Source organism: Clytia hemisphaerica, unplaced genomic scaffold (genome assembly GCF_902728285.1).
Source record: "Clytia hemisphaerica strain Z4C2 unplaced genomic scaffold, Clytia hemisphaerica genome assembly, whole genome shotgun sequence".
In the NCBI taxonomy this organism is placed as follows: Eukaryota; Metazoa; Cnidaria; class Hydrozoa; order Leptothecata; family Clytiidae; genus Clytia; species Clytia hemisphaerica.
In genome coordinates, this window is record NW_027103537.1 from 631,703 (window position 1) to 698,893 (window position 67,191).

General features: G+C 35.3%; 3 protein-coding genes across 3 annotated transcripts; 1 reads left to right on the top strand and 2 right to left on the bottom strand.

Moving 5' to 3' along the window:
- Positions 1 to 1,087: 1,087 nt before the first annotated feature.
- On the bottom strand, positions 1,088 to 17,066 carry LOC136799990 (POC1 centriolar protein homolog A-like). The gene is made up of 17 exons (XM_067056615.1): positions 16,981 to 17,066; positions 16,283 to 16,367; positions 15,488 to 15,567; positions 14,417 to 14,508; positions 14,043 to 14,151; positions 13,605 to 13,675; positions 12,732 to 12,839; positions 12,332 to 12,404; positions 11,023 to 11,065; positions 10,292 to 10,374; positions 8,830 to 8,880; positions 7,370 to 7,438; positions 6,573 to 6,618; positions 5,396 to 5,502; positions 4,245 to 4,340; positions 2,309 to 2,470; positions 1,088 to 1,214 (listed from the first exon to the last, which is right to left on the bottom strand). Exons 1-17 carry the CDS (start codon positions 16,993 to 16,995, stop codon positions 1,113 to 1,115), a joined length of 1,392 nt encoding a protein of 463 aa, XP_066912716.1. The 5' UTR covers positions 16,996 to 17,066; the 3' UTR covers positions 1,088 to 1,112.
- Positions 17,067 to 27,251: 10,185 nt separating this feature from the next.
- On the bottom strand, positions 27,252 to 59,942 carry LOC136799992 (sodium- and chloride-dependent GABA transporter 1-like; the record flags this gene model as incomplete). Its single annotated transcript, XM_067056617.1, is given in 14 exon segments — positions 27,252 to 27,455; positions 29,266 to 29,468; positions 30,614 to 30,815; positions 38,016 to 38,147; positions 39,013 to 39,125; positions 39,557 to 39,681; positions 41,471 to 41,574; positions 42,746 to 42,880; positions 43,249 to 43,381; positions 43,604 to 43,796; positions 45,201 to 45,356; positions 47,772 to 47,906; positions 58,383 to 58,518; positions 59,881 to 59,942. Coding segments are annotated over 14 exon segments (1,917 nt in total). The 3' UTR covers positions 27,252 to 27,350.
- Positions 31,740 to 35,325, top strand: LOC136799991 (uncharacterized). Its single transcript, XM_067056616.1, has 3 exons — positions 31,740 to 33,365; positions 33,939 to 34,637; positions 35,105 to 35,325. The coding sequence occupies exons 1-3, from the start codon at positions 31,791 to 31,793 to the stop codon at positions 35,147 to 35,149; spliced, it is 2,319 nt and encodes a 772-aa protein (XP_066912717.1). The 5' UTR covers positions 31,740 to 31,790; the 3' UTR covers positions 35,150 to 35,325.
- Positions 59,943 to 67,191: the final 7,249 nt, after the last annotated feature.

The following is a 67,191-nucleotide window of genomic DNA, read 5'->3' on the forward strand; positions in this document are numbered from 1 at the left end:
TTTGTTAGTCTAAGAGGTTTTTTTAAGCTCATCTTGCATTTTGAAATTTCTTAAATACATTTTCATTTCTTTGACTTTAAGACCTTGTGAAATTTATCTAGGTGCTCTATGCGATAAAGTTTCGAACACTGGAAAACGTAGAACACACGACAATTTTTCTGAATTACCTACCTAGGGTCGAAACAGATGTGTCGGTGTTAAGGTTTCAAACTCTTAGAGAAAGATTAATCATTAATTCTCAGTGCAATACGAAAGGGACGATCATGCTGTGTTCAATAAACTAGTACAATAACTTTTTTTAAAAGGGACTCAATACTTTTAGAGAATTTAATAAAGGGAGTTGCCTTTATTGGAACTAATTTTCGCGGGAATTAATTTTTAACGTTTTTCGCGGGTTTTTGGCAAAACTGCGAAAATTTAAACCCGCGAAATACAATTTTTTTTCCAATCTTATCGAAAAATGTGAAAAATCCCTAGGAAAATGAAAGAAATTTGTCCAAAAAAGAGGCAAAACCGGGAAAATTAAAACCAGCGAAATGTAATTTTTCCGATTTTTTTTTCGACCGCGAATATTAGTTCTCGCGAAAATTAGTTCCAAGGTGTTTTGCCAGTAACGTTTTTAAACATATAAAGATTTGCCAGGCCTGATTCGCGGGGCCCCAGTTAAAAAAAACACATGCGGTGGCGCCCCATAAAAGATACTACGGTTGGCCGCTTCACTATCTTACCCAGATCTTTCACAGGCGAAAAAAGACCGATGAGGTAATAGACCTTATCGGAGTTTTTGATTTTTCTAATACAGCAATGCATTGTGGGATTGTTTCGGGGGTATTACAATAGAATTCCCTCGAGGAATTCCTAAGAGATTTCTATTATAATACCCCCGAAACAATCCCACAACGCATCGCTGTTTTAGAAAAATCAAAAACTCCAATGAGATCTATTACAGGGATACTCCGAACGTTTTGACGCCAGAAATCGTGTAAGATAAGTTTAATGTAATAATTGTAAAAACATACTTTCTGAGATGCTTTTCGTTACATCAAGCACGCCTTCCTTCAATAACTCATCGAATATAAATCAAACCGCGTGTAATTTGTCTTGCTAGCCCATCACGTTGGCTTGATTTGTAAGGAAATACGGTGTTGGTTATCGAGACAATCTCGTAGTTTGTTTTCGCACATGGTCAACCTCTGCTCTAAGATGGACACAGTCTGAAAAAAAAAGAATCGAAACGAATAATGAGTCAGTAAGATTTTGTGTATGTGTGTTTTTCTGCTACGGAGATGTTTTGATTTGGCTAGATCCTAACCGGCTGAGGACGACGGTAAACAAGCGTTTTTTTGACATTCTGTACGACTGACGTTAAATTTTGTCTGAGGGTTAGCCTCCTACGATATCGGAAAAGATTTCACTTCAAATGTCCGTCAACTCCTCTGCTGTTTCTCACTTTGAATGCTTTGAATGAAGGCAAGAAAGTCGGCCGTCTAAACTCGAGTAAAATGGTAATCAGATGATTTGTGATATTTTGACTGCAGAAGCCACCAATGGTTTGAGTCAAATCTCAGAATATTGTTGAGTTATGACAATTTGAAATCTCTATAAAATTGGGTTCTTTCAAGCTTCTCACCTTAAAGTTCTGATTTCTTTATAAAAGTAAAAAGCTTGTAACTTGAATATCTCGAGTTTGGAGAATAGTTAGAAAAAAAAATTTGTCCAGGACTGTGAAAGAAATCTGCATGCCAAAAATCTCAAACCACCTGAATAACCCTAACGCTTGAACAATAAAGCAACATTAGGAAGAAGCTGGGCTGAGATAAAATTTCAACTAATTACTGACTATAACTTACAATGCAAGTAGCTTAGATACCAAGGATAGCAAAGTAGGTAAAAATAAAGTTTTCCTTGGCTTAAACTTATAGCTAAAGTATCAAAACCGATGAACAAAATGCAATAAAGTTTTGAAGCAGGCCCAGCATTGGGTTGTACCCATTAATATCCATACAGGGGGGGGGGATGGACGAAACTTTTCAAGTCAAAAAAAAGTTATTGAAAATGTGTGGATACCCCCTGGAAAATGGTAAAATTTCCAAAAAAATCCCTCGGAAAAATTCTTTTTCACACATTTAGGCCAGGCTGGACGTGCTTAAATCAGTGTCTGTTAACCCCTGAAAGTTTTAGAATAACTTTTTACCCCCTGTGTAGAAAGGGACCCCTTGACATTTTTCTCAGATTACATCACAGGGGGAAAAGTTCGTTCACCCCACCCTGCATGGATATAAAATGGAATGACCCATTGACATCCTACCTGGGTGATAACATCAAGTTGTCCGACAATATGCTCCAATGTTTCTGACAGCTGAGGCGGAATATCACGTCTCTCGAGCGGTGTTGTGGTCGGAATCTCACCCCCTTGTCCGTTCTTTGAAGACGCTGGACGTGCAAGCTCGGAGTAGTCTCTTCCACTAGGCTATAAAATAGAGATAAAATTCGGATATTATATTTTGGAGGCATAAGCGAAGCTAGACTAGTCTCCCCCTTAAACATTGATGAATTCAAATATTGAGTTTAGAAGGCATAAGAGCATGTAAAAACTAGACTAGGCTCAAAACATCATGAGCTTCTAATATTGAGCTTTTGCAGAAATAGCCCGTGCCCGTGTTGAGGATATCGGAACCCCCTGGGGGTTAACGATTTTTGTTCAAAAGTGGATATCCAGGGGGTTAAATATCTACAAGGGAGCGGATATCCAGGGGGTTAAGTGTTTTTTCAAGTAAAAAATGCGATATCCAGGGGTAAGCATCTTTATAAGAGAGGATATCCAGGGGGTTGAGCATATTTTTAAGAGTGGATATCCAGGGGGTTCGATACTTCGTACGGTTGTGCTCTTGACAATGCAACAAAATGGCAAAAACTTCTGAAAATCTTAACACCGAAATTTCATCAAAATATGGATCCTGCACCCCAAATAAATGCTTTATAAATGAAATAATACGGGATAACGATGTCTTGCAGTGTAGGAAGTGCCAAAGATTCGTTCACTATGCCTGTTCGGAGCTTCCAGCCTACCAAGTACAGATTTGCCTTCAGTACAAAGCAAGGAGATTCGAATGTGCGAAATGCATCACAGTCACGCCAATATTATTAGAGAAGATCAAAACAAGTAAACAAAGAACGACCAATAACAAGGCAACAAATACTGAAGGTAAAGAGAAAGATCAAGATGAGCAATGTGTTTCCGCTAGACTGGATAGACTGGAGAAGAAGATCGACGATCTTGTAAACAAAGATGATGTCGTTAAAGGATCCAAACAACAACAGACATACGCTAGCATCGCTAAAGATGAGCTAAAGAAAAAAGACTACGATATAGAATCAAAGCAACAACAGACATACGCTAGCATTACTAAAGATGAGCTAAAGAAACAGGAGGTAACGATCAAGAATTTCATCAAAGAAGAGAAAGAAGAAGAACGATGGTTAAACTTAACAAAGTACAATATCATTGTTCACAACCTCGGAGAGAACAAACATGAAGACCTAGAAGAGCAACGTGTAGGTGATAAGGATTATGTTGAAGAAGTTGTACAAAACCAAATGGGATTAAAGGTAAACATCGTCAACGCAGAAAGAATAGGAGCTCGGAAGGACGAAATGCTCAAAACAAAAAGATGGCGACCCTTGAAAGTCGTGCTAAAGAACGAAGAAGAGAAACGTCAGATTCTGACATCAGTCCACAAATTAGAGAAAGACGAATTTAGAGTAACCGACGATTTCTCGAAGAAAGAACGCGAAACTATTAAAGAATGGCATAGAAAGGCTAAGGAGAAAACAAAATTACAAAAGAATGGCAGCTGGATATATAAGGTTAGAGGAAGTCCTCGGACAAAACTCTACTTTAAGAAGATCTGTAACAAACTTGTTACTGAAAATGAAATATTGTAAAGACGACTGGTTCAGAGGCCCACCGTGCGCCTACAACTGTAAAATTGTAAAATGTTAGGCATGATTATTTCATAGAGGTCGATAGACCTGAGAAATATATTACTGTAAATTGAAATTGAAAAATCAATATTCTCAACAGTGGGGGTAAAAAGCTTTTCTGGAAAAGCCCAATATACCACATAGATCAGATAACTAGATCATTATCTACCCATCTACCCATTCGCTAAGCTGTCAACGGTCCGGAATCAAACATTTAACCTATAACCAGGAGCTACTCATCCACAAACAAAAAGACTTACTTGAGGGATGGAAAACAAAGCCGGTCCAACATTCATGATGTCATCAGAATCGTTCCCAGTACCATTTTGCGTCACAGGCTTTGAAAAACCATTGATCTGAAGAGAGGAGAAATAAAGTTTGTCCTTCTCTCATTCTACCGGGTGTCCCAGAAAAAAGTTCTGCTCTTTGAAGTTAATTTTCTCGAGTTTTATGAATTTTTAAAAGATCAATTATTTTGCCTTGGAAAGAGGAAAGATAAACTTAAATTTTGAGGCGTCATTTATCAAATTTGGTCAACTAGATCAAAAATTATGCTGAAATGAATAAAAATTTCACATTTTGAAAAGGCTCAAAAAAGTTGAAAATCGACCTATCAAATTTTATAACCTAATTATTACTTTTTTGCAGGAATAAAGAGTTTAAAGTGGACATGAAAACTGCTTGAAATAATTCTCTAAAGGACGAAAATCTTTCATTTGGGTCATTTCAAATTATTTTCTATGGAATTCAGCTTCAAGTTTTGGCTTAAGGACCCCTAAAGTCAAAAGTAGGGCTGATTTTATCATTGTAGCTATTGAAGACAAATATCGGTTGGAATTATCAAATTTTTCAGTTTTTCAGATAAATTTCTTTGTTTCGCTTAAAATCTTACTTCGTTTTTCATAAAAAGTTACTTCCATTAGGTTTTTATTGCTTAAACAATGAAAATCATGCTCCATGCAATTATGCTTCTATAACAATTTGATAGGTCGATTTTCAACGTTTTTGAGCAATTACAAAAAAAAGAATTTTTATTCATTTTAGCTTAACTGTTGATCCAGTTGACTAAATTTGATAAATTACCCCTCAAAATTTAATTTTATCCTTCCTCTTTCCAATGCAAAAGGATTGATTGTGCAGAAATTCATAGAACTGGAGAAAATTCACTTCAAAGAGCGGAACTTTTTTCTGGGACACTCGGTAGCTTAAAAATTTAACTCGAATAAAATGAAATTGGAGGTTTTGTTTTTTTATATGCTATGCGGAGCAACCCTGATTGTATGGGAGGCCTGATGCGTATGGTAGGACTAGTGCGCATGGCAAATGAAATGAAAGTCAAATGAAAGTAGGACACTTTAATTCAAAGAACTGCAAATAAAATAAAATAAGAGGGAGGAAAAAGAATTCATACCGCAGTCGAGTCTTCATCAATAGTTCTATTCGTTGATCGGGCGTCTACAGAGGCGGTGGGCGTGTGGCTTGAGGGCGTTGCACTTCGCTTACGGTGGGCGTGAAGAACTGTAATGTTGAAATTTTCGTGGCGGTGACATTCAGAATACATGCGTGATAACTTGACCATTTTGGCAAGATTTTCAAGACAGTGAGCTTTTACTTTTACTTTTTCCTGGTGTGTTTCAATATTCTTTTCACGGCAGGTTTTCAGGTTTTATACAAAAGTGAAAGGCTTTAGGGAGGGGCGGATGATGAAAAGTGGAAGGCTTTAATTAATTCAAAAAATGTCAGCTAAATATTTCCTTTTGTTTCAAATAGCAATTTTTCAAATTTGAAATCTTTTTAATCACCTTATTAAAAATTAAGGGAGTGATCTCACGGCCTTAATCAGCCCTAATATATAATAAGGATTAAAGACTGGTGTGTGTTCTTAACTTTTTGAGTTTCAAGCCTAAAAATGTTCTTAACATGTTCTTATTTCACCATTTTGTGAATATTTTTGTCCCTTTTCCTAAGAAATTCGGTGTTTTAGAGTCCGCAAAGCCTTAACATGTTCTTAACTTGTTCTTAACATTTTGGCTATCGAAGCCTTATGTTCTTATATGGTTTGTTCTTATAAAAAACGTGTACACATCCTACTACATAATCTGTTCGTAAAGTTAAACTTACTTACTTACACTTCTCGAGATAAATGAACATCATGGCTCTTAGATTCCAAATAAAGCCCCCCCCCAACTTGTTAATTTTTCGAAAATTTTCCAACCCCCAGACCTTATCAGGATCCCCCCATTTATTTGGAACCTAAGAGTACACACATGCCTCGTTTTCAAATGAAATAATTACATCAAACGACATTTGCGCATGTTATACGTTTTCCCAAAAGACTGCTTTCAATTTCGATATAAAACAGTTGCAACATTAATAAAATTATGTCTTATGTCTGGCGACGTTAAAATATCGCAGCGACAAGTTTTTGAGAACGAGGTTAGCAATTATCTTATGTATTTCGAGAAGAGTGTATTTTACCTTTCACTTTGGTCAAAGTTAAAAAATAAATGACGAATTTTATTATCGTTCATTTATGGGAAAAGCCTGTGTATTTTAGAGGAAAAAGGCTAGAGTATTTTTATCGTTACCTTGCGAATAATCAATGGTGTCGAAATTTGTTTTCCATACCATAACCTAAAAAAAACAAAAACAAGTAAATTAGTATATCTCCCTGGCTAACAGATTTTGAAATCTCAAGGAAATGGGTTCTTTTATAAATATTTGTATGAATATACCTTATTAATATCTCTACTTTAAACTGTGGAAAACGATTGAACATGATATGCTGAGGACTTATCTGACACCCAGATGCAGAAAGTTTCATCCGACACGTTAAAGCTCTGAAGGTCGGGATAATCAAAGGCCGACTATCATTCCTCTCCGATGGGGAATTGCCCACTCCTTTAAGGCTTTAGCGTAGACAGCCGCCAATCCACCATCGGAATATCAGATAGATGGCTAAGGATCTTTCTTAGACGGTTTCAGCAGTTCATAGATCTGCAAATAGATGATCCCTTAACCCTTTCCGTGCCGATGTCGGCATATGCCGACATTAGCATTTTTTATTTCCTTGCCATTGTCGGGATCTGCCGACATGCGAAATTTCGACCTATTTGCCGAAAATTTATCATTTTTTACAAGATTTTTCCATTTGATGGTTTGAAATATGAAAAAAAAAATGAATAGTTAAAAACTTTTCTATGTTGAAAAATAACTATTCTACAATGTTTAACTCAAAATTATAGTCCTTGGCTGATAAAAAATAGGCCGGCAAATAGGTCGAACCTTAAAAAATACGCACAGCAGTTAAAGGGTTAAAGAGAGGATAAGGTAAGGCAGAACTAACAAAATAAAAGCTAATAAAATTCTTTCAAAGCAAGAGCACCTGTTCGTCGGAACTGCCAGAAGCAAAATATTCGCCATTTCGGCTGAATTTCACGCAATTTGCTCCACCCTAAAAATATAACAGTTTTGAGAGCTGAAATCTTTTTCAAAGCAGGTGTTAGTAAAATAAATGCGATATCAAAATTAGTCTGGAGATCCATACTCTTTATTCAAACTTACACCACATAAGCAAAACTCCCATCAGAAGCTACTCGACGAGAGTATGGTATTTATGACCCAGTTTGAATTTGTTTACATTTGGTTTGAAATTTCGTGCCAAAAAAACCTTTGATAGGGTTAGCCAATCAGATTCACGCACTTCCAATGAAAACAAAATTATGAATTTGTTTACATTTGGTTTAAATTTCGTGCCAAAAAAGCCTTTGATAGGGTTAGCCAATCAGATTTGCGCACTTCCAATGAAAACAAAAATATCACGTGATTTCAACAATTGTTTAATAGCCAATAGAATTATGCAACCAGATTTGGCATCTACAAAAATACCCAGCTACTCTGTTATTTCTATATTATCATTCGTTTTAACTAAATGCTATACTTCAAAACCACACGAACAGAGTAGACGGGTCTCCCAGCTATATCAAAATAGCAATGATACATTGCTTCTGATATGATTTTTTCCTATTCATTTCTCATCTTCTTTTTGGAATTACATGTCATTTTCTCGTTTACGATTTATCTTTTCAATTAGCCCAAAATCACAATCACTATCAAATAATTTGAAAAATATTTTAAGTTTTAACCATAAATTAGTTTGACCAAAATGCAAATTACAAGCAGGACGAAGATATATATCATCACAAACAACTTTAAAATAAAATACAAACAAAATAGAGAGCTCAAGTATAAAATGGAGCTATACAGAAAGTTGCGGGACGTTAAGGTATGTTCTAAGTACGCTGGAGAAAAACCTTCTTGGACGCTTCCTTCATTTAATTTAATACAGGGTGTCTACGGATTTTTTTTGGGGATTTTCAAGGTTTTCAAGGTTTTTCTTAGAAAATTGATAGTTTTCAAGGTTTTCAAGGTTGGGTGGTTCATTTTCAAGGTTTTCAAGGTTTTCAAGGTCCCGTAGACACCCTGTAATATCCTCTAGTCTGGGACTCAGCGCCATCAAAATCATCAGAAAGCAAAGTTCAGTCAAAAGTAGTAGACCTTTGTCCATAAGGATAAAAAAAATTTATTTAAGTAACTCCAATTTTCGGGTCAGCCCTGGGGTTGCTTAGAATTATAGCTCATTTTCTGAAGAATTTGTTTTGAACAACCATGATATTATACCATATTTATTGATTTGGGTCAAGGGCTAAGTTTGCTATGGCTAAATCATTTTTAATAATTTTACTTTACAAGATAGTGGAAAAGAAACCCGCTAATTTGAGGGCTCGAGCCTTAGCAACCCGAGTTGCTTATAAGAAAAAATGTGTAATCTGAAATACAACTCACCTGGTGGCCGTGTAAAGTGTAAAAGAGACGTCCTTCCATCAAATCTAAAATCTGGTGAATCATATAAAGAGACAGCAATTTAATAACCTGTGGTCACCATAGATTTGTAAAGCCCAAAGGGCTAGATGTCGGGCTTTAAGCCATTACAGGCAAAAAAAAGTGAATCTCGGAAAAAATACTGTTGCTATTGTTTTCGAAAACCCGCGAAGCTTTTGATTGGTCAATCGCTGAAATTCTATTGTAATGTCACGTGAGTTAGGTAGGGTTTCCTACCTAACCACGTCACACCTTTCAGCAAAAGTTTTACATTTAGCACTTCGGGCTTTATAAATCTATGATGGTCACAGGAAGGTTTCTCGTCTGAGACGGAAAATGGATTACACACAGCAAATAGCATATAGTGGCGAATCTAAAAATATTTTTCTGTTCGACCGAAATTCAATCCAATCAACCTTTGCGTTTATTACGCTTGAACGCAAATTACACTCAATTACAAAGAAAAAGTAACAAAATACACGACTTTTGAACTAAGACGAAAAGGATTGTGGGATTGATTTTCGGTCAAATGAGAGAAGTAATAGTCATGACGTTTGCATAACGATGCGCTATTAGCACATATTATTGGAATCATGCATAATTTTGAGACGAAAAAGTTTATTTATGTACTGAGAAAGGAAACGAATCCGAATGAGGCGGAGAACTTTCAACAGTGAGTAAGATCATTTAGAATTTATTCAGTGCTTGAAAATGAACTGATGCCCTCAGACGTCAATATCAAGATTAAAACGAATTTTGCTGACTATGAGATTTATTTTCATAATACCTTAATAAGGGAACTAATTTTCGCGGTTGCTGATTTTCGCGGTGCAAGGGTATAAAATTGGCGGGTTTTTTTTGTGGAACAAATTTTCACGGTTGACACCCACTTTCTGTCGAAATTCTTTCCTTTTTCTAGGACTTTTAGAGAATTTATAATAAAAATAATGGTAGACACCCGAATACGTGAAAATTAGTTCCCGCAAAAATTAGTTCCGAGAAAATTAGTTACCAAGAAAATAAATCCCTTAAGGTAAATGAGACAAGTCTACCCTTCAGAATTTAGGTAAACCCCAAATGTTTTCTACCAATAAGTTCAATCAATGTGTTGTTCCATTGAAAAAATCCATACAAAAAGAGGGGCGGTGGACGAACTCTTTCAAGTCAAAAAAAAATTCTTGAAAAAGTGTGAATACCCCCCCCCCTCCCCCTGGAAAATGGCAAAATTTGCGAAGAAACTCTTGGGGAAATTATTTTCATACCTCAAAGTGAGCTAAAATTAGTCTTTTATTCCCCTTGAAAAATGTGGAAAAATGAAAAACCACTCCTTCAGACTCCCCTGGAAACTCTCTTTGAACTACACCGTGGAAATGTTCGTCAAACCCCTCAGCATGGATATAAAATGGTAATAGAATCGTTTATATACCTTGAGAGTGTTATCTGCAGATGCGGATACGAGGTAGTTTCCACTTGGATGAAAAGATAACGAGTTGACCGCTCCTCCGTGCACTGGAAGATATGACATGATAAGTAAGAATAAAAATAAAACATAACGATATTCCGACCACCTTACGTGTCTTTTTCCTGTGTTATGTTTTATTTTGATTTGGTTGCACATCACAAGGCTTTTTATGTTTCACATGATAAGTAAGTATATTCATCTGGTGGCTGTCGGTTGAGCTGGGAGTTAGGGAGTCTATCCCCTTTTCTATTAACGCTAGACCAAGAGGAGCGATGGCCAAGTGGTCAAAGGCGTCAGCGTCTCAAATCAGGGATTCGAGGTTCTAATCCCCGCTCCTTCCAATGTTCCGTTCAGTTCATAGTTAGCCGAGCTGGCTGGCCATGGACCCCGTGAAAACAATCGAAAGACTGTCTAAAAGCCCTAGATTACTGGACTATCCACGCAAAATATCGACTCTTAGACCTGGGAGGTCGAATGCTGAGTTGGAGCACCACACTTACTCACCGCCTAGATCAGATTACCCAATATGAGCTACTTATTTTCTGAGTTGACGATGACCGGGGATCGAACAACCTACAACCTTTGGCACGTAAAGGTATAATGATATCTATGATCACAACAAGTAACGGCACAGTAAGATTAAAGAAAACAAACAACGAAACCTCTATAACATTTGAAATATAAATCATAACTACCTTGATAGTGTTGCAGTAGCTTGTTCATGCGTATATCCCAAACCTAAAACGAAAGATTAAAGATATCTTCAAAAAAAAGTTTAGCATTCATCCATTTTTCTTATTTTATACATTTTATGCAAATTTCCGAGCAAATCCTGATTATCAAGCTTTCTCATGCAGATTTCAGATGCACATTAATGGCCTTCCAGTACGGTGAAACAATCGAGTACGATAAACACCAAGTAAGAACCTTACAACTATTAGAAGCCAGTCACTTTAGCTTTCGAGCAAAAAAGACATCGCGATGCTGAATGTTTTACTCGAACGATCTTGTCAGATCATCACATTCGCAGCATGTTCTTTAGAACGGCAGTTGAAGCAAAACAATTCGCCATCTCTGATGAAAGTAGACCATAGTAGACCATAGTTTAGTACCGGTGATTTGTAACCTAACCAAAAAACCTGAATGGCACGAAGAATGGAGTTAAATGATCTATCAAATTGCTGGCACAAGACTATGGTCTGCTTATTAAAAATGGCGGATTATTTTGTTACAGCTACAATCCCGGTCATAATATTTGAGAAAAAAGGGAAATTCCCATGAAATCTTATAACCACAAACGATTTGGAAGCGCTCTAACTTTGGTTGGAAGAGTAGAGTTTATATACATGAGGCTTCTTAAGACTTAGAATCTGAGGATCCAAAAGTTTAAGAACGGTCCAATAGGGTAAGAATATAGCCTTGAAGTCTACAAACCCCTCCAAAATCGACTTTCTCGCCCGAACTTTAAATTGCTAAAAAGGAGGAATTAACCAAAATTCTCATTATATTTTTACCGGCATTGTAGGAAAAAAGTACTTCTACCTAGTGTTTTATATAAGATTACTACACCCCTGTCTCAGTAACCCGGTAGAGTTTAAAAGCTCACCGCGGTGGCTGAGAAAATAACTCCAATAAACATCCGGGTTCAATTTTTCAATTTTTCGGTACAGGGCGATAAGCATTTCCCTTTTTTGATCAGGGTGACCTAAAAAGGATGATATTTGACCGGGCCTCAACTATAAGTTTCTAAAATTTGACTGGGTTCAAATTTTGATCTATAAAATTCTAAAATTTGACTGGGTTCAAATTTTTGATTATTTTTTGACCGAGGTTACCAATTTTCCACCGGGGACAAAATTTGGCCTGTTTTTAGGCATTCTTTTCACAGGGCTACTCGCCGTTGTGGATCTGACCGGGCCACTGACTCAGGGGTGTATTACTGTGAACCAAGTTCCTTGTTGTTAACCAGGCTAGTCCCTTGTGTGAACGGAACTTTAAACTTACTTTGACAGTATTATCCGAGCCACCTGCTGCAATACATGTGCCATTGGGATGAAATTCCACGTGATTCACAAACCTGGAAAAATTCACGAAATTTCAATTACGTTTTGTACAAGGTCATAGGGCCCCCGTTATGACAAGCCCCTTTACTTTTGAAAGATTTGAACTTGATAGTTTGAAACCATTACCAAAAACTTTATACAGAGCAAACCTTAAAAACTACTATGTTTTATCCAATTATATGGTGGTTTATGGTATTTAGAAGGTGAAAAATTTTCTTTCACCACCCTTCACACTTCTGATAACGGAAGACTTTCTGGTAGGAAGAATCCAAATTTTTGGGTTTTATTTCTAAAACGAAGGTTGTTCAAATTCTCATTTCCTGCTAGACTAGCAGACGTACCCTCCATATTCGTAAAAAGTGTGAGTGCATTCTTTGGATGTTCGATCCCATAGTTTGATAGATTTATCGTCACTGGCAGACACAATCAGCCGTCCATCAGGTGAAAATCTGAAAGGAGAGAGTGATATCGAGGAAATTTTGCGTGATGAGCCTGCTTGTAGAATAAACTATGAAAAAGAATCTAGAAAAGCATGTTTCACTAAAAGGTAGTTGGTTCATCCCAGCCAATTGGGGTTTCTTTAAGAATGTGGTACTCAATATGATGGGTATAATAGCATCGAGAGCGCTGGATATACTTTGCCTCATTTACTTGTAAGTAAGTTTGCGACCACAGTCGAGGGCGACCCGAAGGCTCCTTTTTCGTATAGCTGTCTACCCAAAGGTAGGGGAGGGTGCCACTGCTTTCCCTGGATTTATCCTTACCCTTGATCCGTCTCTTTAGTTGCTGAGCATCAAGCAGAGAGGCATCAAGTACCATTTTGGGAATCTTTGGTATGACCCGGTAAGGGATCGTAGTTGGATGCTCTACCTTCATGCTACGGTCGTTTACTTTTGATGAACCACCGTTGAGTATTTTTTTCCTTAGACAGGCAATATATCCGTTTAATGGAAGGAAATATATCCCTCCGGGAAACGTACCCGGAAATTTCGTTTAATGGACGAAAATATCGTCTGGTGAACGGAAAATCTTTCAATTTGATGTTTGTTTATTATTTTGCTCATGTAAAAAGCACTTGCGGAAACGTCTGGAAACGTGGGATATTTCCGAACAACAAATTAAAAAAACTTCAGTAAAAAAGTTACAGATGGAACGGTGTAAAGAAAGCCGTGTCCACATAGTACCTAGCCAATGAAAAAAAAATGAAACACTACCTTGCACATCGCACCCAATTCATATGACCGGTCAAAGAAAACTGAAACTTCTGTCGATGTACTGCCCACAGCTAAAAGTGATTATCATTTTCATCATCATTAAAACAACATAATTGTAAACATATAAGCATTCAGTACCATACTATTCAATTTTATGAACAAATTAAAACCTAACAGTAATGTGAATGTTCTTTTGCATAATATTGTATGAGTTATTAAGGCGAAAAATAAATGCGAGAACTTTGGAAGTTTCGGTTGAGAACTTGTTTATCAGTAACCCACGAAAATTCTTTTTGTGTTGGAAAGAAGTTTGGGACATTTTTTGTAGTAAAGTTATGTCAGAATGGCTGCTACCACTTCGATCTGATAGAGCATCTTGTAAAAAGGTGACTGACCGAAAGTGTAAAACGTTTGAATGAGAGAGAGAAAACTCTTTACCTTCAATGATTTATCATCAGATGAAGTCAACAAACTCTGTCCATCTCTTGAAAAATCGACACTACGTACTGTTGCCATGTGGGCTTTGAAGACTGTGCTCTCACCTTTACTGTAAATGAGAAAGAATTATGCGAAGTCAAAAAAGATAGAAATGCTGGAAACATTTCTACAAACTAAAGTGTAGTCTCTGTTAATTCAAACCACTACAACACCTTAACTCGAACAAGTTTCATGACCCGTTAAGTTAACAATGCCTTATAAACCTTACTCCCTACCTCAAAAATTCCTTAACTCGAACAAATTTGTGCCTCCACTTTATTATCATTGGTAAACTGTCCTTTCAAAAAAGACTCATTCAAGGAAAATACACTTACACGCTAGGTACCCATAAGCGTACAGTTTTGTCGCGCGACCCAGAAGCGATCAGGTGACCAGACGGTGAAAATGAAACAGATGTGATCGCATCCTGCAAGAATAAACAATTTTGTCATAATTTTATTATTTTATTTTATTAGCACGATTTGAACAATAATTCGAATCTCTTTAACTCTCTAGCGCTAATGCGTATGTGTCAACAGCCATTACTTGGGACAGGAAAATCAACATTTAGTGTTTTTTTGTTCTTTTGGCCTTTTCCTGGGTTTTTTTGTGAAAATTTAACCTATGCGATTTGTGCACTTTTGGTCTTTTCCTGTAAATATGTTAAAATCATTGGAAATCAATGATTTTTCATTTGTTGTACAAAATTTTAGGAAGAAAAAAACCAAGCCGTCATAATTAACCAGACTTTTAAAGAATGAGTTTTAAATACTGACACTTGACATTTTTACATGGTAAGTTTTTTTAAAATACTTCAGGAAAATCAAAATCGTGTGGGTCTGGGATCTATATAATCCCTCTGCCAAAACGTAGAATATTCCGTCTATTATCCAACAAATTATGGAGCTCCTATGGAATCCCTGCCAATATGCAGTATTTCAAGCCAACCCCCATTTTTTAAATCTCTTATAAATGGCAATGGACATAAACCTAAAATATTTTTGCATTGCTAGCATTCTGAACAGTTCTGAAAAGACTTTTAATGGAAATAAGAATTATTTTGGTCTGGGATCTGTTACATCCCCATTATATACCCCTAAAACAGTAAATACATATTTTTGAGTTGTTTGATTAAAAAAGTCCCTAAAAGGGCAATAACCATGGACTCAAAATAATACCTTTACAATAACTAGTATTTTTATTTTAGTATTTTTAAGAAAGATTAAAATTATGCTGGCCCGAAATTTTAGTGTAGAAATAAAATCCCTGTTTAAAATGTTACGTCATGCTTATTTAACTAACATTTCAAAAACTAATAAACATAAAAATATTTTAAACCTTGTTTAAAGCAAAGACACTCTCAAATTTTGAATATTTTAGAAGAGCAAAAAAATAGTGTGACAAACCTTATGACCCACAAATCTGTACGCTCTCATGTGTGGCTTGAAATGGAACACCATCAAGCTTGAATCCATGGACCCACTCACTATAAAAGAAATACTGTCAGTAGAAATTTGATTGACAAAAAAATTGTACATTGTTCAATAATGAGCTTCAAAGCCTAAACTTTAATAGTAATTATATACTGAAAAGAAGTTTTACATCATTTTAATAACATCTCTAAAGTCCCAAATAAAAGTCTCCCCTGGCTATTTATTTTTGAAGATAATTTCAGCTATCAAAAGCTGAATTCCTCTAAATAGCCTGGTTTTAATCTATAATTACCCCTGACAAAGAAGGTCACCTGTTTATCATATTTTGATAAAGTTTTGGACCCCTTTTATTTGGATCCCCCACTATTTGGGACCTTAAGAGTATTGGGTGTTAAAAGTTGATAATGATTCCTCTGTTTACTTTGTGTCCAACTCAAGCTGCTTGGAACAACGTTAAATAAGATGCATTTATAGTTTTATATATCATTACCAAGTTTCACTACAAAATGCTCTTTCACCATTTTTAAGCCTAATTTTTTGTTCAAGCTTTGAATATGTTTTTACCAAAAGAAAAAAACACAAAAATTGGCTTAAGAATTAATCACATAAAATTCAGCTCTGGCAAGTTTTGTTATTATAATTGAAATGTTAAAATGCTTAACTCTTCCTGGGGGGGGGGAATGTTAGATATAGTCGTCAGTTCGCCAGTTACGGAAATTGATGTTGCCTTATCATTTTGTAATTTATAAAAATAAAGTTGTAAAATACCAAGTTGTTTCATGTTGGGGTTGAAGTCAAGACAAGTGACAGCATCTCGGTGTCCTTTGAAATGCCTCTCAAGGCTTGGATCCTCCTACGGGAAAAGGAATTCATTATCAACACTATTTCATATTATGTGATAATCTTCTCTCTAGGTTACTAAAGACCTAATTTTCAGTTGTAAACTTACAAATTGCAAATCTCATCGCAGTGTAAAGCTAGAACATTACGCTACAATGCAAAAGGTTGTGGTTTAAAGCATCATGTCTGTTCTCCTTACCTGCAAGGCCTCGACAAATGTTAATTGATGTTTTTCTGCGTAATTAATAGCATAACATGAATTGAGCTTTTCCAGAATCAGAAAAAAACCGTATACCCCCTGTTGAGGAGGTCCATTTCCGTTCTAAGGGGTAAAGTTTGATATGTGGTGGAATTCCAAAGGGAGATACAAAAATCTGTCAAAAATAAATGAAATAACATGGGGTAACCTTCGGAAATTAAGAATTTCAAAAGGTTTCAACTTAAAAGTTCCTGAAATTCCAAGGGGTTACAGCATTAGGGGACAGGGAGTATGTGGTTTCTTTCTGGAAAAGCCCATTATATTACATAAGGTGTAAGGGTAGGTTTCACTCAAAGGAAAAGGAGTGGAATTATCTCCTACTCTTTGTGTCACAAGTGAGAAAGAAAATTTAAAAACTTTAACTTACCAAAGCAGAAGTCATTTTTTTGATTGGTGTTTAAGACAAAATTATATTGTATTTAAACTTTATATATTTTCACATTCTCACTAAAAGATGTAAAATTTATAAGTTAGTTAAAACATGGTCAAATGTGCACATCACACACTTCAGTATTTTCTTATTTATCACTATCTGAAAACCAAATTGTTGCAGGAAAAAGAACCTCGTCCCAAGGAACCAAAAATCAAATTTAACAAAAATAGAAAAAAATAAACTACACCAGGTATTCAACCAAGGATTTAGTGAGCCAATGCAAAACAACAATTTAAAGTCTCCAGGCTGTTACAGACTTTTCGCCTTGGGTGGGGTAAAAGTCATCCCCAGGCCATGAAATATCTTTTTCAAAAATAAGATATAGGTACGGTACACAATTTTACATATTCTTTATCACAAAGTAATTTTTACTGATGACTGACAATCTAAGAACAAACAAAAACAAAAAAGGCTGAAATAAATAGCTAATCAATAAATTCTGAATATAATGTGTTTGTTGAACTACCATTAAAAGAGTGCTCAATACTCTTCGTAGAGCAAATTCATAAAGTTATATTTCAAAAATCACCATGTAAAATAGTAAAAGTTTCATGCTACATCACCTGTATAAAAACATTTCTCGATACTGATTTTTATTTTTGAAATATAACTTTATAAATTCTGGATAGAAAATGAAGAGAAACCACCTACAATTGTATATTATACCGGATATCGCCTTTTAAGCTTTACCATCTATGTATTTTTGTGCAATAAATTATGGAAGACAATTGGTACAACTTGTTTTAATGATAATAATTATCTGTATTTTCTAATCCCTGAGTTTAACAGTTGTTTAAAAAAACAATAGTATTTAAAGAAACCCCAAGCAGTTTATATGACAGCCTGATAAGGCCTTTTATTGTCTGGTCATTTTATTTGAAGCCTGTTTAGGAGAACCCAATGGAAACATTTAAAAGATAACAAGACTCAAAATCACCTAAAGATAAGAATAAATTTAAGAACAATGCTGAGCCTACAAATACTCAATTTCAAGCAATTTAGGGGAAGTAGTAAAAATTGGGTTATAACGCCTAAAATACCACAATTACACCCTATAAATAAGAACAACAGCCAAGCAACAGCAAAATTTCACTGCTTTCATAGAAAATGCCATTTATGGTACCCCCTTGGGAAATCAAGGACCAGACCCCCTGTTGCCCTTGGAAAGTTAGTTTTTAATACCCCATGAATGGTTTAAAAGGATGAAGAATAACCTGTTTAAACAACCCTGCTGATGACGCACCAGACTGTGTTTTTGTCAGGTGCTGGAAAAGTTTTATCACCTAAATCTTTGTTAAGATAAGAAATTCATGAATTTTCAAGGTTTTTCTCAATTTGAGATTCATAATATTGCGGATTTAGAAAATAAATGGCTTGTTATTTTAGCAGTTCAAATGTTTTTTTTATTATGCCTAGTTTCAAGTCTTGAATTTGAGCCTTTAAAAGCTATGAAAGCTCAAAAATTGTGATTTTGGGGGTATTTTTTGTTTAAAAAAAACACAGCAAAAACACAAATTTAGATTGAATTTTGTCATTAGAATAGTAATTATATTAGATTATGTAAAACGTAGTCTTCTAAACGTCTATTTTTTTTAGAACCTTCCTTACAATCTAGTTTTTATATTTATAAAAAGTAGATTGCTGACGTGTGGAAAAGGAATTTCGACATGAAAATCACAAAAAAAAAATCACAAAAAAAATCAAGAATTATTGAAAAAATTTGACATCCATTGGGATCGAACTCGGAGCCCCTTGCATATGAGACAGACGATCTAACCACTTGAGCTAACCACGCCTTGAAAATAGCGAGAGAAAGTGTGAACTGATAAGAAAGAAAAAGGAAAGAAAGAATCGAGAAGAAAATTAATTCCCGCTTTGATGTTATTATCGAAACAAAAGAATCAGTCATGCCGAAATTCCTTTCCACACGTCAGCAATCTACTTTTTATAAATATAGAAAAACTAGATTGTAAGGAAGATTCTAAAAAAATAGCTGTTTTCTTAGACGACTACGTTGTAATGAAACATCTATTGAACGAACCAAATCGAACGCAATCGACCGATTGAAATTCGATTGTCGAACGCAATCGAATTTCAATCGAACGTGAAAATTCTGGGTAATATTCGATTGGTTCGATTGTTGTTCGACTGGTTTGATTGTCGATTCCGTTCGATTGAGATCGTCTGGCTTTATTCTTGCAGTTTTCCAACATCCAAGCTCTCAAACATCACAAGCCAAATGAAATTAATTTCGATTTCCCGTAGAAATTATGCGATGAACAATCCGGGGGTCAATGAATCGACAATCGAACGCGATTGAACGCAATCGAACATCAATCGAACGTAATCGAATCTGAAAATTGCGGTAATATTCGATTGATTGCGTTCGACAACCCAATTTCAATCGATCGATTGCGTTCGATTTGGTTTGACTGGTTCGATCGTCGATTCCGTTTGATTGAGATCGTCTGGATTAGAGGATCACACCTATGTAATCACATGATCTAAATCTCACGTTTTGATTAGAAAATCAGAAATACTAATTAGAAAAAGTTTGAGTGGGCAGAAAGAAAACTATAAACAAAAATGGCAGAAACATTTCAATGCAAAAATTACACAAAAATGTGGAGATAAAGTGAACCTCTGGACTAAAACAGATGTTTAGTAAGGGATTAAATGAACTTTATCCTGTCGGAATTAGGCAGTGGTGTCGGATTTAGGACCTCTCACGGTATGTGTCTGTGTGTTGTAAACGACAAAACAATCATTATGAAAAAATTTCTGCTGGAGTAATTTAGCTACCGTGAGATCAGGTAATTTGGCATCAGTGGAGGCAAACATGCAAAGCCCTCAAAAAATGAATGACCTGTCTGGTCATTAAAATACAACAGTCAGGCACATCCTGGCAAATGAACGGGGTATTTGTCACCCAGTGTAAATGAGACAGGACGTCTCAGGCTAAAAGCGTGAAAATGAATAAAAATGAACTTCAAACTGAAAAAGGGAAAAAAGGAAGAAAACTGGGAACTTTATTTTTTAATTTAAAAGTTTCTTCAATCTTCGAAGACAAAATTGACCCATGGAAAAAAAATTTTATCTATGCAGTTCTTTGAAATGAAGCAAAATATTTCCAACCCGCAGTTAGGGAAACCATCCAGGATCCTGCCATTCTATAAGCCAGCAAAAACTAAATGACACTTGTAACTTAAGTTTCTTACCATTTTCCATCGAAAACAACCAAAAACATTGCTACTTCCCAAAGCCGGAGACCAAAACAAATTATCTTCCAAGATTATGGCGCCCTTTTGGATCTATTGTTAGGGCCATCTAAAATGGTGGAAAGAGTTGCGGAAAGACAAAGGCGCCCGCTGCTATGAGGGTGGTAACGCCAAAACGCCCAATATGATCTTCCAACAGAAGGCGAGTTAATTGCCGCGCGAGTTACGTCATGCACTCCACCGCAGCGCACAACGAAGCGTGTTTCAATGAATATCATTAATTACAAGAATATTTTATGTACTTACCTTCAGTAAACTTTGAGTGCTTCATTGAAAATGAAGAAGGTAAGAAGATAAAAAATGCGCTGAATAATTTTCATTGTAACAGTTTGGTCAATCATTGCTGAAAGTTTGAAAAAGTTTTTCCGACGCAAAAAAAAATCTCAGCCAATTAAAAGCACAGTGTGCTTATACTTACTATGTTTGCTACATCGTCTAGGCTAAAAAAAATGCGAAAAAGACACGAACGCCATTTTTTAATGAGTGATGTTATGATTTTTTTGATTGCGGCCACGTACAGGAACTCGCCAAATGTTCCTAACTGACCTGGTTCAATTAAACTGGGTATTCGGCGCTATTACGTCACTTTCGTTTTCGACCCCGTTCATTTGCCAATGGTCGCAAGTGAAAAATACCCCGTTCATTTGCCAGGATGAGCCTGACTGTACAACTACCCAGCTCTGCTCACAGCTCTACTCCACCATTTTTGTTTTGATTTAACTTTGTATTTCAATGACCAACCAAGTCTTTCATTTGAGGGCTATGCATGTTAGCCTCTCCACTGATGCAAGTTACCCGATGCCCGATCTCACGACACGGTAGATGTTTTACTAATTGAATTCAATTCAATTCAATTCAAAACATATATTTACCCGAAGGAAGGGACACCAAGTTTAGAAACCTAATTACAAATGGTGCAACCTAATAAAAAAATTAAAAGTTTTAAGCAAAAATAAAATAAAATATAATAACAAATAATAAAGTTTTAAAATATCCTATATCCTAAATAAAGCTTTTGTATTTACATTTATAGTTTTTTTTTCATGAAATATATACAGTTAAAAATAATGAGACTCTGGTATGCAATTACTGTTGCTGAGGGGGTTCCCGAGGGGCGTATTTGTTGAGGTAAAATTCATGAATATGTGATAGTAAATCTAGTGGTTCAATGATTTGTAGATTTTTGTCTTCAAGATGCTCTTGTAAATTATTCCATTGACGTGAAGCAAGCCGTGTGAGAGAGTGGAGGCCAAAGGTAGTTGTATTGACGTTCCTGATAAAAAGGAGGCTGATATGGTTGGCTCTAGTCCCAATGTCATGAGGAATTACAGAAAAGGTAAAAGTAGAAAGACAGTCAGAAGGAAGGTATCTGTTCAGGTAGCGGTATACGAACGTAATATTGAGTGTTTCAACGAGATCAAAGAATTTTAAGATTTTGAGTTCATTATAGGTGGGAGTGACAGAGGCCCTTGGTCCTTGGAAGGTCATAATCCTGATAGCAGTATTTTGTAGGACTTGGATTCTGTGGGTGACAGTGTTATCACAGAGGCCCCAAGTTTGACAAGCATAGCGAATGTGAGAGGAGAAGATAGCATGGTAGACGTTGATAAGGTTTGGAAGAGGGAGATAGTGACGGAGTTTAGAGATCGCCCCATTTGCACGACGAAGTTTGGCAGCAACAACAGCAGTACAGTCAAGTATCAATATTTGAGGTATTACAAAAATCGCTACTTTTTGCCGTAATCGCTTTCGTTTTTAGCATAAGGTCTTAGCAACGGGTACCCCGGGCATAGTTACGGGGCATTGAGAAAGAATCCTGACATAGAATTTCAAAAAGATTCACACTATCATATTCTACATTACAAAATACACCTGTTCTATGCTGGGTTTTTTTCTCGGTGTTTTATAGGCTTAATTATCGCCATGCAAAGTAAATAAAACCCCCTGGAAATCTTTAGGTTTTGATAAGCAAATTACTTACATACTAGTGTTTACTTTTCAGGTATTCATCCAATCAGAATTCACGCTCAGAAACTTTCAACCAATCAAAATTCAACCGTGACGCGGGAAATAATCCAATCAGAATCCCGAAGCTAAAGACTTACAGCCAATCAGAATTTGTTAGCGAGCGGTATTCATCCAATCGGAATCGCGTAACACGAAAGCGAAAGTGAAAGTAAAGGCGGAAATATATTCTTTTTTCGACATGATTTGCATATATTAGAACAGAAAGAAACGCCAATTTGTCGAAGATTTGTTTAAAACCACCTTATTTTTTGTTGAGTATCGCCTAAATTTATCGAAAAAATATGCTTTTCAACATTAATCTTAAAATCTCTTTTATTGTTAAGTATCTCCGGGGCGCTCAACGCCGAAAGAAAATAAGCGGGCGGAACCGCCCTCGTAGTTTAATCCCGGTATTGAAAAAACCTGGAGAAAACCTTTTCCGTACATATAATGTACCGTGAGAGGTCCTAAAGCCGACAGCCCAGCCTAAAGCCGATGGGGTCTTTCAAAGATACAAACTAAAATAAAAACAAACCTTTCGCTGTGACGCAACGAAGATACCAAAGTGTCAACTAAACTGAGAGATTTGATGCACTGAACCAATTGAACCAAATAACAATAATTGCTTCTTATAACAAAACATACTTTTTTATTGCAATATGCCCAACGTCATAAATGATAACAGTAGTAACAGCATCATAAAAAGTAACGAGATGTTTTGATGTTCCAAAGCACACGAAAATATAAAAGAGGTTTGTGTATGAGCGTGCTCATTTTGAAACGTTACGTAATCAAGCCTGGTTTCTATTACTCTACACTGGCACTTGGCTTGATTGCGAGGCTAGGACTTTGTGTAAGGATACATATAGACGACGTATATTACATTATATTATATATTACATGATAAGAATACAAATAGACGACGTATATTACAATTATTATGTACTACATGACACCTTGCTCCTATTCTAGTAAACATAATATATGTCGTCAAAGAGTACACTTAAATGAAGAGCTGTCCGATTGCGGGCCTTCCGTCTGCTTCCTAGACTAGTAAACTAGTCGTTGAAAACAGACCCGTATACAAAAAATCAAGCTCCAAATAAAAAGAATCAAAGGGGTGAAGTTGCGTTTCTTTTCTGAATTTCAACGACTAGAAGCTACTTCCCTCAAAAAACGTTGTTTAATTTTACAACTTTTTTTAGGTTTTTGAGAATCCATCCAACTTTTTTGACTAAATGATATTTCATAGTAACATTGAACATGGGAACATAAAAATAAATGAGCATTTCTAAAAACGCAATAAACAGAAAGAAAAATAAATGCAATTCTGTATGTAGAAATCTGTATGTCTCTCCTTACGATTTTAGGTGAAGAAAAAAAGGCGTTGGAAGTAGCTTCTAGTCGGTTATTTTCCTTTTTTCTCACGCGCGCTGAATATTTAATTAGTGTTTACATTATTTGATTGACAGTTTTATTATAAGGTTATAAGTAATAACCGGCTAGTTTACTAGTCTATCTGCTTCCGTAAATAAACATCCGGACTTATAGGTGGTAAAGAGGGCGTTGATGTTGCCGCCTCATTGATTCGATGTTTGTTATTCAAATTAGTGCTACCGCATCCGCCCTTTTTTCAACTTCGTGCCATTTTTACAATTTAGTCTGTTTGTTTCTTGATGGAAACCAGTCCAAGTTGTTTCGTATTTTTCCCGCACAAGTCACTTTTATTACAAAACTGTTATCGTTTTAAACATGAGCAACTGATCCAGAATAAAAGGTAATTATTTTTACAACTCACACTTTTTAATTACATTAATTGACATCTTGACATTACAGCTATCTTGTTAGATGTTTTGTTTCGAGAGTTCTAGCAATAGTTTATCGTTCAACTTGGAGAGGGAATGTTTGTAAACATAGAATTTTTTTTCATAACAGTTATTTGGGGGGTCGGAATTAGGCTGGGCTGTCGGCTTTAGGACCTCTCACGGTAGCTAAGGAATTTTAAAACACAGCATTTAAAGCGAAACAAGATGGCAGAGAAGTAGCGATTTGAGGTTTTTGTAATTAAACAGCATGACAAAGGTTTGTTATATTTTTGCATAACAAAGACAAACTCAGGATTTTTTGCATTTTGACTGCTTTTAACTGTTTTTCTAATAAAGAATATCTTCAAACTTGACTTCACTGAACAGCAACATGTTGTTTCCAAGAAAAACGACACTGTCAGACGTCAGACTGTCGCATTCTCCCAATAGACTATCCATCCTGTTTGTACCTGCTGGAGTAATTTGTTATACAATAGACCATCACGTTCTCCCAAACAACTATAAAAATAAAACTCCCCTTCTTTTAAACCAATATTTGTGGAAAATCACACAAAGTTTGTCAGTTTACAGATTATACACTACATTCTACCGCTTCTAATTCTTTTTTATTTTCGAATATTTTATGTCAAACTCATAAGTAAACTCACTGACCTTTAACAAGTAGATTAAGGAGACCAGTGGCCACAATCAAAGATGGTTATTTCAAGGTTTTTTTCAAAGTTTTCACGCCGCCATTTTGAAAATTTAGCGCTCAAAAATGAATATACCGGAACACCAACTATACCGTTGTCTCTACCGGACTTCTTCATCGTAAAAATGACCGGAACACTCCTTATCTGATGTTCCGATGCGCCGCGGCACCACAAGATTGGCGGCCGCCCACCACAGCTCTAAAGCAAAACCAAATTTTCTCGACCTTCGGAGCTTTAGCGTGTCGGATGAAAATTTCTGCATCTGACTGCCAGAATGGAACACTCCCCCACCGTTCCGCTGGCTAGTTTTTAAAAGAGCTTATTACCTTTTTACCAATGCGAGAGAGGGTGGCCCTGTCCAGCAAATCATTTAAAAAACTCTAACGGAAGAAAGATAGCTGCCGATTGATGAAAAGATCTTTACAAAACTGATCAATTATGGAGCAAGTGCGAGACCATCTGACCATTCCTCATCTCATTTTCTATATCGTAACGTTTCGAAAAAAAACCTAAAAAACATTTAATTTACGTTAAGCTGTGGAAAGATAAAGCACTAGGCATGGCTGTGTATGGCGTGTTACAGCACTCGCACACGCTGGCACACACCTAAAATGGTTTGCGAGTGCTAAAATAACACTCCTAAAATATACAAGAATGTACAAAATCCCTTTTGCAAGGGCTATAATAGCACGCCAAAAAAAACTGAGCACAAATTTGAGATCAGCAAAGTTCAAATGTTCTTAAATAATAGCCTACATGATGTCATGCTTTTTAAAACAGTAGAAAAAATCTTCTTTATTTCCATCTTCATATTGCTTCTCCATTTTTCAAACATATTTTATCCTTTAGATTATTCTCCTTGGAAATATCTTTCCAACGGTGTACGAATTTCTAAGAAAAACGGTCAAAAAACTGAATTATCCACATACTTTTTTTGAGACAGATTTAAAATCCTTTTATTGACATTTTATAGGTAAGAATACGTTTACCATGTTATAAAAAAAACTCCAATTCTTAGGCCTTTTAAAACAATGAAAATAATTTTGTTCAAAAATGTTCGAAAGAAATTAGGGACTTTGGGTAACTTATAAGGCTAAAAAATGGATCCTTTACTATATGACTTAGACTAAGCGTTATTCACTGCGCCTAAGGGCTCCTAACCACTGGACCAAGATATATCCGCCATCTTTGATCGGAGTGTTCTTTGGAATTGGTACCCGAGAAGAAGCCATTGCAATGTTAAAAATTAACATCTAACAGCGCTACGTAGTGCCGCCATTAGGTTAGGGTACCAATTTCAACAAACTCCGATCAACGATTTTTGGTTGGCCGGGATTGAGTAGCTTGGTCCAGGGGTATACAAAGGTCAGTAGTGCTCCTAACTGAGAACATAACGAGTTCAAAAGGCTGGATTACATTTCAAATAAAAATATTTTTACTTTTTATGGTAAGACGTAAAAAATATATTTTTATAAAACTAATTTACAAAAATAGGCCCTATCCCATGAGTTTTTTATCGAAAATATACGTGTAAAATGACTATAAAATTACAATTATAAAACATGTTCAGTTTGAATTTAATGATATAGACAAATTTGAAAAAGAAAAAAATTATACTCCCAAAAACTATAAAATATACTTTTTCTAAGAGTTTTTAAAATATAACATATGCATATAAAAATATTATTGAAAAACACACGAAAAAAAGGAAAATATGTTGAAAATAGACCTTATCGGAGTTTTTGATTTTTCTAAAAAAAGCGATGCATTGTGGGATTGTTTCGGGAGTATTACAATAGAAATCTCTTAGGAGTTCCTCGAGGGAATTCTATTGTAATACTCCCAAAACAATCCCACAATACAGGGTGTCCCTAATTAAAGTATCGAGTTTGAACATGCGATTGAGTAGAAAAGTTTGTGTGTGTTATCGCTAAAATATAAGAACGTTCTCCATCACACAGGCTTATTACAAAAGGTAGTTACAACGTATAAATTAATCGTAATGACAAAGAAAAAAGAGGGAGAGCTTAAAATACAATTTTGTGAACACGCACATAAAACTTTCTACTCAATCGCATGTTCAAACTCGATACTTTAATTAGGGACACCCTGTACATCACTTTTTAAGAAAAAAAAACTCCAATAAGGTCTATTGTTCTAAATCTAATTGATGTCAGTCATTATTGGCTCGTAATGACATCAAATTTGAACTAAACGTCACTATTGAATATACTGATAACAGATCGGTCTTTTTTGATAGTGTTCCTATTGGCTTGAAACTTCCCACAAGTCTTCAGTGGAATAACTTTATGGTTATATTTCACAACTGTCCCTTGACCATAATCCACATAAAACGAAAATTCAGAGACAGTGCAAGACATAGCATGTACCAAACTTTTTTTCTGCGTCCTTGAAAGATGATGCGAAGTTCAGGTAGTGGGATAAAATATCCCTATTGGGAGGAATAGTACAGGCTACACGAGATATAGTAACGAACCATTTTAAGCCTTTTCGTTGCCAAGTAAAGCAGTATTAGCTTTTTCCATGCGAGCTTGTTCGATTTCTTGGATTCTCTCTTCGTTGGGACTAAATGCGATTCTCAAAGTCTGAAAAAAAGAAAAAGAAATACAAGTTCTGCTTTTGACATAGTACTCCCAAGTGCCGAATAAACAGGGGTGGGGGGCTAATTTCCGGGGGTGTTGAAAAATGAACCTTTAAAAACGTTAAAAAGGGTCAAAATAGACTAAATTTAGGCTTTTTAGAGTAAAACAAGGAATTTTCTTTTTGGTAGCTGGGAATTTTTCAAAAATAATAAACGGGGGGGGGGGTCCTAATAAGGTCCGGGGGGGGTTGGAAAAAAATCGAAAAATTAACAAGCGGGGGGGGGGGGTTTCCGTTTATTTGGAACCTGAGAGTATATTAAAACTTATTGCTATAATGGAACTCTATAACTCGAATAAGTTCTCTAGTCCCATTAGCAGAGCCTTATAAACCATACTCCATATTTCGAAATTTCCTTAACTCGAACAAATTTGTGTTCCTCGTGCGTTTTCGAGTTATGGAGACTACACCTGTATTTTCTTCAAAAGTTCTCTTCGAAGAGCAGACATTAGAAAGGAAGGCAGGAAATTGTTGGTTGTGTAAACTTAAACGAAATGGGGCTTTTCAAGAAAAAATTTTAATATGGGGGGGGGGGTGGAGGATATAATGTTTTTTGCCCCCAGACATAGTTAATTATGACCCCCCGGACAACAGAGCTTACCCCCGGACAATCATTAGCTGACCCCCGGACATTCAAAATTACCCCTAAACAGAGCAAACAACAAAAACAAGGCAAATTTTGCAGATTTTCCACTAACCCCCCCACCCCGGACAAAATATCCAATATATCCTCTACCCCCCATGTACAAAACTTTTCTGGAAAAGCCCATGGAATAGAACAACAAAGAAGATATTTACAACGTGAGACTTGGAAACATAATCTTTTGACGGGGGGTTTCTTTTGCGAAAACACCCCGGTTTTTTGCACATTAGTAGTAGTAAATTCAAGAAATTTAAGCTAGAGAAAAATTGTTGGAAATTAGCCACTACTGGCAAAAACCTTGTCGGTACACAGACCCAGTATCTATAGCTTATTTTAAAATTCATTGCCGTAGAGGGTCTGTTGTCATTGTCTTTTGTCATTTGAGATTTTTTAAACCGACCGCTGCCATGGAGTGTTTGTGAGAGGGGAAGACAAGTGCTGCTATTTATAAATCATACTTCATCACAGAGGTCTCCGTACGGGAATTTTTTTATCAAACAGACAATGCACACTGAGTGTACTACAAAGCGATAAACGTGAGATACACTCTGGTACAGAGTAGCAAAAACCAGGGTGTCTCCGTAGAAAACATTACGTAATGAATATCATGAATTTTGCCAACCAATTCGGTCAGAGAGTTTTACGCCATACACGTGTCTTATGTTGTTGTTTATCTAGCACTTTCTCAGTTCACTCAAAAGTTTATATACGTCTTACATCTAAAATATCATTATGGTTCAATCTCTCTTTTCTCTTTTGCGGTCCTCATATGTTAGCAACGCACATCGTTTTCAAAATATTTGTCAAAAGGCATCAAATTTCTGATTATAAAATAAGAAATAAATCCACTTCATAAATGCGTTTTTTTATAAGAACAACCAAATATTTTGAAGCCTTCAGATGTTCTTAACTTTTATAGTTTTAAGCTTAAAAATGTTCTTCGCCTGTTTCAATGTTCTTAAAATTATCTAAAACGTGTATGAAATAGACCTACTCAACTTCTTAAAAGCTGTAGTCTGAAACGGAATAACTTGATGTTCTATGTGCTTCACACAACAAAATGTGATTTATTCCGATTGGGATTAGAAAATGAGAAATCGGGGAAAACTTACCTCTCTAAATGAAGAGCTGCCACCCGAAACGGAATAACTTGACGTTTTATGTGCTTTGTACAACGTGTGAGCCATTCCGATCGGTATTGTAACCATGGAACTGAACGCCAACAACCAGCCAACGCCCTCCGCCCATCCGGGATAAACATATTCTTTACCGAATTTGATTCCGCCCCAGTCAGCGATACCGTACAGAAAGGTCACTATGAATAAAATATGTGTACTCATGCACAAAAGAAATCTAATGTAAAATTGCAGATGCGCAAGAAATGAGTATACTAGTCAGTCTTATGGAACAATGACCCTGTGGTCACGGCGCCAGTGCCTAAAACCGGGGATTAGCGGTTCCTAAAACCGGGGGTTCGCGGTTCCTAAAACCAGGGTTCACGGTTTGAATCCCTGCTCCTTCCGATGTTCCATTCATTTGATAGATAGCCATGCCGGCTGGCCGTGGACGCCGTGAAAACAATTGAATAACTAGGCTATGGATAGACTGGAGTCTTTTATAATGCGTGTAATACTAATAATAATAAAACGGGATTTAGTTTGTATAAACGACTGGAAGAATCCGGTGTTCCAGCCTTATAGATACAGGGGCTAGCTACGCAGAAACTTGCGTAGCGAGAAAACAATTTATCAAGCAATAACAAACTCTCAAAACAAAATCAACTCAAATGAAAAACTTTCAATACACAAATCCACACACATGTTTTTCTCAAGAATTATTTTGAGCGGCAAAAAAATATAATTGCAAATATTGACACTTTTCTTTTATTTGGAGTTTGTGCACAAAGGTTTCTAGACGACTAAAATTGTTCCCTTTATTACTTTTTGCTTTATTTCTACTATGTATGAATTAGTCGTCTAGCTTGCTAGACTAGGCTATGGACAACAAATATCGAATCTACAGTTAGTGCTTTGAGATCTTCATTTCAAAGTTGAGTATCTCAATCAAATAGAAATCAATTGCATTGTCTTCTGACATTATATCACGGAATCAGTAGCTGTCAATACGTCACTTTCAACCAATCAGCTGTTGGATCCGTGGAAGACATTGCAATGGTGCATATTAACATTTAGTGCGCGCTGTTTTTTTGAAAAAGTTGAAATTTTTCTGATTTTTTTTTGAAACTCAAAACTTTAAAGTGCCATAAAATCTGGTAGCTTTTGATTTAGAAGATGGTTTTGGTAACATTAGAAAGCTAATTGTATAGTCTTTCTAAAAGCATTCGGTTTATGCCCCTTTAAATCAAGTGGTCAGTAGCTATGGCCTCAAGTGTGAGACTCAGTATTTTGGCTTGTTTTGGACGCATATACGCGTCCCTCGTGGTCTAAGGGTCACGCATACCTAAGATGATGATTGGTGCAAAATATTTCCAACATAACAACCACCAACGGCTTGGTTTATAACCGATCATGGTTTCCACATTGTCTAGTAAACGATCAGCTCCGTAAATCCAACCAATGGCCAGTGATTCAAAGAAAGCCAGGAAGAGAAGAGATAAACCTCCAGCCTGTGTGTTGAAAATCTCCACAATGTATGCTCCAGCCTAGTGATAAAATCAAATAAAAAATTGAAAATATAAACGGTTAAAGATGTATGAGAAAAATGACGTTTTTTTTCGGGAAAAATTCAAAATTACCTATATCGCTTACTAAAAGTTTCTATAATACGGGTCAGTCATAACATAATAATAAAGTTATTATTATATAGTTATTTCGGTGGTCATAGTAGTTATTTGTTATATAATGTTGCAATGACTGATACATGGTAGCATGCTACACGTTTCTTTTTATAAGAACAAAATGTTAAGAACAAGTTAAAAACATTTTTAAGGCTTTGCAGACTCTAATACACCGAACTTCATATGAAAATGGACAAAAATGACGAAAAAAAGAGCATGGTAAGAATATTTTTAGGCTTAAAACTTAAAAAGTTAAGAACATTCAAAGGCTTCAAAAATTTTGGATGTTCTTATAAAAAAACGTGTAAATTACTAAATCAATGATAAGGTTAGAGGGAAATCTAAAACGTACACTCAAGTTTCAGAAGCTTGTCAATGCAAACTGGGGAAGTCTAAAACAAACATTCAGATACACGTGTTACATAAGAACGTCACAATTTTCGAAGCGTACGGATTTTCTTGACTCTTTAGGTTTTAAAGTTTAAACATGTGCGTAAAATGTTTGTGTGTTGGCGTAATTTCCCGTAAAGTCTTGAAATGGTTCCCTAGACTCATTCTTAAAGTTTTGGTTTTGAAGTCTAGGGTTTTTCTATGCTTATGATTGATAAACGTTCTGATCGAAAACACGTTTTGGCTAACAAAGTCTACCATATTTGTTCTTATATGATAGAGTTGCTCTAATAAAAAAAAGATGCATTCTATGCATTATTTAAATGATTGTTTTCCTCGAAATATTGCTCTGAGAAGCAAAAAAAACAACAATCTTTTATTATCTACATATCGTTTATGAGTACAAGAGTTTGAATGTTTTGAACGCATTTTCAAGTTGTTGTAATAAAGATGGCTGCTCAGACACAAAATTTGGCTTCTATTAAGCAGAAAGTTTTGTCATTGAAACCGTTAACAATCGATCCAACCAGATGTACTCTCAACAAATCGTTGTATCAGCAGATTCTCAATAACAGACAATCAACGTCAGAAAGACAAGCAAAACAGTTTAATCTTGGCAATACACATTGCACAGCGAATCCTATCGATGCAGCCGACTTCATTCTCGAAAGGGAGTATGGAGACAGTTCTCTTTTCATTCAAAGTGAACGCAAAAGTGTTTTCATACCACCCACGTTTGTTTCGAGTCAGTACAAAAAGTCCTCTACCGCTATCCTTAATTATGACGTCAAAAAAGACATCGATAGACTTTTGGTTAATTTGAAACAACATTCACCGACGTATTGGCTGACCAAAGAATTGGAAGCTTTTATGCAAACGCAAAACAATGCTAATACTATCGACAAGAAGGCGTTTGATAAATTTATTGTTAACCTTCAAATCATGTATCTGGTTATTGCAGAGCTTAAAACTGACCAAGTGACCCTGCCACAAACCACTTTCGATATAGGAGTTTTCGTTCAAGGATGTCTTGCAGTGATCTCGCCCACATCACCTCTTGGAACACTTCTCCAACAAAATCTATGGGCGAAAAACCTCAGAAAGATGATCAAGCAAATGATTGACGATACACCGAGCAACGATTCAAACCTTCGATGGTTATTCACATTGGAACTGTCAGAAGTTGGCGAAAAGCTTGAACATTTCTTTTATGATCAGCTTCTACCATTAAAAGATGACATTCTCCAAAATACAGCTGTTCTTTCTTCGCTCATCTTTCTGACAAACGTGCAATATAAAATGCATAAAGAGACGGACTTTCTGATCATATCTTGGGAAAGGAAACTTATCATCTCGATTGAGCTGAAACGAACAATTGCAGATGATAAAGTCTTCAAGCAATTGGAAAAAAGTCATCAGATCTTCGAGGAGAGACTAGGAGATCAACTCAAACCAGGCTGGACATATTTCCCGGTGATCTGTGTCGAAAATGATGCACTTTCAGTCAACACTCTACACTACATCACTATGGAAACCAACATTCAACCATGGTTAACTAGTATTTTCAACAGATTCCCAGCTGTTGCTGCAACGTCCACACCGGATCCTTTGGATGAAGCAAAGAACCTTCTTAAAATCCTGGTTTTTGCAATTCACGTATCGAAAAAAGATCAAGTCGCACCCATCACAAGCTCAACATGGGTCGAATACACAAGCAATGCAATCGAAAATGTTTCAACTAGCCACAACATTTTATTCTACTCCAACCAACAGATGGCAATAATGAACAACGATGACCCGCGATACAGGAGAGTGATCATTGTTGGGCCTTTTGGTGGTGGAAAGTCAATCTTGCTTACGCAAAAAGCAATACAATTAAACAAACGACTTGAGTACAATGGAAAAGTTATGATGGCTTTTTTGGATTTGAGAGTTCAAAGACTAAAGTCAATGTTATATTACCGTCTGAAAATCGATCTTGAGGAGGGTCATGGTATATTTGTTGAACGTTTCCAGGATGAGTGGGTAAGTTTTAAGGAATTCTTTGATCAACCAATAAACCTTTTCTCCATATCAATATTAAGTAATAAAAATTGGCGTCAACTCATTAGAATGTTTCCATGTAGTATGTAATTTCTTTCGGTCAAATTCAAGAAATTACAATATCTCTATAATTTTTTTTGAAACACTCGGTATTTACAACTTTGAGCAAAAAATCTGAAAAAAGACTACCATTAAAATCAAATCGGGTTTCTTCAAGCAAATCTTTGGGATTTTTTGATTTTTTTCTTTTTTTTCATAATTTACCGTCAGCCAACTTAAAAAACCTTTAACCTTTTCAGCGCATAGCATTTTTTTTAAATCAAAAATTACAAACTGCCATAAAAGCTTGTAACTTGAGAGTTAGACAATAGTTGTTGTTTATGCCCTTTTAAATCGAGAAGTCAGGAGTTATAGCGAGGGGACTCGGTATATTAACTAATTTTCAACGTATATACACGCCATTTGGGTATGCGGGGGTTAATATCAAAAGGAAATCATTTCGTTAAGTTTCGAAATCAAAAATTATAACCATGTTTACAAATTTTATTTAAATAGGAATTCACAGACTTAGCCGAGACGATCAAATCACGTGACATCAAAGCATTGTTCATCGATGAATGTAAAATGTTCAGTATGGATAACTTGAAATGGGAAAAGCTGATATCACTCGTTGACTTCTTATGGATTGTGCCAACAACAAATATTCCAAGTCATAGTTCAAGTTACGATTATTTTTCGACACGCTTTTCTTTGGTCAATCTCAAACAGAATTTTAGGAATACTCAACAGATTGTCAAGGCAACAAAATCAGTAGCCGATAAGAGAGCATATAAATACAAAGAAGGTATCGTCATGCCACTAGACAATTTTCCAGGTGGTTGCGAACCAATGTTTGTCGAAACGTTTGAAGAAGCAGTGAAAGAAGCGAGGAAACGAACAAACGAAGGAATACTCATAATTGTTGACTTAGACGATAACCTACCAAACTATTGTACTATTCTGAATCAGTTAAAGGAGAGCTACAAAGAGTTTCACGGAGAGAAAAATGATTTTAAAGAAGGAGAAAATCCGTACAAGTTTCTTCAGGAAGGGAACAATTTGATTGTTGAAACACATGCTGCTTTTGGTTTCGATTGGTCCACAGTTATCTTTTTTCAAGAGAAAGACCTCGGCCCAATCTTTCACGGGATGAACTTAGACTCAAGCTTCCACGATTGTTATAACATGCTGAGGTGTACAACTAACCTTATTGCAGTGAAGGGGGGAATTGAAAGTGGATGCTTACTCTAGGTACAGCACCTGATCTCAGACTTCGGTCTTCATCTTTTCATACTTTTCCCATTTTCTTTCGGTTTAGATCTCTTTTCATTTTAAATATTGGTTTTCTATTCGCTAAATTTATTTTAATTGCTCTAGTAATGTGTCTCTAGTGAAATTTGGTTTGTTTTGTCTTTTGTCTTTTAGGATTTTGGGTGTTAAAATTCATTGGTCATTTGATAGTTGTCATATGATATATTTTTATTTTTTTTTATTTTCCAATTTATTTATTGTTGGTCTGCCATAGTAATAATAAAATACTAATTAATACCAACCGTAGAGAATAAACTAATTATATAATGAAGAATATAAGATAAAAAATTTTTTTTTATATACATATTTTACAAAGACAAATATTTGTATATAGGAAAAGTTTTAGTGTTTTCTGAAATTTGATTCTTCAGATAAAAAGACTTGTCAGAATTATACTAGATTCTACTTCTGACTGAACTTTTTGATGATTTTAATGGCGCTGAGTCCAGCGAAGTAGACTAGAGGATTTTGCCTTCTTAAATTTTTTTACTTTCGTTTTCAAAAATCATATAAAAACACCAAAATAATGAAATATAAAGCCTCATCAGAGTTTATGAAACTATAATAAAACAAAAACATATCTCTAAAATTTAAAAAGAATTGATCTATTGGTCATTGTTTTCTGTTTGTTTTTCTCCAAAAAGGGACTGGGTCTTGTCGGTCTGGATTTGCTACCACCTCAAGCAAAGCCAAAAAATCGAGTCAGCCAAATTACACCGGGCCACTTATCAGCGCCACCAAGTCTATCAAAAAGCCATAAATGGCTACCGGGCTAGGCCAGATTCTGAAAGCAATTCTTCGGCTTATGTACGTGGCTCTGAGGATGTCAGCGATACCGACAATTCGATCAATTCCTCAATTCTTATTACTTTGTGGAAAAAGTAATTTGTTAAAAAGCTGTCATTTGTTTAATTCATCTCATATGCAAACTCTTTAAGCTTCAATTTATATCTAACAAAGGAGGCAGTTTTTTCTGTTAACCAAATACAAAATGACTGTATGCTTATTAAGTTCTGTAAAATTCACCCTAAAGGGTATTCTTAGGGTATTCTTACGATTTGGCAAATTTTCACCCTGATATTCTTATGGAAGATATTCTTATAAAAAAAAGCGTGTATCTTGCTAATTATATTATTATTTTTAACCAGGAATGATTTTTACCAAATATTTTTAGTATTTTGCTAAATTATGGATTAATTAAGTATTATTTACAATACTTAAGGAAATGCAATACAATGAAAGCTTGCTTATCTTGTTTGTTGATATTTTATTGTTTCCTGCCTTAATTTCGGCGTGGTAGTGTAGTGGTCATCGTTCTTGAATTTTGTGCTGGAGGTCAGGGTCCGATCCCCACTCGGTGCTACGATCCACTTGGCTAGTGAATGTATCTTGGCACGGGTCAACCCATGTCATGTGAGGCGAATAGGGTACCATCACTCTGATACAAGACTATGGGTAGATATGCCGGACATTGAATGTGGTGTGGTGATGATACTCAGTATGATATGGTCAGTACCTGCGAGAATGCAACGTTCTCCCGTACTGTGCGAGTATCATCATCAATACAGCACGGCTCTGATGTGTCGCGATTACAAAGTCCAATGTCTGGTAGCGCTGTGATTTCCCCATCTAGGGGTAGGAAACTATCCCTGGATAGGGCCCGCTTCTCTTCTCTTTTCTCTCTGCCTTAATCTCTGAAATCCCGACGTTTCTCAATAGCTTCGTCGTAAAGAAATACCAAAAAGTGATCAAGTTTTTAGAAAAAAATTTTTTGTATACAAATACATAAACGGGTTATGGAGTTAAGAAAATTTAAGTTATGGAGTTAGGTTTAAAAGATCAGAGCAAACTTGTAGAGGTTCGACTTAAAAGAGACTCAAATTTTTTTTCAACTTTCAGAATTATAAGCTAACAGAGAAGCTAATGGAATTATGATATTTCGCAATACCACCCAAATAGCTTAAAACATAGCCCTTGTTTTTCCGAATTATTCATTGAATATTTAGGATGAAATAGGCATTTTAAGTACAGGGAACTTTTTTCTAAAGCCTTTGTTCGTTTACAATAGCTTTTGATAAGAACAAAGGAAATTTTCAATTTCCTCTCATTTGTCACGTGTCGTCATCAAAAACTGTTTGTTATTGTCAAAAGTTACCTTATATGACAAGGATCCGCTTCTAGAAGCCTAGTATGACTATGGTTAAGGTTTTCTCCAAAATCGAATGTTTTTTTATTTCGTATTCAGCTCATTAGCATATTTGGATAATAAATAAAAAAGACTGATGTCATTATTTGAACCCTTCCAGGCAAATTAACACTTTGCGTACCGACAAGAGCATTTTCGATTTTTTTGCCAATGTCAGCATTCGCCGACAATAGAGATCTCGACCTAGATGCTAGAGCTTTTTTTTAAGTTTATTAAAAGTTCGATTTTGAACTAGATTTCATTAAATAGCACAGTTGAATAATTAAAATACATTTCAAAGATAATTTCATAAACTCAAAGTAAACACATATCACTTAAATTTCTGATATTTTTCAGAAAATAAAGCTAAATGTGATGGTAAATAACTATTGAAAAAGGAGCCTTTCAGGTTACCTCCACTGCGGAAAACGACTTTTCTAGATATACAATCAACTCTCGGTAATTCAACTTTCTATAATTCGAATTTTTATTAAATTCAAGCTATATCCTTGGTCCCTTGAACTGGCAAACCGTTTAAAAAACTCATTCGAATTTTGCTTTATTGCGGAGAAAATTGTCCCGTGAAGATCGAATTAAAAAGTGTCAATCAAATAAAATATTACATCACGAATATCATATGACGTACTTTTTCCTGAAAAGTGTGCCGTGGTTAGCACGTGACATTACAATAGAATTTCAGCACTTGACTATTCAGAAGCTTCCGGGTTTTTAAAAACAGTAGCAACAATATTTTTCCCGAAATTCACTTTTTTTTTGCCTGCGATGGCTTAACGCACGAAATTTAGCCCTTCGGGTTTTATAAATCTATGGTCTGGAAATGGTCGAATTTGGTGAATATCATGGGTTGTTTTATTTTTCACTTTTCAAAAGTATTGATCTTCGAGGCCTACAATCGGGTCTATGAATAATTTGAAGCTACTGTAGTTAAGCCAAGTGCGTTGCGCGAGTTCAACTATTTCTTAAATTAGATGATAAACGATTATAAAGACATAGATGCCAGACAGACACATTGTCAGATTTTAGGTTAGTTGTATTTGAGAACAGATAGAAAAGTTGTAAAAAAGTTAAGTAAATACCTGTAACACTGTAGGTATACCAAGAAGGAACGCGATAGCACACATGACCAGTGTAGCAAGTTCTTTATATCTTCGCAAATACCTCGGATATTCATCAGTGAGTGAGGATAATACCACCTCAATGAACGCAAACTAAGGTTAAACAAAACCTAATGTAAGACTTTTAACATATGAGAAACGACTTCAATTCTTAAGGCCGATCTACACTTGCGCACGCTGCGATCACACCTTCTCGCTTCAACCCTTTTTGCTTGGAAAAAAAGATTACGTCATAAAAATGTAGCGTGCGCTCGAAAAAAAAGGTTGACTACATTTCAATTTTTTTCAACCGTTACGTCAGATCGCACCAATGGAATTGCTTCATTTTTCTTTTGACCGATAGCGTGGAAACTATGATTGGGCTGTGAGGTAAATAAATTCAGATTAGTAAAAGGGAAATCAAAACCCTTCTGTACATGATGATCTTGCCCAAGAGTCAAAAAGTCTTCAACTCTCACCTGACTGTCTAAACCCAGGGTGATCAAGTTAGCTTAGTAAAAGGTAAATCAAAACCCATGATGATCTTGCCCAAGAATAAAAAAGATTACTCAACTCTTACCTGACTGTCTAAACCCAGGGTGATCAAGTTAGCTTAGTAAAAGGTAAATCAAAACCCATGATGATCTTTCCCAATAATCAAAAAGATTACTCAACTCTCACCTGACTGTCTAAACCCAGGGTGATCAAGTTAGCTTAGTAAAAGGTAAATCAAAACCCATGATGATCTTTCCCAAGAGTCAGAAAGTCTTCAACTCTCACCTGACTGTCTAAACCCAGGGCGATCAAGTTAGCTTAGTAAAAGGGAAATCAAAACCCATGATGATCTTGCCCAAGAATAAAAAAGATTACTCAACTCTCACCTGACTGTCTAAACCCAGGGTGATCAAGTTAGCTTAGTAAAAGGTAAATCAAAACCCATGATGATCTTGCCCCGAATCAAAGATTATTCAACTCTTACCTGACTGTCTAAACCCAGAGTGATCAACATGAGGAAGAAAAGAATAGCCCATAAAGTGGATACAGGCATCTGAGCTATGCCAGCAGGATAAACAATAAATGCTAAGCCAGGTCCTGAAAAGAGAGAGAAAAAATATTTAAGACTTTTCTACAAGCAAGTTATGTACGATTAATAAAAGTCAAAATTTCCAAAATAACACATTCTAGCACAGCCTGTTTTTCAATCTTGGAAAAAAAGTAAAAAGAATTTCATGAAAAAAGTAAAGAGACCATGACCCTTCAATGGCGCGTGGGGCACTGGAATATTTTAAACAAATATAGGAATTAGTGCGATTAACATGAGCTTTAAGTTGTCATTATTTTATCTGTTAATCTGTTAATTCCCAATCAATTTCGCAAAAGAAGCACAAAATCACGAAAGTAGCGAAAGTTTCTTTTGTTGATCTTCCTTTATTTGTACAGACCTGGCTTTGCTACATCCTGGATTGGCAAAAGAGGCGAAAAATCACGAAAATAGCGAAAGTTTCTGTTTTGAATTTTCATACCTGATTTTGCAACATCCTCAATTGGCAATTGCAGTATATCAGCCATGTGACCAAGTAAAGAAAAGACGACGAATCCACACAATACACTTGTTCCGCAATTTATACAAGACACCATAACTGCATCTCTTAAGAAAAAGAAAAAAATAGACAATGATAATAGCGTAAAGATTCTGTGTAATAACTACTTTAAGGTCCCGAATAGTAGAGGAGTCCATATAAAAGGGGAGGGGGAGTCAGAAATTTTTTAAAGATCTAATAAACGGGGGGAGGGTCCGAATAATAGGGGGGTCTGAAATTGTACCTCTGAAAGCCCCAAAATAAGGCAATCATAAGCTAAAACCAAGCTATTTAAAGCAATTCAGCTTGTTATAGCTGAAAATACTTTCAAAAATAATAAAGGAGGGGGGGGGGTTGCGAAGTTTTATCAAAAATTTATAAGCGGGTGGGAACGTTTATTCGGGACCTTAGAGTGAAAGTATAATGATCAATGATACCATATTCAATACTTTAAGGGAACAATTTTTCGCGGATAAAATTTTCGCGGAATTTAATTTCGCAGTGTTCCGCAAAACACTAATATTTTCAGGATTTACAAAAGAAAAATGATCTTTTTAGGGCAATATAGGCTATTTTGTAAACAAAATAATTCTCTCAACAGCGAAATTAAATTCCGCGAAAATTTCTTCCTTTACGGTAAGTTAAGTACAAACAAAATCTCTGGATTTTCAGCAGGTTCATTATACATTTTATTTTGTTCACACCAATACTTTGCAATTAATTGTATTTAAAACCTTGTTATTACAAGTTTCCGTTCGCGAAAGTTTGTACGCCTGAAGTTCAATGACGAATTTAAGTAACCTTTAAAAATTAAGAACATAAGGCATATCAAGTCACTAGCATGGTGGCAGGGTCAGCCCACCCCCCCCCCCAAGTGTCCAATTTAATAGGGACACTGAAAGACGAGGGGTGCTAAAAGGTCCTCTTATTGCTGGCAACCCTTTGCTTTTTACAACCTAAAATAGGCTAAAAGTATTCATGCTCAATTCTCTCGCCTATGAAGGTGTTTCGTCTTTCGTGGTGTCGATACTCATAGGTTCAACACCTGCGAAGATGTATGTCCTCCCGTGTAGTTCGAGTATCGTCGTCTATACACCAATAACTCTGTCGTATCGCGAGCGCAGGGTTAGCAGTGTCTGATAAGCGTGGTAATTTCCCTATCCTAGGGTAGGTATCTATCTAGGGATAGAGTGCGCCATAAAACCATGAAATTCGCCCCAATTTTGGTTGATACCAGCCTCGTTATTTATCAGACAGACGGACAACCAGGTATACTAAGATAGATGTTGTCAAATAAGCTGAATTTGATTCAAATGAATCAATTCAAAAGACTGTATTAGCAAGTAAGACTGCGGACGCCACCCTTTCTCCCTGGACTCCCCCACTTACCCTTGATTCTTCTCTTGATTGCTGAGCATCAAGCAGAGAGGCATCAAGTACCATTTTGGGAATCTTTGGTATGACCATTGAGTTTAAAGCCCGAAGGGCTAGAGTTCAATCTCTAACCTTTCTCAGGCAAGAAAAAGTGAAGCCTTAAAAAATATGCCGCATTTTTGACGACAGATTGAATCTAGCAATTCCTTTGTTTACGATTGATATTTTTTTCGAAATTTAGCGGTAAATTTTAGTTTCAATCTGTCATTTGTGTAAAAACCAGGCGAGCCGCACAAGGCCGCACAACTTTGGTAGGATTTGTTGGCTTCAAATCCTCCCAAGGAGATTGACTTCTAGCCCTTCGGGCTTATACTTCATTGGGTATGGTCCGGCTGGGGGTTGAACCCACAATATTGCGCACCGTGGCCGAATACTCTTACACTGCACTACGATCGCTGTACAAAAGACTGTATAAAAACTTACTTGTAGCAGTTATTATTAAATTTATTGTAACTTCCCATGGCAATCAATGAACCAAATCCTACACCAAGTGAATAAAAAATTTGGCCAGCAGCACGAACCCAGACCTAAAACAAACAAAAAATGCCATGGTATCGTGGGTACCTTATCGGGGAAAAAGATTTGTCCCTTGCTAAAGATTTCATCATTTTTCCCCGACGAAAATTTTCCCTGTGTTTATATAGTAGTATTTTTCTTAAGTATAATACTTTTCACTAAATAAAATTTCTTTGGTTTAAATGAATGTTCGGTTTGTCAAAAGGAGCGAAAATTAGGTTTTCTTTTCATAAGAATGCGAATGAATTGGTAAATATGAGTCTGTAAAATATGAGCTCAAAAATAACTCTTTCAATAGGTAAAAGAAAGTGAAGTACTATACCCCGATATCCCATATCCCTTGAAAATCGAATTTTAGAATGTACAGTGTGTTCCCAAAATAAGCGGACAAATATTTTTACATACAGTAAAACTCTAAACGGGGCTTAGAATGATTGAATTAAGATTACATTGCTCAAACAATAGGTATTCAATTCCTGAGATGATTGAATAGGTTTTTGATGAAATATTTTAAGTATACAAGTCATAAAATCTGCCATTAATTTTGATGATTTCACTTTATATAAAAATTTAATTAAGCTTTTATTGGGACACTCTGTACAGTCGAAGCTCTCTAATATGAATTTCAAGGGGAATTAGATTTCCATTTTTTGGGGACATACTGCTGTCTAGGTTTTTTTGTCGGAGACGAAAAACGGATTTTATATAGCAATAACAATCTGCATACAATTACATACAATTTTAAGACATGATGTTGAAATTCTGGCGAATTATACAGAATTTTGAGACATAAATAAATCTTTATTTTAGCTCTAGTTTAGACGGCCCACTTTTTGCCCTGCCTATTCTAATTGTGAATTAAAGAGGGCATAAAGTGCGCTGTCTAAAGTGACGCATAGCCCTTTTTTGACGTCAATGCAATGTCTTCTTTCAAACCTTTCCAAGCAAAGATTTTAACAACCAACTTTGTGCCCTCTTTCTGCCTACTCTAACAATTAGAATAGGCAGGGCAGAAAGTCGGCCGTCTAAACTAGAGCTAATTCGCAAAGACGGAAATCCGTCAGAGACGGAAGAAAGTTTGAACGCTGGCACACAACGTTGTTTCAACGTTCATCTAACGTTATATGGACGTTGTGAACGTTAGAAAATCGTTGATACAACGTTGTGTGCCAGTAGCCTTACCCCTGGATCGGCCAGTTTGTTGAAATCAGGTTTCAAATAGAAGGTAATGCCTTTCATTGAGCCAGACAGAGTAGCACCACGGATCAATAAGATGAGCAGAACGACGTATGGGAAAGTAGCTGTGAAGTAAACAACCTAGAAAAAAGTGAGAAAAAATTTAAGCCAATCAATTCATGATACTCATGACGTAATGTTTTCTACGGAAAGACCCCAGTTTTTGCCAGTAGTGGCAAATTTTATACAACTTTTGTCTAGTTTAAATTTGCCACTACTGGTTAAAACCGGTTTAAAAACATTTACCAAATATGTTAAGGGTGTTAAAAATGAAATATGGGTAAGAGACCCCGTAGTTTGAATTCACGAAGAGAACGAAGCATAGTTTGTTGGATTGGGACTAAAAAAGAAACATAAAAATCTGCTCTCCTACACAAATTTTGCACCCCCCTTGTCTACGCTTACGCTACTTCAGGGTATATAAAGGTCAGTGGCCGGAAGTCACAAACCTTTCCGACAGACTTGACTCCTTTCCAAATACAGAAATAGACAATGATCCAGGCTAATAACAAACATAGAGCCAACTCCCATTTCACTTCTCCAGGCTGATCTACTCCTTTTGTTTGTTCAAAAACGTAATTCCTAAAAATATACAAATATCAAATCATCATTAGTTTAAGGACATGTTTTTTTTTGACTGTACCAATTTATAATTCAAACTAAGTGCCTGTGCCTGTCGAGGTGAACATCTTTCAAAATACTTTCTATAATTCAAATCTCTCTGTAATTCGAAAAAATGAGATTTCCCGTCCGAGCTCGAATTAGAGAGAGTAAACTGTATGTTATATTGTAACTTTATCTTACTCTAAAAATTCCTCAGCTGGTAAAATACGAATTTCTGGTCTTTGAAATTGGCACATATCAAACAGTGAAGATTGTGTTGCATTTACGACAGCACTTCCGTTGAACATCTTGACGAAATATTTTGGGCATGACAGGATAGTGGTTCCATTGATGGTAGAATTAGTTGGTTCAATCAATTGGTTTGATGGTGGACCTTTTGAACAGAAATGGGTAAAAAGTGCTGACGTTAGCAATCAGGTGGTTTTCTGAGCGTGTCTCCGCCAATCTTGTGTCAGAATATTTCGGCACCCGTACGGGACCCCCTCCCCTAGCAAATGCTTTTATTATCCATATACAGTTTCGTTATGCTTAGCCATCTAACTACAGGGTCATCCTTATAGTACGTATATACCGTTGGCAACAAACGGATGAGCAAGCCGAAACGCTGTCTGGACCTACCTGATGTTTAAAGTTGGAGCAAGTAGGGAAGTGTAAAATATTCGAGTGCTGGGACGCCAAGCGGATAATCAGTAATCGTTACGGAAATTCGAGTTATAGAGAGGAAGAATGGCCTAAGAATCTCCTCAAGAGACCGGAAAAATCGTTCGAGTTTATTGAGATAATCGAGTAGAGTAGGTTCAAGTTATGGAAAGTCGACTGTAGTTTAAAGCAATAATGGAAAAGATTGTGATAAAAAGAATGGACAAGCGAACGGTTTCCTAGTGATCTTCGGCTCTTCTGGCGATTTCTAAGGAATTCTCGATATATAGAATAATAAGTTCTAATTGAAAATCAAAAACGCTAAATATCATCGGGCATTTTCATTGTAAACACATTTGTGTGCTTTGGCTCAACTTCACAAAAATTTGCTCAACATTGCAGCGCACTAAAGTTACAAAATTTCGGATGGTGCTGCGCAAAGATGAAGTTCAATGATGAACACTTCACAAAAATGCGCAAAGATGCTGCGTTAAAGTCAAGCTGGAGGAGGTGTGTATATTCCTGGGTACTTTCAAAATTACCTCAAGTGGATAAATTTTTGAATGGATCTTGACTCAACGAATGACCGAAATACGATTTTTGACAGAGATTTAATTTGGCGAATTTGGCAATTAGAGAAACAAAAATTCATGAAAATGTATGAAATCAACGCAAAAGTGACAATTTTCATAAAATTATTGTCTTAATGCCAAATTTTGGCGAACGACCGACGATTAAAATTTTAGCGGGGATTTAATTTGCCGAGATTGGCCAAATTTAATTTCCGCCAAAATCAATCCAAAATTAAGCACTTTTCAGTTTTATTGACAATTGAATCAAGTTTGATGGACGAACGAACGAACGAACGAACGAACGAACGAACGAACGAACAAACGAACGAACGAACGAACGAACGAAACGAACGAAACGAACGAACGAACGAACGAACGAACGAACGAACGAACGAACGAACGAACGAACGAACGACGAACGAACGAACGAACGAACGAACGAACGAACGAACGAACGAACGAACGAACGAACGAACGAACGAACGAACGAACGAACGAACGAACGAACGAACGGACGAACGAACGAACGAACGAACGAACGAACGAACGATTTAAATGAGCCTTACCTTCATAGCACTGTTCCGAGTTCCATCCATTCTGGCAATCACGCCACGGGACATCAGAGCGGAACGATTCGAACAAGTAATACAACACCCAGGCGATGATGGTATTATAATAAATACTGACCAGAAATGAGATGATTAACATGGAATAACCAACACCTTAAATGAAAGGAGATGGTTATGTTAAAGCAACGGATTAGAATAGGTGGATTAACTTCTCTCGTTGCTCCCAAGAGAGATCCATTGTCTTCTCATTGTTACAAGAAAAATCTGTAAATGACTCTGCGCACTCCTCGTTTAGTTTTTTCATTGTTTTTATAAGAACAATTTTCCAATTTATACAGTTTCGAAACAATTTGTCCTATGATTCGATCAATTTTGATGATTTTGCAAATATTTTAAATCCTGCACTTAAGTTTTAGCATCAACAAACGCTAGACCAGTTTTAATGTAAATTTTTAATCTTTTGTCAATGGCAATCTTCAGATAAGTGAAAATTAACGTATGGTCTATAATAAAGAAACTAATCGATGTCACGAATGGGTTGCATACTGGTTAAAGAAGACTGGTATTAGAATTAGGAAAATAAATTTCAAATTATTTGGCTATTTCTGCATTGGATAGAAAGGGCTAAAAAAGTGCATTTTCTTATTTAAAATGTACCACGTGATACGTAATGACCAATGAAAATGTTGAAAGTAATGATTTTTTACAACTTTTTTACAACTTATCAAGTTTTAATTGCTAGCAAACTCGTAAAAAAGTTTGATAACCTAACGAGGAGTGTTTTCTATGAGTTCTTAATCCACCTATTCTAATCCGTTGGTTAAAGGGACATTAAAGTAGTAAAATGTAAACATTACGCGAACCACGTGTCATTAAAGAGAACAATTAAAATCACGTGTCCAAAACAAACTTGTAAAACAATTGAACAATCAAAATTAGCCATATTTGGTTTGATTTTTTATTTTGACATGTGACATTTGTTTTGATTTTGTATCCGCTGCATACAGTTTGTTTACAAATTTCGCAAGTACTTTTATGTCCCTTTAAAGAGGTATATACAGCTGACTCTCTCTCTCTCTCTCTCTCTCTCTCTCTCTCTCTCTCTCTCTCTCTCTAATTCGATCTTCCAAGGACTATGACTTTTCTTCGAATAAGAGAAGGATTCGAACTATAGAGCACATTATACACTACAGTAGAGTATAACAAAGTCTCGAAAAAAACTAGAAATTTCCTGGAACAAATTTGTGTTCCCCGTGGGTGCTGGAGCTATGGACTCTACTGTATTTACTAGCAGAGGGATCTAATTTGTTGGTTCAAACAGGTTCAAAGTATCCAGGTTTGAATTGGAGAAAGTCGACTGTAAATCACAGATACATAGGTTCAGCCCCCCCCCCCTTATTTTTGGGGGAGCCTAAGAAATATTTTGGCCTTTAAAGAGCCTGGGGGCTAAAATTACCAAAATATTTGGGGGGACCTAGATTGTTGGGGGGAGCCTAGATGATCTGACTGAGACTCTGGGGGCTGTTCAGCTAATTTCAAAAGATATCTTATCTTACTATTAAATCAAATACAAAAAGCAAAAGATATATTTTAAAACAAGTAAAATTTAGTTTTCATTTATCAGTACTGTACTCGCATATATTTTTTATTGACTTCTCTCTACGGGGGCGGGAGAACAATGTTTTTGTTTTTGTTTATCTTGGGACCTGAAGTGTTAGGGGACCTAGCACAAGGAAATTTTTTGGGGGGAGCTAAATTGTTGGGGGGACCTTACTTTGTTGGGGGGAGCTAGAAACCTGGCTGAAGTTATGAGATATCTTATGTAAAATACTAGATGTAACTTCCTCGTCCGTCGCTTGCTGAAACAAAAATAATCCGCCATATTTAATAAGTACACTCATGGTCGTAATATTTGAGAAAAAAGGGAAATCCACCGGGAAGTTTTGAAACCACAATCGATTTGTAAGTGCTCTAAAGTAAGTTGGAAGGGTAGAGTTTAAACTCTGAGTTTTAACATGAGACTTAAGACTTACGACCTTAGGATCTAAGGATCCAAATGTTCAAAAGTGGTCCAATAAGGCTCAAAAATAAATCCTGGAGGTCTATAAACCCGAGCCAAATTGAAATATTCGATTAAATTTGAGAGGGGGCCCAAAATCGACTTTCTCGCCCGAACTCCAAATTTCGAAAAACGAGGAGATAAGCTTAATTCTCAATAGATTTCGACCATGATTGTAGAACATATTTCAGTGCCGGCAATTTTATCGATCCTTTAAGTCCATTCTCTCGCATCCTCGCTTCCTACCATGTCCATGTTATTTGATTTAACAAATTGCCGGTACCAAAATGTGGTCCACTATGATCTACTTTCAGCAAAGATGACTGATTCCGTTAATTCTTTTTTCGTACGTTTAATAGCCCCCAATGAATACCACCTCTCTAATGATGATAATAGAATAGATAAAAACAACTTCATGAACTTGGAAATTAAAACTTCGACATAAGCGGCGCCCTCTGATAAGCGTCGCACCAAATTTCACTAAGATCTTTAGGAGCCGGTCAACTTACCTTGGAAAATAGGCGAAACAGCTTTCCAACATGCGATAGGGCCAAGTCCAATATATTGCGATATGGAGAGTTCCATGAAGAACAATGGCATCCCACATAATGCCAAGAACAGAAAGTAAGGAATCAGGAACGCTCCTGAAACAAAAGGTATGTAAACAGTTATGCCGTTCTTTTTGTCGTTCTTTTTAGATGGTGTGGGATAATTTGGACACTGTTCCAGACCATCTAAAAGGAACGACGAAAAGAACGACACCACCCCTAGAGTTTCCGCAGTCACAACGGCAATCGCAACGGCAACGTGAAAACGTGTGATATCGCATATAGGTGAGAAAAAATATCAGCGTTACCATTGTGGCTTATTTTTGTTTCCGCAATTATTTCTAACAACGGCAACGTTTATCATTTTTACAAAGGAAAGAAAGATGGTAAATTTTGGAGGACATCTTGAAGCTTTCTCTTCCATAGACTGGGAATCCAGTCGTTTATAAATTTTTATGTCGGGATATGGTTAAAATAAACGACTGGGCTAAGGTGGTTTCCGTAGCTTACGGGAGTTCCAGCAGGGCCCGCAGATTTCTGCGGGGTGAGAAAACAATCATATACAACAAAATACATAAACAAATAAAAATTTCAGCCAATGAGAATTTCTAAGTGAAAGAAAAAAAAACAAACCAAAACAAACCAACAAGACCCCCTGAAAATGTTATCCAAAAACATGAAAAAAGAGAATTTTTATGAAAAGTTTGTTGTCCACAAAATATTCTAGACGACTATATTGATGCTCCTAACAAGTTTTCTACTTCCTATTTTTTACTGAGTTAAGTCGTCTAGCATGCTAGACTATCTCTTCCAATGCAAACTTAAAATACTGTAATAGAAAGAATTATTTTGAATTGTAATTATCAACAAATTGCACAAAGTTAAAATTAGGATTTCAAAAAATGAATACGTGAAACTTACACATCTTGCACAAGAAAAAAGCTAAATTGTTACAAGAAATGATAAAAAGCTTAAAGACATTGAAATATTTTTTTCAAAACTGTCTTTGATGTTTTTATGAAGAAATCTCACGTTGTCTGACAACGCCAAAATGAGTGATTTGCCGTCGGGCACGAGAAGAAAAAACGTCTAATTGGGGTTTACTCAGAGTTTTGTTCACGTTGCCGTTGCAGTTGCCGTTGTGACTGCGGAAACTCTCTATTCATTACTTTTTGTACTTTACACTGTTTAACGACTAGCGGTTAAAAGAACAATAAATTACGCATGCGTATAAGTGTTAATTTGCTATTTGGGTGAGCTGGAAACATTAGATGAACTCTGTCTTTGAGAGCTTTTTTAGACCTTTTATAGATATAAAGATTTCTTTTCTTCTCGAATTTTTCACCTAGACTTTTTTCATATTTTTATAAACAAAACAAATTTCTTAATTCACAAGGCTAAGACGCACGGCTTAATTACTTCTGCGTTTTAAAGATGTTTTTTAAATTCACAGATTTTGAAGATTGCCTTGAGCCTTGGAATACTAGTCACAGTAAAACATCAGTGGCAATCTAGTTTAGATCTTTAGGCTATTTAATAGACCAGGAACTTTCTGAAAAGTTAACAATTGTCAACAACTTTATTCTAGCATGAACATATAAACGACTGGACATCTATCTTTTATTGTCTCTTTGAAGCGAGCTTCGTTGCCGCCTGTACTTCAAAATTGGTATGAAATATCCGACAATATTCCGTCATAATTTTATTTCTTTCAATTATTTAGGTAAAAAGATTGATAGAGCTTGAACATTACTCCAAACACTCTCTAAAATTATTAGACACATTTAAGTCAAAATTTAGAAATATTAGTCGGAGTTTTGACAAGCTGACGTAGACGATGCTATCGTCCGTTTAAAGTAAATGCGAGAAAGAGTTAGGGCGTCAGGGCGGTTTATGGGAAAAAAGTGGCGGTAGAGTTTTGGAACAAAACGGACGATACCAATTTGGCACACCTCAATATAAAAATCCTTGCCTGACTGACCTCTGAGAGAGGTCAGCGGGTTTTCGAGATTTTCCGTTTGCGTTTTTTGTTCGAACTGAGTGCAAACAGTGCAAACAGCTAAACGTTTGAGAAAGATGGCTGATGCCGAAATTTCACTCAGATTGTTTTTATGAGATTTATTTTCATGGTGGAGAACAATTATTATTAATTAGTCTTTTTATGCATGAATTGTGGTGACAGTATATAAGTTTTAGGTGTCATAGGGATTGATCCTCAGATTTGCTTTTGAAAAATCTTTTTGAATATGAACAAACCCTCTGATTTCCCCTCAAGATTCCATTTAATCGGTATGTTTTCCATTCTTTCCATTCTTAAATTTTCAGTTGTTTTATGTGGTTATGAGCCGAGCATATAATTTCACATATTCTCACTCTATTCTCAACTACCTTTATACTCAAATACTTTTTTTTTTGATTTGAAAAATACTTTCCTTCATATCATGTATGTTTTTTCCTGTTTGTTTCCTCTCGTATTTTTTTCCCCGTTTGTAGGATAGAACCTTAGAACTGGTGTTCAAATTCTAATTTTCTTATTTATTGGTGTTCAGATTGCCACTTCATGGACATGGACAGGCTCTTTGAGATTTTTCTCGAAAATAAAAAGAGGTTGTTCTTAGGTTAGGTAGGGGCATTAATTGAACCAAACGTAGTTATATTCAGTTAATTCCAGATGTACGGACAGAAAAACAAAAAGTTTAAAAGTCATCATAATTTTTTTGGCAATCACGGTGTGAAAGGTTGAAATTTTTCATGAATTGCACCTATTCACTGCAAATTCATGATATGTGCCATTCCAAGGTCTTCTGACATTACATCACGTACCCAATAGGTTATTCGTTGTAAGTGACGTAAAATAAGTCAATACGTCACTTTCAACCAATCAGCTGTGGAAGACAATGGTGCATATCAAGAGTTAACCAAAAATATTTTTGTGAAATTACCAAAAAGGTTTTGGTAATAAGTTTCCCTACTGCTTATACCTTTTTATAAAATTATTTCGTGTTATTTTATGTAATGGAAATTTCTAAATGAACCATAGAACGTGGTTGGAAAAATTGTTCTGTACGTTAAATAAGAATAAAACCGTCAAACAATCAAAAATGGTACTGCCAAATGCAAGCTGTGAATACTCATGTTGCTACCCGTACATTGAACCTATTTATTTAATTTTTGAGAAATTTTTCTACATAAGTGACTAATTTGTTGTTTTCTACTTGTTGTGGTTAGGGTAAAATGTAAAAATTGTACTTACACATTCTCAAGCAATTGACATTCAGACATTCAGCGACAAAATTTTTTAGCATAATCTTGGGTTGCGGGAATTAAAATATTTCATATATATAATTTTTTGACTTATATTTTTTTATAAATAACTTCAGATTGAATGAATATCTCAAACAAAATTTGGTGATTGTGTGGCAAAGGAAGTCTATATCAGTAAAAAAAAATTCCAGAATTATGCCAATTTTAGCAATTTTTTAACAAGAAATTTGGCTGTTTGAAAAAAGAAACTGTCTGACTGTTGTCGCCCTTTGCTGAAAAAACAAGATTTTGATTGGGGCATCTTTTGGGCATTTTTTATTTACAAATTTCTTCCAGTCTGTACAGAGAGTTTACACACCAGATCTGAAGTCAATCTGAAGAGTGCTCTAGGATTTATGGTAATTTTAATGCTACATAAGTTAATGTAAAATATGGTTTCGCAATAGCAGACAGTGTTCTATTTCTATTTCTATTCAATGATTCAGAGGGTACATACGTACAATTTCCTGAATGTAAAATAAAATGGTAATAAAATAAAATCTATCTAAATATAATAAAATCTAGAATTTAATAAAAAGGCAACCACTTTGGATTAAGAGGTAATTGAATATTGCAGAAAAAAGAACTTAGATTACTGAGGAATTTAATTGGTTACCAAAAAGAGCTACATGGCTGTATTGACATTGAAAACAAACTAAAAGGCTAAAAATGTGAAGGATAAAAACAATTCTGAGTAAAAACATTTTATTAACTAATATATAAAACATAAGATAAATTGAAATAAATTAGATTGCAAGGTTGAATTGAGGAGAAAAACTACAGAAGAAGTTATATGACCTCACGCATCACTGAAAGAATTTTGAAAACTTGATAAGACAAGACAAGATTAATTAACACTGAGATTTGAAGCAAACTTAAGAAAATAATCTATTTGAGGAAGGCCACTAATTTATCATTAAATATATCTAACGACTCAGCATTAACCAGACCAGCTGAAAGCATATTCCATTCTTTGATTGTGTATGGGTAGAAGGAGTAGGTATACCGTTGAATTGCACCTTGGATTGGCTGAAATCGAAGATCATTGCATCTCTGAGGTTTAATGGTATTAGGAGGCATGAGCTTGGTTCCATGGTGAAACTGGTAGAGAGATGTTAAACGCTTGACTGTACGCCTCTGCTCCAATGTTTGCAGGTCAAGGTTCTTAATCATACTAGTTGGAGAGGCTTCTCGTTGCCATTGATTAGAAATCCATCTAGCTGATTTTCGTTGTACAGACTCTATGTGTCGATTGAGTTTTAGATTTCCTACTGGGTCCCATACTATTGATGCATATTCGATTATGGGTCGTATAAAGGTTTTGTAGCATTGGAGTTTAACTTCCTTGTCACACATTCGAAGATTATAAGACAGTATAATGTTTATATAAAGAAGTTAGCAAAACAGAACTAAAACTAAAATCTTATCCTTATTTTTTTAAATTTATATAGGAAATCAGGAAAAAAAATAATTTTAATTTAGAGATTACTTCAGGGATTTGAATTAGGGTGAGAATTTGTTCTGGCATTTTTTGGTTTAATTTCTCGAAACCCTGAAAAAGCTCAGTTTTTACTCCAATCAGCCGATTAAAAGCAATTGAAAGGCCATTTGTAGAATATGTAGTACGATATGTCTGAGAAAATGAAATATTTTATCTTTTTTTAAATAATCTTTTTTTCCAGCTAGGATTTGGATAAGACTTTCAAGTAGCATTGTATGGTAGCAATAACAGCATCTTGCTGTACCATGAACGTCTACAACTTCCACCTAAGGCCAGAATATAATCATCTTTAAATATAGAATATGTATGGTGGAAAATATTGTAAACAAATTGTCTTCAATTGTAAAACTATCATGTAATGATTTTTAGTATCAGAATAAAACTCTTCTCTAGCTGCCAGAAGCACATAGTCTACCTTCAAATTGATACCATCTTCCAGACAAACAAAAATTAAAAACTTCAAAATGATTTCCTGTGGCTATAATTATACTTCTATACTACTGAACATGTCACTAAAAGTTAAAAATTAGTATTAGAATTTCTAACAAAACAAAAATAGGGAGTATTGAAAAGAAGGTAAAAAGCTGTTTTTATCAGAAGGGAAATGTGTAAAATGATACTAAATGTACAGTAAGTGTGGTGTCTTTGAGTTAAATTACTGTAGTTAAAAAGAAGAAAAATGAAGGTTGGAAGTAAAAAATATTAACAACAAACCTGTTAGTCTTTGTGTTTCTGAAGTCAAAAAGTATGTTAAACATAATATGAAGCATGGCTCTTAAAATTTAAATACTTGTTGCAAATAAATTGCAAACTAACATTCTAAATTTGAGCTACAAAATAAACCCATAAAGAAAAGAATTTCATGCAAAAAAATCCTTCAGCCAGTGTAGAAAAGTAAAAGTTGATGCTGTGCGTTTTCGAATGTTTTGAAAATGGCCGCACCGAATCGTCAATAATACGCAAAGGCAAATCCGCGGCTTTTTTCAGTTTTTTGCTTTTGCGCCAAATTGGTATCGTCTACACTGTAAACATCTCCGCCACTGCTTACTCCACCCGAATTTATCACGCCTCTCCTAAACTATTCCCTTTTTTAGTGGTCTTGTGTAGACGATAGGATCGTCTAAAGCTGACGATGATTTGCCTCTGTTATCTTTGTTATGATATAGATAAACGACTTGAGAAGAGTAGAACAACAGAGACTTTTGTCGAGGTTTTGACATTGTTAGCAAGGTATTCCCAAGTGGTATATCATCAAAATCTATTGTTTCATTTTATACTTTTAACGAGGCGGCAACGAAGCTAGCTGTGTTATCTTCAAAAAGACAAAGGAGATGGATGTCCAGTCGTTTATATGTTCATGATTCTAGAGAGTCTCAATTTACATAAGTGAAGGTAGAGAGTCTATCACCATATTTCACTAACACCCTGCCTGGAAGGACTTGGGATTCGAACACAGTCCATTGCGGTGAAAGTATGTGCTCGAAACCTTAACACTACCAATCGGCAGAATGTTAGTGAGATTCAGTGATAGCATTATCCAGATGGTGAGTCAACCGAGTTCATCGGTCTATATCTGCAATTTGAGCTATACTAAGCTCAGTCTCGATTCAATTTCAACTTTATTATTACACGTTTTTTTATAAGGAACACGTTTTTAGGGAACTCGAGGCTAGAAACGGCCAAAAAAATAAGGAATTGTTAAGGAACTGCTCAGGCTGAGAATTTGAAAACAAGTTTTAAGGAATCCATTTTTGCGAACCCAAACTTTAGCAGCTATGTAAATAAGGAACTCGATAAGGAACTTTGAGGCTGAAATTCTCTATAAAAATAAGGAACTCCAGGCTCAGAGCAAAGTTAAGGTTCCTTGTAAAAAAACGTGTATTATCAGACAGCTGCAGTCTTGAGACGGGCGTATGAGCCGTCCCTTAAGTTACAACATGACAGCATGATTTTCCGTTAAGTACGAAATAGTTAGGGATGAGTGAGTGATGAAGTGCCCTTAACGACCGTAGAAAGGTAAAGCTTAATCTTTTGATAAAAATAGATGATATCATCATATCAATTCAAAGGTTATTTACAAAAACCTCCGCATGGTGTATGACAGTCTGTTCCTCTAAAGAATCTTGCATTGAAACACGCATGCATTATTTGTCGTTCTTTTAAACCACATGTAGTTAATTCCCGTGATAAACGAAGGGCAATGAATCGCTAGGGTGGTACAGTCGGTCGGGGTTGTGGACGGTGAAATATGTCGTTTTTTTATGAAATTTGTCGTTCTTTTTGTCTATTTTTAGTAATGCAGGATTCTTTAGATAAAGCCCCTCATGAGGAAATATCTATAAGGATGGAGGTTTGAGACATGATGGATCACAATCAGTCGATTATGTCTAAAAACACATTATTGAAGTCTTTTATCGAGTGTACAAGGCTTATCAAGATTATCTCAATCAAGTCTGTCAAAAGCACGTAAACAAATTAGAAAAAGATCTAAGGACTATTTTCGCATGATCGCCCTAGCGATTATTGCTCAATCGATGAGGCGAGAAAATATTTTCATAATCATTACGTCAAAAATGAAAGTAAACGATAATCAGAGCTGTATACTAGGCATCTTTTAAAAGAACCATTGATATTTGACTGTTGATCGTCCTTTTTCTTCACGATTTTGAAGGTTAAAAAATGTTCTCAAAAAACTATTCTTAATTATACTTGCTCCATCTGTTATTGGATTTGATGAGCCCATTTCTGAAATCTGACGCAAGGTTGTTCGGGTTTTGTTGGAAATAAAGCTTCATGTTCTTATAAATGGTACTTATAAAAAGGCATGTAGTCTCCAAGTTAAAGCTTGATAATGATAACTTTCATGGATCTTTTTTTATTCAACTAAACACATTTGGGCCAGCCACAACGTTGTTTTAACGGTTATCTAACGTTATATGGACGTTGTGAACGTTAGATAAACGTTGAAACAACGCTGTGTGCCAGCTGGGTTGGGGTAATAGATACTGAAATTATTGAAATTTTCAAAAGCGAGATTTCGACAATCAAATTTAAAGTTTGCCTTGATCTTAAAAATTCACATTATTATCTTTTAATTTTTTTGGGTCACCAAGTATAAATACGTAACTTGAATGTATTCAACATTTTAAGCCAATATTCTGAAAAACTGAGACCATCAGAATACTAAATTTTGTAGATACCTTAATAGACTAGCCCTTAGGAATTCAATCATCATCACAGTGACTGAGTCGAGAAGAATTCAATGTATTGGTTGGGAAGCACGGGTACCCAGCTGGCACACAACGTTTTTTCAACGTTTATCTAACGTTCATAACGTCCATATAACGTTAGATGAACGTTGAAACAACGTCGTGTGCCAGCACGGGTATGACTTACATTTTAATCACTTTTGGATAGGGTGAAAAACCACACATTAAAAAGTGTTAAAATAATTTCCCTCTCAAACAGAATCTCATGTGTCTTTGTTTGATTTTGAGGTAATAGGAAGCTATCTCTGATAATGTCTCTTCATTTTGTAAACATACACATATTTATCTTAAAACGGTTTTCTTATTCCAATTCCATTCAAGCAAACAAAACCTTAGTATTTTCGTATAAAACATCAAAAAATACCATTGCTATGATATCTTGGGTCATTGTCAAGTGGAACTATGATACCAAATAGATTTATTAAACAGCATATAAAATATATAGAATATATAATATAAGATATGCCATGTCATTGCCAAAAGTGAGAATATTCTTGTATACCTTTCCAAAAAAAAATTTTAAAATCGAAGAAAAATCAAAAACTCTTTTCAATCAACAGCTGAGCGGAGGGGTATTTATGGGCAGTTGGTGTTATTGAAACTATTTGAAAGGATAATTTTTTGGCGTGAAGGTAGTGAAGAAAGGTCAAATGAAAATTCAAAAAGTCAAAAGCTATTGTACACTTTTTTTGAATAGCTTCTCCTTGATCAAAAGAATGAAAGAAGTAGACAGCAAAAGATTTTATGAAGTCCCTAAGCTGAAAGACTTTCTTTCTAGAAAGTGAACATAGTATTATCAAATTCTTGAATAAAATTCAAATGGCTTCGTAAATAATATATTTGTATGTACCCTTTTCGTAATACATACAGTTAGCTAATTAATCAAAACACATAGGTAAATCTTTTTGTTTTAAGCATATGATCTGTTATCTTTGGATAACGCATATATCATTTGAAGATCTTTTTTTGTTGATATCAACCCAAAAATCAAGGAATACTTTCATTATAGGGAAATAATAGTGAAAATTACTGAAAGTATCATTTATAGGATAACATCAAATGCTTAAGAATTGTACTATTTCAGTCGCTTTTCATGTACTTTGAGCTAAAAGCAGTCAGGTTAAAGATATCAAGGAAAATATAAAAGTGAACGTTTAATACATTTGATAAGTTTGTTACTTTTTAAGAATAGTTGCTATATTTTTACCTGATTTTAAGGTGAAAATTAGATGAAATCAAACATAACATTTATCTGTTAGGAAATTTGAAACTAAAAAGGATGTGCAAAGGATCTTGTTATCAAGTTTCAATGAACTCATTTCTTGAAATACTTTTTTATAAGAACGTTAAAAAATTTCAAATGGTCGATTATAAATTTCCTAAGGAAATGGCGTTCTTTAAGATCTGCAAAGCTTTAAGATGTTCTAGTTTATAATGCTCTCAGACAAAAAACACTTTTGAAAAGCTTGTATGTTCTTATTAAAACAAACTTGCACGAACAATATTTTTATCAGTCTTTGTCATTGCAAGTTAATTGATGAGTTAAACAAACACTGAAGGGAATCATATTTCAAGTAATCCATTGATAACTAACTGACATCTTTAATATAATTCAGATAACAGCAGCCAAAAATAGCATTTTGAAGACGAAAGATAACTTAAAGGCCTTTTTTTGCATTCCAGAATTATCAACACTTAACTGGATGTTGAAAGGATAAGGAATTATTGGTAGAGTAAATGAAAATCATATCCCTTTGACAACATATTGATCAGAAAAATAAAGTTTATTTTCAAAAGTAACTTTCGATATTTGAGAAAATAAAAAAACATAACAACTCATTTTCATTTAATCCTTCTTTTGGCAGTTTTATGTGCTTTATAAGGCAATTTGATATCAACAGGGTTTTCATACAAAAGAAAGGTCAAATTATTTCAACATTTTTGTTACTATGAGCATCAAGATTTTGCCTTAAAAAAATACAGGGAATATTTGATCTGACATATTTATCTGATGCTAAAGATTTCTATCATAAAAGTTTGAATTCTTGAAAAGTTTAAAAAGATTTACTGGAATTTTTTAACAACATACTTATTTAAACATTTAAATATTTTTCACCGTTAATAAAACAAAGATTTTTATAAAGATGATCAGTACTTTTTGCCTCAGAAGCAAATTCAATTATAAGCAACAATTAGTTAACTGATAACATATAACATATCAGTATGACCTCATAATTAGATCCAATTATGAAACCACAAAATTTTATAAAACCTAGGAAATTGTAAACGAAACGTTGCATTGTAATTTAATGACATAAAAAGAAATTGGTAAATCAAGCTTATCTCATTCTCTTGTTGACAGCTTGAGCTATTTATCAAAATGGGTGTTGGCTGAAAAAAAATCTCACAAGAAATGTGTATATACCAGACTATTAGACGTTTTCAAATTAATGCCATGTGTTCATGTTATTTCTTGTGTATTTGAAACATAAAATATACCTCCTCCATTTTCAAAACATAAATTTGGAAATCGCCATACATTTCCAAAACCAACAGCATAGCCAACACAGGACAAAATGAAATCTAGTTTATGACCCCATTGTTCTCTTTCATCAAGCTCCTCGTTATCCACATCCTAAAAAAGGGGAAAAAATCGATCATATAATAGATCCCTGGGCTGGGGTAACCCAGGTAAAATAAAAAATGGGTATCCTTTTTAGATTGGCCTATTCCAGATTTAAGCTAAACCCCTTGAAAAGGAGAAAATTTGGAATATCATCAAGTACCGTGAAGGGGGGTAACTTGCATCAGTAGAGGCTAACATGCATAGCCCTCAAATGAATGACCTGGCTGGTCCTTAAAATACAAAGTTAAATCAAAACAAAAATGGTAGAGTAGAGCTGCGACCGGAGCTGCGTAGTTCATTTGTTTTGAAATTTTTCTGCTTTGATTGGTCAGTCATTTGATGGCTATGCAAGTTTCCCATCACTGATGCACTCCGGGGGGGGTACTAGGTTTGCGAGGTGACGGGTATGTCTGAGCTGAAAATTGAAAATCGACCCTTTGAGAGACAAAATTTTGGTGATTTTGGGACCCTTTGAAAGACTTTTTCCTAAATTTTGGTCCATTTTTTCCAAATTTTGGTTTGATTTTCACAAAATTTTAGATTTTCGTGATTTTGGCAGTTACATCAATATGCCTTCTTACCTGTCTTTAAAAATATAGATAAAAGTAATCACGGAAAAGGACGCGAAAAAAAAAGACATAAGTGTGAGAACAGAGTAATCAAACTCATTAGAAAAAGTACCATTACAAGTCATAAAAAATCAACCTGAATAAATGCAATCGAAATTCCAGAGAACTTCATAATTCCCCAAACAACATTACATTACTATGTCAAACTCCCATCACATAAATTTTACAATTACGTCAGAGTAGACTACGCTCGCCACCGAAGAGGTTTTATTTGAAAGGGTAATTATATTTTATTGTTCGCTTCTTTTTTAAAGATTCGCCGGGTTGGAAAAGTATGAATTTCTTTGTACATATTTTTACCTACCCCAAATATTTAGGAGGCTGAGTTTTAAACGAATTGTCAAGTTGAAACGAACGATAAATGTATCAAGGTCTGTTTTATTTACCCCCTGGTGACTTAACAAAGACTTAACTCGATGTTACAATCCAATTATTGAAAGTTTGTCTCGGCCTTTTTATAATGAGCGAGACATACGTTGTCTGATTACGCAATTTTCATATTGACATTTTCGAGGCATTTTGATGTAACTGTTTGGGACCCTTTTAGAGACTAACTTTTGAATTTGTACCCCTTTGAGAGACTTTGGAGGAATGAGAAAAGGTACCCTTATGGCTCGCACATACCCTAAGTAACCCCCCCCCCCCGGACCCGACTTCACGGTATATAAGTCTCTCTCTCTTCCTTTAAAATTTCCGAAAGCTTCTTGGAAATTCAAAGCTCAAGTAATTATAACTGACTCACCTTTTTGTCCAAGTCTCTGAGAGCAATCTTTTCTTCATCCACCATAATGATAAATGTTAAAAGAGATTTTGAGGGGCTGTGTCCTTTCGCCTTGATTTCTTCTCGTCAAGTGGATTGCTACACAACTGGTTCAAAAGTTAGCGGAAATATAAAAAGCATGTTTTTAAGCGTGGTCACACTTTAAAATTTAATCGTATTTGCATGAAAGCCGCGTTAGTATGACCAGGGTATGTTATGTTTTTTAAAGCTCTATTTAGCCACCACTAGTTTCTAAGGGATATTGCTAAAGAAAAACTCTTAATTAAGAAAAATCACATCAGATTTCTATTTCATAAAGGTCAGATAATACTCAGATAAAACACAGTTATTACCAATTTTTCAAAAAATTCGAACTGTTGTAAATAGTTTTTCACTTTCTAGGCTGTGGTTTTTATTAACGTGTAGAAAAGCCTTTACATAATTCCAGGAAATCTGTAAGAAAAAGCGCGGGAAAATCGGGAGGTGTGTTGGTCCCCAAACGGAAAACGTAAGATACAAACCTCCGAAATGTGATCCTTATCTCTGATCCCGTCTTTCTCTTTTCTGACTGTCTGAGTTTCTGAGTTTCTCATTTCTGACTGAGTTTTCATACCTGTCAATCATTTGTCCATCAATTTCGACCAGTCTAATTTTCGCACCGAGTGGGATTCGAACCACCACCAAAGAAAGACCTTCAGATTCGGAAGCCAGCGCTCTATCCTTTGAGCCATCGCCGCACAGCAAAATCACGCAATTCATAACATTTTATACCAAACTGGCAAAATACGGGGGTAATGTTATTATAATATGGGTAAAAGTACCCCTTTTTTAAACCTGACTGAAATTCGAGCCGTTACTAGCAACCCTGCGGGGCCCAAGGCGCCGAGTATGCACCCGGCACAGTGACAAGCCGTTACTAGCAACCCTGACCTAAACAATCCCAAACAGCAAAACCCCCGGAAAATTTAAAATGTCGGAATGAGCAATAGCCGATCACATTTTGGAGGTTTGTCTTTTATGTTTTCCTCCCCAAACAACCGAATACAGACATTCCAGACGTCGACCTGCTGGAACGTCTAGGTACAAGTTCCAGGCAGCCAGGCTAATCTCAGTGTTACAATATAGTTAATCATTTATTGGTAAGAACATTTATTGATGTTTAGATGTTGAGATAAAGTATCACCTGACCCTCTCTCAAAAACAAACAAAACTGTATTATCCACAACCACACAACAAATACCTACCTTATTGGTATATATTTTCGCATGTTACAAATTTTCGCGGGTACTTAATTTCGCGAGTTTTTTGGTCAATTTTCGCGAAATTTAATATATACTGTTTAAATTTTTCAAAATTACAAAATCGCGAAATTAAATACACGGGAAAAAAATTTTCTTAGTATTTTGTTAGTATTTTTACATCAAAAACGTTGTGTTTCAAGCAAAATCAGTCTTTTTCTTGCTTTATATTCCCACTTTCTGAAAATACCTAGTTTAGTGAATCGCAAAATTTAATACATGCGAAAATTTTCCAGAATTCGGCAATCGCGAAATTTAATATACGCGAAAATATATACCAATAAGGTAACCTTAGCCCTAGGCTAGGCTGGGGGAAAATTTGTGAAATCCTTTCCTTTTTGAAATTTGATTATTGGAGCTAAGGATTGTTTAGCCAGGCCAGGTAGTTTGGCTATGATTCTTTTCTACCATACGGCTAGAGAGCCACTGTAGACCTAAACTACTGTAGACCTTTTTTTTGCTTTTCAATCTTAAATACACCTTTCTAAGAGACCCTTCTTGGCGCTCTGGAAATTTCCAGGGAGTTTTCCGGAGCAGCTAAAAAACACTATTTTTCTCTCCGGAAAGTTTCAGAGCTCTTCCGGTGTTTCCGTGTAGCAAGTGATTTTTAACACGTTCTAAAAAACCGTTTAAACATGGTTACAAAACAATATTGATATGATGATATGGTTCAAATTTATCACATTTTACTGTACTGTATATAATTTTCGAAAACATCACTGGTTGAAATTATTGAAAAAATTAAAAAACGTGAGGTTTCACTTCCACGAGTCTGTTTTGTTAAAAATACGTGCGTGCGCAGTTATAGTTTCACATGATCATATGACTAGCACAGTGAGCGCTATCGTAATTATATCGCAGCTATCTTGCTCCGGAACACCAGAAGTGCGTCGAATATCATGCTCTGGAATCTTCCGATGTTCCGGAGCACGTAAAAATGGCACTTTTTTCTCCGGACGTTTCCAAAGCGCTGGGAGGGTTTTACCTTTCCCGTAATTTGCAAAACAGATACATGCGCGCACATTATTTTGATGCTCACTATTGTTGGTCTCTGGAGGTAAACAAATCCATTTTTGCCTGCGTTTCCTTAGGGGAAGTTGTTTTTTTTAGCTTTTCTTAAGTTCCATCGATCAAAATCCTCTCAAATTTTAGTATGTTCGTTCTATACTATACATTATATTATTACCACCCTGGAAATTTTTTGCCAAAAATAGATCGCTATCAAAAGTTAGAAGCTGAAAACCCACCTTCCCTAACCCCTTGCAGGTAAAAACGCGTTCGTTTACCTCCAAAACAATTTTATACACAACGGTGGAGCGCACATATTTTACGGGAAGTTTGAATTACGGGAAAGGTATACATATTTTTTTTAATACAGGAGCGAAAAAACCATGGTTGGATCAAGTTGGAAATTAGGCAAAGTTTACACAAAGATTATAAACCCAACAAACAGTCAGTACCTTTAGCCAAATTAGGAACATTTTTCTTAATTTTACTAGTATTCCTAATTAGGAATCTTATTCCTAATTAGGAATATGAAGCAAATACCTAGATTTTCTCCAAAAATAGAAAAAATCGCACGTTAAAAAGTACTTCATAAGATTCTTACCATTCCATTTAGGTGGGAAAGAAAGATTGAGCTCTTGGGGCGTTAATAGTTCCACCATCCGCGAATGAAATTTTTCAATTTTTTGCACAGTTATCATATTTGGTATACCGAATCTATTGGTCATACTTGGAATATCCGAATTTAGCCCGTTTCAGAGATATTAAACTTTTAAATATTTCTTCCTAATTAGGAATTTTTTTCTTCCTAATTAGGAATAAGATTCCTAATTAGGAATACTAGTAAAATTAAGAAAAATGTTCCTAATTTGGCTAAAGGTACTGACTGACAAACAGTACAGCCTTAACTGTTCATATAAAAGTTACGAGAAACGCATATTTGAACCCAATGCTGCACGCATAAGTAGTAAAAAGCTAAATACCCGCAAGAGCAGGACAGAAATCAGTTTTTGAAGTTTGTAAAAAAAAGGCCACATAGAAGATCTTTCAAATTCAATATCTGAAAAGAGCAGTAAAAAATACAACTTTTGTATTTTTCCTTCCTTAGCAAAAGTTCCAGAAATGAAAATAAAGGGATGAAGATAATTGAATACTGATCATTGAAGGCACTATCGTAATGCTAGAATCTGATTAACAGATTAAAGTTTTTCACCTGTGCGGGAGCTTGCAGGCGTTCTGCAAGCGTTCGGCTCAATCCTCAAACCGCGCACAAAATGGAAAAACTTTAGCTAGCTGCAGCAGATCATTTCGATGGCAAGCTTTTGGAATGTTTACAAGGTTCTTGACAGAAAATCCGTAGTTTGATTGTCGATGATGACAGTGCCGTTATTAATTTTGTTAGATTAACAATTGGATGTTTGTGAGTGCACTTTATAGCTTTGATTCCCATTGAAGAATCATATTCTGGTTTTCATGTTATTAGATGTTGTTTTAGAGCTTTAGAGCTAGCCGAACAAAGTATCTTAAGGAGAAACATTATGTATACATTAAAGCAATAAAAGATCAAACTACATAATTCAAAAAGAAATACTGGCAAAACATTAAAAAACCTTTTAAAAATTTGGTGTTGTAAATATATAAAGCATTTTCTGTTTCAACACCATTAATAAATTCCATGAAGATGGAATACTTACACCACACTCTCAAAACACGCAAATTGAAAACATTATATGCTTTTTTTTATAAGGACCTAGAGGCAAACTCTCTTTTACAAGATTAAACTTTAATTTAACGCCAATTATATACGTAAGTTTTATATTAGTACCATCTTTTTGCATAGGTTTTGCATATTTTTCTATGAAATCTTACCACAGCAAATTTTGCCATTTTGTCTGCATATAATCCAAGATGGTGGATGAAAAGCAAAAAGGTCTATTAATGTGCAGGATTTCTCACCAACTTTGATTACTTTTGGCTGCAGGAGTGACAAAAACAATGGAACTCTATTTTTTAGGGATGATAACCGACCTGAGAGTCCTGAGTAGATCTGAATCATTAGAAGAACTAAATCAGCTCATAAGCTTTAAGTCAAACTTCCCACTTTTCTGTTATGAATTAGGCTTTTTCGGAACGATAGGCCAGAATGGTGAAAGTCTGCAACTACAAGCATCATACAGAGGGGACATCAATCAAACCAGGAAGTATGATATGGTCGTTGAATAGTCGTTTGGGAGAACGCAACAATTTGACTCAGTTCCACATATTAAATTACTCTAGCCTTTTGGGTCAGAAATTATCTGCTCCATATTACAAAAACAAAACCCTAATATTCGAGCTAATACTTTAAAGGTTGTGCAGCGTTATGGCATGCTGATTTTGGAGAATATTAGTGCGTCAATTTGAACAAAACCTATTTATAGGTAATATCTAATTTCCTGCTTATTTTACTTGTATCCACTGAAGTGTGGAGTAATTAGTTATGTAATAGACTCTCATGTTCGCCTAAAGGAGTATACCAACTTGAATACCAATTTCCATAAAACTGTTTCTATAAAAAAATGTATACCTTTGATTTGTCAAAAAAAAACTTTTGAAAACCCCAAATAAGGTTATGCATTGCCAAGTGAATATGGACCTGTTCCCTAAATGCTACGAAGTGTCACAATCATGAACTTTTTGGTAAAAAAATATTTATATTTTTATCTTTGAAACATCCTTGACCTTTTTCTTTCCACAGTGCCGGACGAACCACTGCTCCCAAATTATTATCCCTACAGGAGAGCGTATTCAAGCTCCAAACTATGCAACAGTCATTATGCATAAAATAATTGTTTTATGATATTTCTAAGCCTATCAAAATCAAGCTCTGGTCCTGATCACTGAGCACTCTTTGATTGAATCATTTATCACTTATTGAAATTTAGTAGCGTATTATCATAATTCAACTTTTGATTTTTCTTGTACCCTGTATGAAGCTCTGGTCCTGATCACTGAGCACTCTTTGATTGAATCATTTATCACTTATTGAAATTTAGTAGCATACTATCATAATTCAACTTTTGTTTTTTCTTGTACACTGTATAAAGCTCGAGGTCCGTGATCATCGAGCATTTTTGGATTGAATCATCTATCACTTATTGTGATTTAGTAGCTTCATTATATTTTGCTTTGATAAGTTTTGCAACTGGTCCCCACGTTTAGATTACTTGCAGATTATATTTGTATATAGTGAAAGTTTCAAGTCAAAAGCTCCTTAAGATTTTTGACAAAGTAGCCTCCAGAGACAAATTTTTTTTTAATTTTCGTGAAATATTTCTTAACAAAACCAGACAAAAATCAAAAATGTCAAATAAATACTTTTTGAAATTTACTGCCATCAAAGAGGCGTTAATAATGCATATTTCAACAACCATTGTAAATGATTTTGCAATAAAAGGGTCCAAAATCGTGAAAATATTGTCACCAAATAGTGCCATCTACAAAATTAAGTCCCCTCAAAATCTTAAAATTTCGCGGATGAGCTCAACTCCGAAATTTAATCCTGAGGAAATTATTATTTTTATTATTATATTTATTATATCACAGGGTTTTTTTTCACAATGGGGCGGTTTTTGACTGATTTTTTCTAGTTGATAGCGGGCTCCACCTGGTGTGTGGCACAACGGTTTCAGTTATGCTATAATCTAAGAGAGTTTGTATTCCAATCTGTTTGTCCTATGTACAATTGAATACAAATAAATATTTTGAACTGTTTTGAAGCATGTTACGCGCACCTTTTATTTTTGGGCCCCTAATTTTAGCAAAAATTAAAGTGTGCAATAATACCCTATTTTTTGAGGTAATTAAAGATTTATTTAGTGCACCTCAAAAAATAGGATATTCGCACACCCTTTTAATTTTCATGCATCTTGTAATTTCTGATACATTTTTTGATTGTTTTTGGTGAAAAACATGCGTAAAGAGGGGAAAAATGGTATGAAATCAGAAGTTTTACTAGCACTTTTGTACGCATTTACCCAGATTTTACATCCCAGAGGTTTAACATAATTAGAGAACTCGCTAAGATGATTTTATTGCTACACATTTAGAGTGATTACTTATTCGCAAGTGCGCAAAATCAATCCTTAATGGGGTTAAGGTACTGAAAAATGGTTCATCGGCTGGGAAGAGTATTCAAGATAATTGGGTCAGTTAACATTTCGAAAATACTAAAGTCCAATGTAGTCTGTTTTAATCGATTCTTTAATTTTATTTTTTTCAGTGATAAAAATAACACCTAAAATTAATGATTGATTGATTTGATTGGGTTTGGTGGTAGTTCGAAAAGAAGAGATGTATGTGTAAAAGAACCAAGAAAATTGATGGTTATAACGGGCTTTGAAATTCTTTAGTAAGTCAATTTTCATCCTTTGTAATATTTAACATTATTATATACCTGTAGGCAAAAACAGCCATTGAATAATTCCTGATATACCATGGCTATTATACCACGGTAGAATTTTTTTTACAAATTTTTCGTTCAAAGTTTGATTTTTTTGTCGCTCTTATCAAAGAAATTCATTAAAATAAATCGATTGTCAATTTCATGAACAAAGTCAAAAGATATCAAACAAAGTTATAAGCTGATTGACGTCTAAAAACGCTGTTTTCTGCAGTTTTTTGCTGTTTTTTGGGGTCAATCACTTATTAACTTTGTATCATAACTTTATATTGAATAAATATTTTAATGAAATTTTTTCACAGTGATGATCTCCTAAGATCAAAGAATCTCTTCAGTAAAAATGAAAGTTATAGCACTTCTCTACAAGATCTTCATTTTTTTCTTCTTCATTTTCATCTTCATTTTTAGAATTTTTTTAAAGATTTTTTTATTTCAAATTGTTCCACTCACTAATATCTTTCCAATGATACCAAATTTATAAAGATTGAAGAATTCCTTCAAAAGTTATAGGTAAAAGAAAAAAGAGTGCACACTTATCGTGAATAGACT

Excerpts from the sequence above, each read along its gene's own strand:
- LOC136799990 (XM_067056615.1), bottom strand. Across the intron at positions 2,471-4,244 it reads CTTTGTTTTCCATCCCTCAA|CCTAGTGGAAGAGACTACTC; the intron begins GTAAGTCTTTTT and ends TCTATTTTATAG. Across the intron at positions 1,215-2,308 it reads AACTTGATGTTATCACCCAG|ACTGTGTCCATCTTAGAGCA; the intron begins GTAGGATGTCAA and ends TTTTTTTTTCAG.
- LOC136799991 (XM_067056616.1), top strand. The coding sequence starts at position 31,791 with ATGGCTGCTCAGACACAAAATTTGGCTTCTATTAAGCAGAAAGTTTTG. Across the intron at positions 33,366-33,938 it reads AACGTTTCCAGGATGAGTGG|GAATTCACAGACTTAGCCGA; the intron begins GTAAGTTTTAAG and ends TTATTTAAATAG. Across the intron at positions 34,638-35,104 it reads GTACAACTAACCTTATTGCA|ATAAAAAGACTTGTCAGAAT; the intron begins GTGAAGGGGGGA and ends TTGATTCTTCAG.